The following is a 53,449-nucleotide window of genomic DNA, read 5'->3' as shown; positions in this document are numbered from 1 at the left end:
GTCGTTAATGTTTAGGAAACTTGTTTGCAAGCTGGAACTACATGTTACAAACCTATAACTACAACGGTTCAGCATAAGTCATTTTTGTCCAGGAAACTTGTTTATAAGCTGGAACTACATGTTACAAACCTATAATTACAACGGTTCAGCATAAGTCATTAATGTTTAGGAAACTTGTTTGCAAGCTGGAACTACATATAACAAACCTATAACTACAACGGTTCAACATAATTCATTTATGTCCAGGAAACGTGTTTACAAGCTGGAACTACATGTTACAAACCTATAACTACAATAGTTCAGCATAAGTCATTTTTGTCCAGGAAACTTGTTTATAAGCTGGAACTACATGTTACAAACCTATAATTACAACGGTTCAGCATAAGTCATTAATGTTTAGGAAACTTGTTTGCAAGCTGGAACTACATATAACAAGCCTATAACTACAACGGTTCAACATAATTCATTTATGTCCAGGAAACGTGTTTACAAGCTGGAACTACATGTTACAAACCTATAACTACAATAGTTCAGCATAAGTCATTAATGTCTAGGAAACTTGTTTGCAAGCTGGAACTACATATAACAAAGCTATAACTACAACGGTTCAGCATAAGTCATTAATGTTTAGGAAACTTGTTTGCAAGCTGGAACTGCATATAACAAACCTATAACTACAACGGTTCAGCATAAGTTATTTATGTCCAGGAAACTTGTTTACAAGCTGGAACTACATGTTACAAACCCATAACTACAACGTTTCAGCATAAGTCATTAATGATTAGGAAACTTGTTTGCAAGCTGGAACTACATGTTACAAATCTATAACTACAACGGTTCCGCATAAGTCATTTATGTCCAGGAAACTTGTTTACAAGCTGGAACTACATGTTACAAACCTATAACTACAACGGTTCAATATAAGTCATTTATGTCCAGGAAACTTGTTTACAAGCTGGAACTACACGTTACAAACCTATAACTACAATGGTTCAACATAAGTCATTTATGTCCAGGAAACCTGTTTACAAGCTGGAACTAAACGTTACAAACCTATAACTACAACGGTTCAACATAAGTCATTTTTGTCCAGGAAACTTGTGAGGCTATTATGTGTGTTCGATCTGCTGATTGGTAAAAATCATGAATGCGTGTTAGTTCCTGTCTGATCTAAATGTTATTCTTAAATGTTTGTGTCTTTCAACGTGATTCATTATTTATTATTAATCAAGGTCCACGCAGATTTGCGTTCTGACCCTAGGGAAAAGGTAATATTTCTGTTTTATCTTGATTAAATGCAAATACTGTAGCCATTACCGAGACCAATCACAAATTATTTAAAGTATTTTGCATGAAGTTTATGTATGAAGTTGAAACAGCTAAAGCTCTATCATCAGCAAATGGGCGAGTAAACCTCAAATAAATTTCTGTAATCTCATTCACATAAATTAAAAAGACGGGGGACCCAAGCAATGAGCCCTGAAGAACACCAGCCGAAACATATTTCATATCAGTGAAAGAATATCAAACAAACATTTTTGATTACGTTCATTATAGTTTTTTGTAGCAGAAGATTATCAACAAATGCATTTTGTTTTACTTTAGAAATTAGACCGGCATACCACACTTGAATAAGTGCCTTTGAACATGATTCTTCGAGTATTTTTTGCAAAGCAACTGATCAGCGAAATAGGCCTGTAATTGGAGGGTGAAATTTAAATAACGGCATAACTCTAGTAGATTTCCTTATGACCGGGTATTCATAAACAATTAATGACCTATTATATAGCAAGACATAATGTTTTACAAATAGTACTTTTACATGTCTTTAACATTTATGGCTAATTTCATCTGGGCCTGGCACTTTATTATAATAACTAACAATCAGTAACCTTTTCTTCAGTTATCAAGAATTCATCCAGTACTTAGTATTACCTTCTTTTCAATATAAATTGAGGAAGTTAGATTTACAGGAGTCAACTGTTGAAACAAAAAAATCAGTAAGACAGTTTGCTTCTTTCTAGATATCGATAGGAAAATATGAAATATTGATGTTTTCACACTATAGATGAGGAATAAATTCACTACCTTCGTTTTGTTTTACTAGCAGTTTCGACATTTTCCAATGAAACATTGGGTTGTTGGAACTAATTTTGAAGTTATGGGGGAATTTTTTCTTCTGCGTGCTAGTTCAGTTACTGGCTGTATATACAATGTAGTAAATTCGTATACAGGTTACAGTCAAATACATTTTTTGTTTTGTTTTCAGAGCTTTATGCTTTGTGTGAACCTTTATCACATTGAGCCTCCCGAGTAATTCCAGTAATTTTATTGACCAGATCAAAAACGTTTTCGACAGAAATATTGTAAATATCCCAAAAATTGAAAGTAGCATTGTGCGGTCTAAATACTACAGCAATCAAATATATTTCATTTAATCCACAGTGAGTCTCGTAAGTCTATTCCGATATCAAAAATTCTACAAGATATTGGGTGTTCTTAGACATATATTAAAAGGCCTCCTGAATGACTGGTAGTATCCTTGCGATAAGGATCACTGTATAGTTGTTTAATTTCGAAATGCCTTTTTTAACCAAAGAAGTGAAATATTTATTTTTATAGCTCTTTGTTTTAACTAAAATATCTAAACGCGTTTCGGTAAAGCAAAGTAAATAAAAGTCAAAACTGATGTCTCGTACAAACTCTAGTTTGATTATTATTATACTTCAATCGTTTAATAAAAGACGACAAACAGTTCTTATTATTGTTTATTAGACCCGGATTTACTTCAATACCTAATATCAATATTCAAAAACAAGAAATAGCCACCAGGAATAGAATCTAGAATCACTGAGTATAGCATGAACAGTAACAATTCCATTCTGTAAATTAACAACATTAAAACATGATTTTAAGTTAATACGCAAAAAGTACGTGTATTCATTGTTGCATTAACAATGGCAGAAAAAATGTCATCTTGCCTTGAGTGTTGTAAAAGAAGACCTATTACCGCACAGTAGGCACAAATAGGTCATTCATTACCTGACCGGATATAAAACATTTATGAACTAAATGTTATGGCAGCGAGTAGATCATAATACCATTTTGTAATCTTAAGCCCGAAGAAGCTGGACAAGCAACACAAAGAGAAATGAGAGAAAAGAGAACATATGGAAAATATGTACATAAAAGTAACTCATCAGACATACACAGATGTCGCATGTAAGAAATCGATAGAAACTTCAAATAAGTACTTTTTTTTTCTATCAGTGAATGCGTGGTTCGAATTTCCGGACTCCTCAGAGTGTGCCTGCACTAAAGAAACGTACCTAAGGTACCGAAGGCAGTCAAAACTGGAACGGTAAGCAGTCCATGAAGATTCAGCTTAAATTTGCAGAGAAAGAAAACAGTATTGAGACATTTTTTCTCACTATCATTTTCTTTTTTGCATCTCGCTTCATTTTTTAAAAATATACATCCTTTACATGCAAATCATTTCGGAAAATATGAGACAGAATTTAGTAGGTTGACAATGTTGGTCGTTTTCATAAAAAAATCTAGTGTTCTGAAACCGATATTAAACTCGTTGAAGGAATGAACAAACTGAAAGTGACAAACATGGAAGTACTTAGTATGCAAGACATTTTCTATGAATTTTCTCTCGTACTGTTATCAAAGCGGTTTTACAAAATTTTCAATTTTACTATTTCTTGTCTACATAGTATGGCAGTAGCCATCGCAAATGTCAACAATACGTTATGTATTTAAAGATATAGAAACAGTGTTGGTCCTATTATAATTGCTTTTGAGAGCGCGTACTTGGGTTGTAAGGACGGATTTTGATTTAAACAGTATCTATTGATATAGCTACAATTGTTACAGTTTTACAATATGCAAACATAGAGGACTGAGTAGGAAGCTATAAGCTTTTTTAGAAACTCTCTCCCTGAGGAAGGATTTTGTTGGCTGAGGATCCATAGCTGACATGCATATATTCAAAAAGAATTCGTTAATTGGTAAGATTCTGGCTGATAAATGTTTACTCCCATTAGTTAGCTGTGTTTATGTGAGTTATTAACAATTCATTTAAAAGTCGTACTTTCGATGGTTTCTGCGGGTGTCTCGTTTAAATCCATAACATTAGCATTATTGAAAAAGTGAACGTATCGTGAAATACTTGCTTTGCCAAATAATAGCTGATTTTTTTTCTGAGAGAGGTATGGATGAATTAATTCAGAAAATGTCAACAGTTAAGGAACTATTTGATATCCAGATTTTGCGGGGTGACAATGCCGACGTAACTGACCAAGAATTTTCAATTTTTCGTTGTATATCTCCACTTTTCAGACTTTGCTCCAAGGTACCTCAATGATTTATCGGTGCTGGTTTATGGCGGAAGGTCCTGAATCAGTTGCACATAGAACCTTAGTATGGCTACGCTCCAACTGGAACAAATAGGGTGTAGATAAATTGAATCAAAGCTCAAAACCGTACAGTCCTTTTTGATTGATCACTGGCTTGTAAATGGTAGTACATGTAATCGGGGCTGAGTTATTCATTATGCTAAGCAGTGTTGCATGTAATTAATGTTTGCATGAGGTGGACACATTTATTTATCACAAATTACGCCTAAGTGAGTATATTGATGGTTTATTTCAACAATAAATTGGAAAGTGAGACCTATACAGTAGGTAAACCTAAAACACGTCAATTTCAAAAAAAATATTCATATTGTAATTTTCCAGTCTCGTACGATTTCCAAAAATGGTTCTCTTTATCAGAACACTAAAAGATGCGAAATGGGTAAATTTAAAGGGTTGTAGTTAATTGGCGTAATTAATTTCCTTATGATATAAAAGCTAACATCCTTTTTCTTTAGTTTAAAGAGTGATAACACCTGTCAGAGAGGAGGTCCAGTGATAACAAAATCTGACTACGAAACCATGGGTCGTGAGTTCAATCTAAAATAACTAACATTGGGCGGACAAGCGTCACGTATACGAGTGCAGGCACGTGTCCAGGTGGGGGGCCAGGGGGCCTGGGCCCCCCCAGCTGGCTGGCTAGTTACGATTTTTATTACTATGGGCCCCTCAATTAACAAATTTATACACCAGCGCAATTGGCTTGATTTGACAGCAATACACAGGCTAAAGAGCCATAAAACCGTGTCCGGTAGTGGAAATTAGCCCCAGGCATGTTACAGGTAAAAATTTATCTGTACATGCTTCATAGCCTGGGAATCCAGTCTGACAATTTCTAACGCTACATGCTTCATTGATCGCTTGCTTTTTAAACGTGGTACTTGATTGGGTAGTGGGTAGTTTTTCATTGTATTTGCTTAATTAGAACACAAGAAATGCAGAAAAAGTTCAAAAAAGTATTTTTGTGTTTTTATTTATTTTATTACTAATACTTACTTGTGAACTTAGTAAATCATTTTTCTACAAATCATGTCATTTTGTTTATCAGTTTTGAGCAGTTTTTGGTAACTTTCTTTTTAGTGAAATTACACTTATTTTTATTTTTAAATTTAATTAGAAAACAGTTTTTTATATTATGATTGAAAGAAAAGGGTAGAATGAATGAAATTTTATTCATTTGATTAAAATGTAGTATAATTATTGCTGACAATCATATAGTTTGTTTTATTATGATAAATAAAGTTGATTTTCAAACCACTAGCTTCTTTATTACTGGTAGCTGGTTATACATTGGACTGGTAGATATCAGAGCCAATACACTGAGACCTGGGTATCATACAGAAAAATGAAGTCCATACACTGTGACTGTACAATCATACATACATTGAAAAGGCTTGAAGAAATGATTAAAAAATAGACTTTTCCTTAATTATATAATACATTCTTGCATCCTTAAAGGTGTTTCAGGTAGCAGGAAAATGCATCTTTACATGTACTATATTAAAAAAATTTCGACATCGGGAGGGGATACCCCTCCCAAACCCCCCCCAGGTTGGGCCCCCCCCCCCCCCAGCAAAAAATCCTGGACACGGGCCTGGAGTGCTTTACACCTGACACGTTAAGGATCGAACCAGTGATGTGGAGAACCCCATGTATCTTGCACTATACCCACCAACTACATCATCTGTCTACTGCCGAACAATCGTCTAGCGCATCAACAAAAAACATATATATATCGTGGCCATGTGTTATTCCAATGGCAACTATAAATGAACCTTAAACATCTTTTACTTTTGAGTGTATGCAGTTGTCCAGTGTTAGACTACGAAACCAGAGGTTGAGCACCACAGAGTCTCTTGAATGCATGGGCACGCTTAAGAACTAGGGGAACTTCTGATATTGGAGTTTCTTCTGCGTCTCACACTAACATCACTGACAGTAATCTGGAGGAGTTGATCACACGTGTAACTGGTTACATACTTGTAAACAATACAAAAAAAAAACATAAAAACATATACTTGTGACGAGAATATAAGTTTTTGAAAACCTGATATTCTAGAAAATGTTGAAATAACGTTTTCTACATTGAAATAAAAGGAATATCCTGGTTTAGTGGTGTAAACAATTGCAATAGCCTCAGTTAGCGATGTTCAACGGTATCCAACGTACGATTCGATAGATGTCGACCATTGTACGTTGGTCTAGAAAATTAGGTCAAAACGGTGTTGAAGTACAATAAAAAACATTGAAAATTGTGCAGATTATAAATGCAAAAATCTTATGATATTGCAGGTAAATGTACTTGACGTACAGTTTTCTCAATACTTAGTACTATCTTCCATCAAATGCTGACAATGACACAATGATTATAATTGACTATAGGGCCAAAAAACAGTGCTTTAGGGATATATATCGGATAGCTAACTAATTTTTCCAGCATTCCAGTTCAAAGAAATGAAATTTAGTAGTTTTTTCTGTATATCAGACAGAAAACAGCCTATTTTTCAAACCATTCAGCTTTTAATAGAAATTTTTTCACTCCATTCCATTGTATATATATGCGCTGTTTTAGGGTGTACAGTGCCGTAGCCAGACAGAAATTTTAACCGAGGCAATCTAGAGGGGTCCGGGAACATGGCCTACCCCGGAAAATTTTTTTCCCGGTGCATTCTGGAGCACTGTCAGAATGTGTTATAACACAGTAAAAATTGTTCTTTTAGCCCTATTTATAACAGTTACTTTCATATTTTAAGAAAAAAATTATATTGATAACAGGGATAATTAGGGATTTATCCTAGACTTATATGGTCGGATACAATCATTGCAATAAAATCAGAAATCAATCGGTAAAGAGATACAACAACATGCTATTTATCAGTTTATAAGTAGTTTGTTAGTTTCAGGCCCGTAGGAAGCATTTTCAGATTGGGGAGTGGGGGGCACACATTTTGAAAATCAGCCAAGCTATAACACACCCAGATCAAATGAATACAGTATAGTATAAAACCCCTAACCTTTTTCTCGGGCTTGGGACCGACAATGAAACACTTTTCTCAGGCAGGTCAGGGTTTTTTTTTATTCTATAGCAGAGGCCGAATATTGGCCTCGTCCCCCAGCCGAGGATTTCCCCCACAGCCAAGGATTTCCCCTACCGCAGTCGAAATTCCCCTACGTCCGAAAGTCCCCCTCTAAAATCGTAAACAAAGCAATGGAGATTACTCCCAGCGATTTTCCCGACCGAATATCGGACTCGTTCACAATTGCAGACGGTCTTTCACAATTTTCAATGGGTGTGAAAACCTTTAGAAATAGTAGAAAAATGTTAGAAGAGCGTTCAGTGGACCCGAGGTTCCGGTTTTGACCAGCGAAAATCGATAAAATCTCGTATCTGACCCGCACATAATATGCCGTGGGCGTCTGCTTGTCTCGCGGTAATACTCTTTGATGTGTTACAAGTTCGAAAGCTCTGCCCCTTGTCAATCAAAATCCCAATGAACTTCATACTGTTTGTCGACACCAGCGTAAGTATGACAGTAGGCGGAGCGTCGTATGTTAATTAGCTACTGACAGATGTCAATCACGCAACGCGCCGACTGATCAGTATGTAATATAGTTGATTGATAAACAATGCAGCGTCAGATTATCGTGTTTGTATCTCTTGTTAATTAGCAGTAACAGCTTATGCTGTATTGTGTAATATGTGTTGTTAATTTAAAGTAATTATTTTATGTGCTTGATTCGATTAAATAAGCCGGTCGGCCGTTACGCAAATTTATTATCTTTGCCGAGGTATTTTGCTATAGCAAAATAAAATATAAATGTTTTAAGTAATCAGATATTATAAGTATGGAATAGTTCTGGTGAAAAGATGAAATTTAAAACGGGTATTTTATCAAGAATTTTTAATGTTTGCTTTCTTTTTTTCATATTTGTCACACGTTTTCGCGATCGTGATTTTCGGACTTTTTTTGTCCTTTCTTACAAGATTTTCTAGTACAATTGAAATAAAAAGCCAACAAAAGTATGCATTTAATAATAATATGATGACTCTTGCAAAAGCAACTCTTATTTTAAAGCATTTTTTGTGAATAAAAGCATGTGACCTTTAAATATTCAATGATTTGAGCATTTCAACTCTCCCCACCCACCTTGTTACAATGATAAGTGAACATTAGTGCAAGTCCATCTATTGCTAAGTGACAGTGTGTATAGTTGATAAAAGTTGCAAGAATATGTAATAAAAACATAGTTTAAAGTGTTTATTATGCATAATTGTAAATTCCCCCCTGAGTGAAAAAATCCCCCAAAACTGCTCGTCGCGCGCTATTTTCTTCCCCCAATGACAGGCTGGGGCCTCTTCCCCCAGTCGTAAAAAAAAACCCTGCAGGTTTAGTTGGGGTTTTTTTGTATTTTTAATTATAAAACTGCATGTCTGGTGACAGGTCACACTGACAGCTAAAATTGACTCGCTGTCAAAAATTTGCGAAGATAATTTCCATAATTGGTCAGATTATTCCTACGACCCTGAGTTTATAGTCCGAGATGTGGTAGGCACGGGAAGGTGGGCTCTGTCCGTGTTGGGGGGGTCAGGGAGCCCCCTAGAAATTTTTGAAGATACAGGTTTGAAATGGTGGCCTCTGGTGTTGTTTTTAGCTCACCTGAGCAATGCTCAGGTGAGTTTTTCTGATCGCTCGATGTCCGGCGTCTGTCGTCCGTCGTCTGTCGTCTGTCGTCTGTCGTCTGTCAACATTTAGCTTGTGTATGCGATAGAGGCTATATTTTTCAATTAATCTTCATGAATATTGGTCAGAATGATAACCTTGATGAAATCTAGGCCGAGTTCGAAAATGGGTCATCTCGGGTCAAAAACTAGGTCACTAGGTCAAATCAAAGAAAAACCTTGTGTATGCGATAGAGGCTGTATTTTTCATTTAATCTTCATGAATGTTGGTCAGAATGATAACCTTGATGAAATCTAGGCCGAGTTCGAAAATGGGTCATCTCGGGTCAAAAACTAGGTCACTAGGTCAAATCAAAGAAAAACCTTGTGTATGCGATAGAGGCTGTATTTTTCATTTAATCTTCATGAATATTGGTCAGAATGATAACTTTGATGAAATCTAGGCCGAGTTCGAAAATGGGTCATCTCGGGTCAAAAACTAGGTCACTAGGTCAAATCAAAGAAAAACCTTGTGTATGCGATAGAGGCGGTATTTTTCAATTAATCTTCATGAATATTGGTCAGAATGATAACCTTGATGAAATCTAGGCCGAGTTCGAAAATGGGTCATCTCGGGTCAAAAACTAGGTCACTAGGTCAAATCAAAGAAAAACCTTGTGTATGCGATAGAGGCTGTATTTTTCAATTGATCTTCATTAATTTTGGTCAGAATGATTGCCTTGATGAAATCTAGGCCGAGTTCGAAAATGGGTCATCTCGGGTCAAAAACTAGGTCACTAGGTCAAATCAAAGAAAAACCTTGTGTATGCGATAGAGGTGGTATTTTTCAATTGATCTTCATGAATTTTGGTCAGAGTGATTACCTTGATGAAATCTAGGCCGAATTCGAAAATGGGTCATCTGGGTTCAAAAACTAGGTCACTAGGTCATATCACGTAAAATCCTTGTGTATGCGATAGAGGCTGTATTTTTCAATTGAACTTCATGAATTTTGGTCAGAATGGTACCCTTGATGAAATTTAGACCAAGTTCGAAAATGGGTCATCTGGGGTCAAAAACTAGGTCACTAGGTCAAATCAAAGAAAAACCTTGTGTATGCAATAGAGGCGGTATTTTTCAACTGATCTTCATGAAATTTAGCCAGAATGATTACCTTGATAAAATCTAGGCCGAGTTCGAAAATGGGTCATCTGGGGTAAAAAACTAGGTCACTAGGTCAAATCGAAGAAAAACATTGTGTATGCAATAGAGGATGTATTTTTCAATTGATCTTCATGAAATTTGGTCAGAGTGATTGCGTTGATGAAATCTAGGTCGATTTTGAATATGGGTTATCTGAGGTCAAAAACTAGGTCACTAGGTCAAATTAAAGAAAAATCTTGTGTATGCGATAGAGACTGTTTTTTTTTCAATTGATTTGTATGAAATTCGGTCAGGTTGATTGCCTTAATGAAATCTAGGTCGAATTTGAATATGGGTTATCTGAGGTCAAAAACTAGGTCACTTGGTCAAATCACAGAAAAAACTTCTGTATGTGATAGAGGCTGTATTTTTCAGTTGATCTTCATGAATTTTGGTCAGAATGATTGCCTTGATAAAATCTAGGTCGAGTTTGAACATGGGTCATCTAGGGTCAAAAACTAGGTCATATCTAAGAAAATGCTTGTTTTATCGCAAGAGACCAATTTTTTGGTCCAATCTTAATGAAAATTGGTCAGAATATTTGTTTCCATGAAATCACTAGGTCAAACATGTTTTACACTGTTACGGAGTGTTTCTTAGGTGAGCGACCTAGGGCCATCTTGGCCCTCTTGTTTTTCTAAGATTTGAGGTATTGGAGGGGTTGCCAAGGCTATCAATATGACTGCTAGGATTTCTGCCTCACCTTGCCTCAATGATGTCATGAGGCAAATGATATTCTGACATATTCCAAATGATATTAATATACTTTTTAACTTTTATAACTGAATTTTTCATCAGTGTGTTATGCCTACTTTTTACTTTTTTCTGGCTCCTCAAATTTTAACTGAGGCAATTGCCTTGGTTTGCCTCAGTGTGGCTATGGCGCTGGTGTACAGCACTACAGGATTACTTTGGTCATTTTTTACATTATTAATTTAAAATCCATATCTAAACAAACTTCCCAAGATTTTTTTTACTATAAAGCAGAATAATAATGTATTCCCTTTTCAAAAACATTCAGCTTTTTAAATTTCTACGAAATACTTCCCATTCACTGACGTTCTTTACATACACACCGATTTAGTCAGTAGCGGATAGCTTCAATTTTCATACAATGGGCTATTCCAGAAAATATCCACCCCCTCCCTGTGGAAGCAGTTTTTTTGGTACAGGGGGTGTAATTTACAGATAAGAGGGAACAGGGGGGTGCCTTGAGTGAAGAAGGGGGGGGGGTTTCGGACCAGTATCCGATAAATACCATTATCCGAATTCTCGTAATCTCTCATGTACCTCTTCAGAAAGAAAGTACTGTATATTTTTGAAACCTATTTCAAAAGCAAGCATCTAGAGAAATTTTGTAAACCAAATGTAAGTGTTTACACAGAAATTCTACCTCCATTATTTAGGAATCAACTTTCGGCTTTTTGTACATATGAGGGAATCCGCATGACACTCCTGTATATGCACGGAGGAATATTTTCAATCTAAGGGAGGCAAATCCATCTGTTTCATGCACAGGTAAAACAAGATCTCATTCAGTTCCCACGTGATGTTGGCAAGATTTGCTCTATATGCCTTTCAAGTTGCCGATCTATTTATTTTTATAGCTCTTTGTTTTAACCTATAAATACCTTCACCTTGTATTAGGCATGAAAAAAAATTGTTTCCGGTATCCCGACCTACCCTAAATTTTTGGCCAGACCCTAAATGTTTTTATCTATTGGAGAATATTTTTTTCAAGTTTTTAACAAAAAGTTGCAAAACTGCACTTTTTATGCTTTAAACATGGTCAGTGATGTAAGAAATCAAGTTACTGAACAATGCTCTCAGGGCCTCCGCTGTCGATCGCCAATGTCGCCATTTGGGATAATTCTAAGAATGTGGCGCTAAATTTTGCGAATTGGCAAAAATAAGTGGCACATAGTATTTTGGGGGGTCCATGTTTTTTTCAGTAATGATGCAGGCGATCAAGAAATGGTTCTCACGATTTACAGGTTTTTACCTAGGCGCTGGTTGTATATAAAATGGATAAACAGTCTAGGCGGTGTATTTGTCTGTTCGGCTATTGATGTTTTCGGCTATGTCGGGTGACACTTTGAGAAGATAATTGCGCAAATATACGTACATTGACAATCAATCAGTTATAAAAACGTCTGCCAACTTGTATATTTGAAGTATGCCGAGGGTTCACCAAGATAAACGACAGTTACGACATACTTGATGTGTTTGGATTTTTACAAAAAGACCGACATGTATGTTTGTGACATGCAGTTGTATGACAAATTTTTAATTAGTACGAAAGATACATAGCGCTATTAAGTTTGTTACTTTTTGCTAATGTTTTAGATAATTTTCTTATATGTCAGTTAAATCAAGATTAATTAATAAGTTAAAAATTGTCAAGATTTTAATGATGGGTGTGAAAACAAAACCACAATGTCAATGGGCTCGATTATCCTGGCATATTTCTTTAAAATGTTCAGAAACTTTGGAAAATAATGTAAATAAAAGACAGTATGGATTATAGAAATCTCATGACAGTTCAAGCTATTCAACTTTAAATTAAGAAACTGAACTTTTTATTTTATATTTACTTTTACAATTATTCAATACACATTTTTATTATACCTATTAAATGTAATTATTTACAATAATTAATTTCCCTATGCACTCTATGACAGCCAACTGAGAAAAATAAGTGACTCAGAACTTTGGCTCAAAAGTGGCTCCAACTTTTTTAATTTGGCAAAAACGGTGGCGACAGGTATGAAAAACCCAGTGGAGGCCCTGGCTCTAAAGGCATAAACCCCTTATTTGTATTCATTTTTTGACACAAAAATAATTTCCAAAAAGTCTTAATTGCTTAATAAAAAAAAAAATTTAAAAAATTCCGACATACCTACCCTAATTTTTTTGAGCATGTTACTGGAAACAAAGAATTTTTGTTTTTAGGCCTTAACACTATCAAGCTTTTATTTCATTCTCACTATTTTTACTTCAAAGTCTTCTTTCAATGCTTTTAAACTACTTTTATTCTTGCACTTAACATGCACCTGCTAGTTTACCCGAAAGGGGCTTGAGCAGTATGAAAAGATAAATAGATAAGTGAGAATTTTCAGAAATTATTTTTGTGTCAAAAAATTAATACAAATAAGGGGATTATGTCTTTAGAGCATCAGTAAGTTGATTTCTAACATCACTGACCATGTTTTTAAAGCATAAAAAGTGCAGTTTTGCAACTTTTTGTTAAAAAGTTGGAAAATTGGAAAAAAATCTAAAAGGCCATAAAAACACTTAGGGTCAAAAATTTAGGGTAGGTCGGACTACCGGAAACAAACATTTTTTTTACGCCTTACCAATATACGAACCCCGTAGTTCGAGTCGCATATTGGAACTAGACTGGAGGCTTTTGTAAGTCTTGAATTTTTACACTATTTTTTAGCTCGACTATTCGAAGAATAGTCTAGCTATTCTACTCACCCTGGCGTCAGCGTCGGCGTCACACCTTGGTTAAGTTTTTGCATGCAAACACATACAGCTATCATTTAAAGACATATAGCTTTGAAACTTATTTATTCTTTTTCTGGGTCAATTACCAACCTCACTGGGTCAAGTTCCATAACTCTAACATGTATTTTGAGCAAATTATGCCCCCTTTTGGACTTAGAAAATTTTGGTTAAAGTTTTACATGCAAGTTACTATCTCCAAAACTAATGCAGATATTGAATTGAAACTTCACATGTGTCTTCGGGGTTATAAAACTAGTTGATAGCACCAAGTCCCATAACTCTGACCTTCATTTTGGCCAAATTATACCCCCTTTTTTACTTAGAAAATTCTGGTTAAAGTTTTGCGTGCAAGTACATACAGATATTACTAAAAGGCATATAGATTTGAAACTTATTTTTTCTTTTTCTAGATCAATTACCTACCTCACTGGGTCAAGTTCCATAACTTTGACATGTATTTTGGGCAAATTATGCCCCCTTTTGGACTTAGAAAATCCTGGTTAAAGTTTTACATGCAAGTTACTATCTCCAAAACTAATGCAGATATTGAATTGAAACTTTACATGTGTCTTCGGGGTTATAAAACTAGTTTATAGCACCAAGTCCCATAACTCTGACCTTCATTTTGGCCAAATTATGCCCCCTTTTGGACTTAGAAAATTCTGGTTAAAGTTTTGCGTGCAAGTACATACAGCTATTACTAAAAGGCATATAGATTTGAAACTTATTTTTTCTTTTTCTAGATCAATTACCTACCTCACTGGGTCAAGTCCCATAACTCTGACATGTATTTTGGGCAAATTATCGCCCCTTTTGGACTTAGAAAATCCTGGTTAAAGTTTCACATGCAAGTTAATATCTCCAAAACTAATACAGATATTAAATTGAAACTTCACATGTGTCTTCGGGGTTATAAAACTAGTTGATAGAATCAAGTCCCATAACTTTGATATGTATTTTGGGCAAATTATGCCCCATTTTGGACTTAGAAAATTCTGGTTAAAGTTTTGCGTGCAAGTACATACAGCTATTACCAAAAGGCATATAGCTTTGAATCTTATTTATTCCTTTTCTAGGTCAATTACCAGCTTCACTAGGTCAAGTTCCATAACTCTTAACATGTATTTTGAACAAATTATGCCCCCTTTTGGACTTAGAAAATTCTGGTTAAAGTTTACATTCAAGTTACTATCTCCAAAACTAATGCAGATATTGAATTGAAACCTAACATGTTTCTTTGGGGTTATAAAACTAGTTGATAGCATCAAGTCCCATAACTCTGATATGTATTTTGGTCAAATTATGTCCCCTTTCGAACTTAAAACTCTTTTGATACTTAACATTTTGGGTAATAATTTCCTGCTTCTGTGACAATATTTCGAATAGTCGAGCTTGGCTGTCTTACGGACAGCTCTTGTTTAAATTTATATGAAATAAGGCAGATTGTTTTCAGGGACGTTCTGGCTACCGTAACTTAACTGATGCTATTTTTATATTTTGATATGTGCGTCAATTAAGTTATGGCATAATCCCATTTGTTTACCTAACCAGGTCGATCCACAACATTTGTGCACTGACTCCTGTGAGAAACTGGTGACGTCTGAATTTCGTAGCGCGTGGTTACTTTTGAATTTAAGGATCAAAATTTTTTATATTTAATGAATTTAATTGTCAGACTTAAAAATGAAAGAAGAATTTTTAACAAAAGTCATAAAATCATTTCTTAGAAAGTTTAAATTCACAAAAATATCAATAAATAATGATTCTTTACTGTTAATTTTGTTTTCAAAATAAAGAGTACCTTGATCCGCAACAAGTGCAATGGTGGGCAAAAAAATGCAGACAGCGGTACCCATTTGAAACTTTTGTATATAATTCAATTTCAAATAGTGTTGCGTGTTTTATTTTATGCCAGATCATGCCTCGATAGCCTAGTGGTAGAGTGTCCGCTTTGAGTGCGGGTGGTCGTGGGTTCAATCTCCGCCCGCATCATACCAAAGACATGAAAAATGGTACTAGTAGCTCCCTTGGTTGGCGCTCAGCATTGAAAAAGGGAAACTGGACTCTTCTCATACCCTCGTGGTGATGGATTTCATCAGGAATGAGGTGTCGAAAGTGATTAATATATGTTGTAGAACTTCTTCACAATCGACCTAAAATAAATTATGTAAGGAAAATAGATTGAAAATATATTAAATTAAGAGGTGAGTCTTTGGCATTTGATTTGATGAAATTATAGTGTGATAGACTTCTTGCACGATCTCTGGTTAAGTTTCAATATGCGGTTCATTTCAGCTCAGAGATCCAAAACAGCATATACATATAACATCTCTGGAGCTGAATTGCTTTAGCCAGGACATTGTAGTCCAAAAAATTAGAAGCGATCCTGGGAAATATTAAGATAATTTTTACGTATGGGAAATATCTCCACTCGTGTCAAACACTCAAAGACCAAAGTAGTGGAAGAAATTTCCGATGAAATTTTCATTGCTGCGGATGCTTTACATGCTATAGGTTTAAATGCCAATTATGTCACAAATTGGCCATGAATTCAAATAAAACTTACACATATCAAAAATGTATTCAATTCATTATTGATTCATTTAAAAATTATCAAATAATTTCCAAAATTACGAATTTTCTGGTGATTTAAACCTATGTTTGTACTGTACACGATTAACGTTGAGGCCAGAGTTTTTGATTTTTTGTTACTCAGACCCTCCGACCCTTTTTTCTGTCATTTTCAAAAAAAAAATGAAATTTCAAAAATTATTTTAGGAGGAATGCCCGTTAGGAGGAATATATGTATGCAATATTCCATTGCATACATATGCTTTCTCATAAGCAGTCATTTTCTGGTCATTGAATATAAAATGTAGAGTGCCCTGAGTGGTTCAGGTCACTGACTTCGAATCACTTGCCCCTAACCGCTGTGGGTTAGAGCCTCGCTCGGGTCGTCAGGTGAGGAAGTTATCCAGCTAGGTGGTTCTACCCAGGTGCCCACTCTTGCCTGAGATAATGCCCTGAGGGGTACCTTGGGTATTGTTAGGACAATCTGCCATTCTTGTGTAGCAAAAGGCTACAAACCATCAACAAGAAAAGCCAAAAAAATCAAGAAATAATGTGTTTGATCAATACAATAACAAACTATCCATGTCCTAAGAGTGATTTTGTTAAAGTTTTTGAAATCATCAATTTTATGTTCAAGATAATAAAAAGATAAACACAGAATGGCAATTTTCTTTGTATTACAGGATAAATACTTATTACAGTACTGTTAAAACTCTTTCAGGCAACACATTTGAAGTGATCACTTACCATCTATTGTTTTACCACCTTTTTTTTTTCCCCCTCCTCCTGTCAACATTTTTCTGCCCTGAGAATCCGAGTAACAAAAAATAAAAAAACTCTGGCCTGACTGTGTCTACACACCAATATGTGCAAACGATAAAACCAATAACTTTACATGACTGTGTACTGTGATTTATCCTCCATTATTTTGGTCCTTCGAAGTTTTGACGTTTAGATTGCCCCGTCGCAAATATAAAACAATCTAAAGGTCGAGTTACTTTGACTTAGTAAGGGACGTTGTAAATACCTAAATCTTTGACAGTGCTCAGTTATATGAATGATGAAGTTACAAGGAAAAAGAAGAAAGCCTCATGGCAAGCTCGAAGAAATTAAGTTCAGCTTTTTAAAAAAAAAAGTATCACAAAGAAATTATTCACTACTCAAAAGAAATTGAAAATTCGCAAGAACCTATTCCCTTGAAAACAAAAAAGTTTACATTTAAAGTGTCGTCATACCTGTTACTGGAATATCATACCTTGCAAATTTTTCACGAAGACGGTATCATAGTGATGTCATTTCATATTCACCGCGTTCTCATACTGGCTTTAGGACATGCATAGAGCATCTTGTTGCGCCCCCACCACTGAGTGGAGGGGGCATATAGATTTGGTCTTGTCCCTGTGTCCGTCTGTGTTTCCATCTGTGCGTCCACAGTTTGTGACGCACCTAGCTCAAAAAGTATTTGATATAAATTGATGAAACTTTGCATGAATCATTATCATGATATGAACTTGCGCACCTCCTATTTTTCATCTGGCTTCGCCCCCTATTTTCGAATAAATGGCTAATAAAATGCCACTTTGGCTACAAATTTTTCAATTTGGCTACAAATTTGATGTTAGTCCTTATTGCAATTTTTGTATGATTTTAACAGCTTTTTCTTTATTTGGCTACAGCCAGTTATTGGCCAGGGCGGGCCCAGTGACATACAGTTTTCTCAAGACCTTGTACTAACTTCTTCTTTGAATTGTAAGTTCTGACAAATGGATTATAACCGAGTATAGCACCAAAAGTAGAAATTTGAATTCATGAAATGCAGCAAAACACTAGTCTCGAGGCATACCCACTCACGAAAATCTATTTGGCAACGAGGGGCCTTGCCCAAAAGTCGCCTGTTTGTTCAAAATTTGGCACAATCTGCATGTATGCAGTGACTGCAGCAAGACTTATAGCGAATTATTGGCTGCATTCTGTAATTTAGTATCAATTTTGTAATAGAAATGAAATAAATCAGGTCACTTACTTATCTCATTTATATACACATCATTTGTCTGTCTGTACATCTTTTTGCCCATCAATATTTACATCTGTCAATCACAATAGATAGATCCTGTATCGGCTTTAAAAGTATCAAGAGATTTTCTCACAAATCTGATTTACATAATGGTGGATTTGTTTGAAAATATACTGGTCTTTTTAGTTTCAGTATAAATGATTTGGTTCCTGTTGCAGCAAATACAACAAGTTTAATGCTCCGTTTGAAAAAAAGTCCTGACGTAAACTCAATTTTAGGGGGAAGCTGCATGATTTGAAGATTACCGGTATAAAATAGTCTGTGGAGAAGAGGTTTATCTACGGCTCCTTCGATACTGTAGAAGAAAAACAGCCCTGCATATAACAGAGCATTTTAGCTACTTTAATAGAGAAGAGATTAGGAAAAATAAATTATAGTGTTTGTAGGACAGTTGGGATAAATAAAGACAGTACTGATATACTATACTGAGAGAAAAAAGAGTTTTATGGTGTAGAACTTTAATTCATATCTATAACATTAAATGCTTAAAATTCCTATTGCTTTCACATTCTTTGAATATTTAGGGTCTCTAGAATTTTTAGCTCGACTTTTCAAAGAAAAAGTAGAGCTATTGCACTCGCCCAGGTGTTGGCAAAGGTTAAATTTTTAGCTCGACTTTTCAAAGAAAAAGTAGAGCTATTGCACTCGCCCAGGTGTTGGCAAAGGTTAAAGTTTTTGATAAAGTCAAATATCTCTGTTACTATCAAAGCTATTGACTTGAAACTTAAAAAAAGTTATTTACTATCAAAGTCTACACCAGGAGAAACAATCTCCATAACTCTGATATGAATTTTGACAGAGTTATGCCCCTTTTCAGCTTACAATTTTTAGGTTAAAGGTCCAATACTAAGGAAAGTGAACATTTTAATTTCTTTTAAAAAGCACAGAAACTATTTTCATTTTATTGGAAAATGAAAGTTGGTATGTAGAAATTCGAAATAAATCGCAGTATATGTACAATTATTTTTCTATGAAGTATGAAGAAAGTTAAAAAGACCTGGGGGGTCATTCTGTCGATTCATTGAAATTTCAACATAATACACATACATTTCTTTGAGTTCCAAAGACCTTCTGTAAATTTTGACCTGCCAATCTTCATTATTTAGTGTCTTGCAGAAGTCTATGCACTGGCTATGAAAAAAATTGCCAACTCACGTTCCCTTAGAAATGGACCTTTAAAGTTTTATATAATGTCTAATATCTTTGTTACTGTCAAAGCTATTGACTTGAAACTTAAAACCGTTATTTACTATAAAGTCTTCACCAGAAGAAACAATCCCCATAACTCTGATTATATATTTGATTGAGTTAAGCCCCTTTTTCTGGCAAAGCTCTAATTCAAGTACTGAGAAAAGTCGAGCATGCTGTCTTATGGACAACTCTTGTTAGCTTGACTGTTAGAAGAATAATACTTGCCAGTATGTTGTCGTCTGCATCTGCGACAGCATCTCTATTTGGTTAAGTTTTTGTATGAAAGCATTTAAGTAACCACTATTTGGAATAAATAAAACTTCACACACTTATTCACAATTTTACATTGCACAAGTTCCATAACTCTGTTTTGCTTTTTTTAACTACATTGTTCCTAAGTCAAAAACTATTCAAGTCAGATGTGAATATCAGGTGAACAATCAAGGGCCATAATGGACCTCTAGTTTATTTTTGCAGAAACCTTGTTTGTTGTGTAAACTAAAATACTACAAAAACTGAACTATAGCCCAACAAAATGAACAGAATTTTACACATGCTTTTATAAATACAGTAACTGTTATATTTTTATGTTACAGACAGACACACATGTGTTTCCATGGCAACCAAGGACTTTGACAGAATTCTAGGAGCAAACATTGTAGGAAACCTTGACATGTGATTTATCACTGAGCAATAAAGTACAATGGCTAGGTACAGGAAAAACGAAACAGCTGAACAATCCTCTGATGAAGAGGAGCTATTCTCTTACCTGAAAAAGGTACATACAGTCAAACAAGCAACACAAGAAACTAAAGAAGCAAGTCCTGATGCATACACTGAAAAATCACGTGCTAGTAACCCTGATGACATATGTCAAGTAAGCCAGACTAGTGAGAATACAACTGATGTTGTATTAGATAATACTGATGTAACATCAGAGAAGGGAATGCAGAACTCTGATAAAAGCACTGATAAAACATTTGATGATAGTGAGACAAACCTGATAGATGTAGAACAGCACATAGCAGCACAAAGTGGTGAAAACAAACATACTAATAACACTGATGAGAACAGTATTGTAAAACTTGCAAACAGTGAACATAATTTTGAACAGCAGATTGAAATAAACAGTTGTACAGAATCAAAAGCTGACGTGAATAATTTAGGAAATTTCACAGATAGTAGTAGCATTGAGGTAGTTGAGGAACAAAAAACTGAATTTATTAAAACGAAAAACTCAAGTCTGCTGAAAGGGAAAGATACTAAAGCAGATGATGGTATTGTTAGCAAGCCAAATCCTGAAAGTTCAAGAGAAAGTGACAAATATTATCTGATAAATGAAAAGGACTGGCTTTCTCTATGTGCAAAGCTGTCAAGTACAGACAAGCAAACAAACTTCAAAGAGCAGCATGAGGCTAGTAAAACAGATGCACTACGAGCAGGGAATTGTGATAAACAAGATGTGAGCAGTGCATCTTCGACAAAGACAAAGCCTCTGTCTGTAAAGGGTAAAAGTATGTTCAGTGCTTTTAAACAGTACAATCCATTTACCAAGACTACATTGAGGAAAGCAGATCTTGAACAAAAACCACGCCTGTCTAGCCCGCATAAAGTGAATGTGACAACTGAAACTAAGAAACTAAACATTAATAGTGAAGGACAAACAAAGTCACCATTTGGAAATGAGCTGAACAAGTCAAACAATGAAAGTAAGACTTCAGAAGATCCTAAAACAACAGCTTCACCAAAAGTAGAAATAGTGTATATAAGACTTGAAGATGGACAGATTAAATACGATATCAACAAATCTCCTTTAGCAACCACTGCAAGTATAGAGGAGACAAATCTTCAAGCTGTTAAGAAACTGGATTTTTCAGAACACAAGCAGGAACTTGCTTTTGAAAATAGGACGCAAGGAGATCAGAGTAGGGCCACACATAATCTGCAAAATTCATCACAAGAAAATTATAACTGGTATAATTTCCCAAATGCAATTGAAGAAAACTATGAACAATCTAATCCTAATACATCGTTTACAAGGGCAGATAATACACATTATGACACAGGATTCAAACCTGGCATGCAAGTTCGTTTTGTTCGAATTAATAACAAATTGACAAGAGTGTATGAAAATGTTGAGCGTAATGTAGTTGATGAAGTATTATATTCAGATGATGAACATAATAAAAGTGATCATCAGGAACATTCAAGCTTTGAGCATTGTGATAATGATCAAGATGACTCTTTTAATTTTGATGACAGTCAGTTAGTTGCATTTCCATTGAATGCAGTTGATCCTGAAATGATTATTAAAGATGATAGTCTTGCTCAACTGACACCTTCTAAATTGGAATTTCTTAATACATCAGGTAAACATGATCCATTGACTCCCAACAAATCTGAATTCCTTACGCCAAGTAAACAAGACCCACTGACACCAAACGAACTTGAAATGTTTACACCAAGTAAATTAGAATTGCTGACTCCAAGCAAACTTGACATTCTTTCAACAAGTGAGGTAGACATTATTAGTGATGATACTGATATTAAGAAATTTGATGAATATCTTTCTTCACCAGATCAGAACACAGCTACAGCAGCCAACCAAGCAGATGTTCTAAATGCACATTTTGAGACAGAGTCCCCAATAGTTTTGAAAGTTACTAAATCAGGTGGGCTTGTTCAGTGCAAAAGTACCGAAAGTAGTCCAGAGAGAAATGTGCATAAGCAGCAAAACAGCATAACAACCAATGAAAATAAGGCTCAGAGTCAGAAGTCACACATTCAGAACCTTTGGAAAACATTCAAACCAGTTCAGAGGAAAAGCAAAGCAAATATAAAGCAAAGTCCATCAATTAAAAAAAGTGAAGATGCTGGTTATGAACATATAGAGAACTATAATGATAGAAGTGAGCAGTCCAGTGACGAGGATGATTTGACAAATTACTTTTCTATGACAAACCATGCTTCTAAAAATTCTGCCAATACTAAGCAGTCTGTTGATCTCTCAAAAGAGAAATCAGAAATACCAAGCTCTTCAGTTTCAATACAGGCATCATTTCCTGACTCTAGTGATGACTCAAGTGAAAAAGAAGGAAACTTGAAACAGATAAAGCAGAAAGTTAGAAAAAGAAAATTCTGTGAAGTTGAAGACAGAAAGAAGATAAATTATAAAACTGTAAAAACGAAAAATGCTATAGCTGAAGCTGAGTTAAAGGTACAGTCAGCTGGTAAAAAGAAGAAAGGTAATAGACAGATTATGCATTTTTACAAGGATTTTAATTATAAACAGGTTGAATTCAAAGATTTTGAGCTGGAACAAGCCCAGAAGTCAAAAGCTACTAATATGGATAAGCGGAAAGTTGACTTCCACATTGAAGGAAACACAGCATTGGAAAAACATCCTGACAATGAGAAATTAAAAGAACATGATGAAGTACAATCTACTGTGAAAGTGAAAGAAGTAGGAGTAAGAAAGGCGAGAGTAAATGGTAATAAAAAAGTGAAACAAATAAAAGACACTTTAAAAGAGCAAGGGAAAAGTAAGGGTAATAAGAAATCATGTTTAAAGACAGGTCTGGACCAAAAAGAAAGTAAAATGATCAAGAATTCTGTGGAAGAAAATGAAACTTTCCACATTGAAGGAAACACAGCATTGGAAAAACATCCTGATAATGAGAAATTAAAAGAACTAGACAAAGTACAATCTACGGTCAAAGTAAAAGAAATAAAAGTAAGAAAGACGAGAGTAAATGGTAATAAAGAAGTGAAACAAATAAAAGACACTTTAAAAGAGCAAGGGAAAAGTAAGGGTAATAAGAAGTCATGTTTAAAAACAGGTCTGGACCAAAAAGAAAGTAAAATGATCAAGAATTCTGTGGAAGAAAATGAAACTTTCCACATTGAAGGAAACACAGCATTGGAAAAACGTCCTGATAATGAGAAATTTAAAGAACTAGACAAAGTACAATCTACGGTCAAAGTAAAAGTAAGAAAGACGAGAGTAAATGGTAATAAAGAAGTGAAACAAATAAAAGACACTTTAAAAGAGCAAGGGAAAAGTAAGGGTAATAAGAAGTCATGTTTAAAGACAGGTCTGGACCAAAAAGAAAGTAAAATGATCAAGAACTCTGTGGAAGAAAATGAAACTGGCATGAAGCCAGAGTGCAAAGCTGATGACAACACTGACACATACTCGAATGATGAAAGCCAAAAGAAAATTGAATTTCTAGAAAAATTATTCCAGATAAAGTTGAAAGAGGCAGCAACTGACACTACAAACAAGAAAAGAAGTAAGCCAGAACCATCCTCCATGAAAACTTTACATGAGGAAAATAATGGAAGTGTTACAGGCAGAAAATTAAAGAACAGGCGGAAATCTTCAGGTGCTAATACTGTACGCGGTAAAGGAAATAAAGTTTTAGAGTTACCAGTAGCAGAAGAAAGTGTTGAAAATGGCAAACAAGTAAATGTTACAAATGAAAATATTCCAGGAGTTAAAAAGGGTAAGAGAAGAAAAGATGAGATCTTTGATAGTGTGGTTTCAATTGTAAATAAAGAACAAGATTTAAATACATGTCAGTCAGACAAAACAGCTGCAGGAAGTAGAATAAAGTACAAATGTTCTGAAAAAATAGGAAAAGGTAGGCACAGAGATGGTCAGAATACTCCCAAGGTAAATGTAAATCTAGAAATGGATACATTGGATGTCAGAAAAAGTGGTAGCAATGAAAGAATTCAAAAAGTTGATAGGGCAAGTCCTGCAGAAGTAAAGAAGCCAAAAGGTAGGAAAAGAAAACAAAATATCACTTTAGGTGATCAGATTAAAGGCAGTAAGAATAAAGCACAGGTATTGCAAACAATATGTAAATGTGATTGTTACAAGATAAAGCAAGCTGGTGCTGGAAGTAAATCAAAAAATCGAGGAAAGATAGCAAAAAGAAAATCAAAGGTGTCTGCGAATGCAGATGAACTTAAAACTGAAAAATTGAATAGACAAATGGATGAACCTAGTCTGCCAGAGAATGTTGTTGAAATGGAATTCACGAAATTAAAGAAACCCAGAGGTAGGTCAAAGATTACAAAGATCGCTAAAGAAGAAAAAATAGAAGCAAAATCATTGACAAATAGTGTAAGTGGTCAGCAGGGATTTGTAGATAACATTGAAATAAGACCAGGTGATGCAGGTGAAAAGAGCAAAAAGAAACCAAGTGCACAGACAGCAAAAAATATTCGTAAAAAAAGACTATCTGAGAAAACAAAAATAAGAAACACTAAAAGGAAAAAAAGCAGTTTGAACACAGTAAGTAGTACCGGCAAATCAGATTCAGTTCAAAATGGTGAATTCCCATGTGCAATAGTGAAAGGAAATACACAATTAGTGGATGGAGCAATAGAAGGCCAACTTGATAATACTATAAAGCATATTGAGCCATCTGAAAGGTCAGTTTTTGTAAATTGTGATGAAAAGCTTAGTTCAAGTATTGAAGATCTCAGTAGTCATGATGGTATTGTTTCTATTTTAGCAACATTTCAGCCATTGCAAGAAGCTTCAAGTCAAAAACTTGAACAGAAAACAAAGATATCAAAAAGAAAGAAAAAAGAAAGTGATAAACAGAATGTGGGTAAAAGTAAGAAAATGAAACAACAAGCAGAGGCTGATGATACATTTTTGAAAGAAACTGAAGAAGAACCAGTATTGACACATGAGGGTAATATGAGTTACTTAAAATTGAAACAGTTTAAACAAGAAAGCATTAGTTATCTAGATGAAGATGAAAGTGAGATGTCATTAGACTTGTCTCTTCAACAGACAGAAGCTCAAGAGGTGAAAGGAAGTTCCTCTTCTGAAGACATTGATAAAAACGCAAAAAGGACATCTTTGAAAAGGTCGAGAGACGGAAAAGTACTTGAAAAAAGCATGTCGAAAAAGGTAGCTAGTCCTAAAAAATTGAAATCGACAAGAAAACCTTGCTCAAGCAGGAAAATAAAAACTGTCACAAAGAGACAAGAAAAAGAATCTTGGAAAGATATGCTCGATGATGGAGCATTTAAATTAGATTGTAATGAAAAGATGAATGAGAAACACAAACCAGTAAATGTAAGACATATGATTAAAGACATCTTAAAATCAGTAAAAGGGGCAGAGAAAATAAGCGACAGACATGTGAAACACAAGGAAAGAAAAGATGGAAGTCATAAACATTGTAAATCGAATGTAGGGAATACAAAACAAAGAGTGACATCAGAAAGTGATGACGCGTGGCTTAGTGATTCAGGTCCAGGTGTATCATTTCCAGCATTTAAGTTCACAGGAATGAGTGATTCAGAAGAAAACAGAGAATCTATAAAATCTCAAACGGTTGATAATGGATTTGAAATTAGTACAAGTGCAAACAGTAGCGAATCTGAATTAGATAGAAGTGAAAATGATAGAGTAACTGAAATATCAGATTCCAAATTATTTAAGCAAACAAGTGGTAGAACTGAAAATAATTACATGGAGCTACATCACTCCCCATTGAAGGTTTCTAGCTCACTGGGAACAAACAGTGCATCTTCAGAAAATTCACATTTGACATCACTTGAAACAAAGGAATTGGTGGAGAATTCAAAGGGGAGTCCCGAAATGAAAAAGAATGTGGATAAGCTAAGGGCATTATTAGATAAAGTCAGTGATAAAAGAGTAGTAAAAAATTTACAGTTTGCAGATACTGTAAGTTTGTCTGATACTGAACATTAGATGATGAATCTCATTTTTTTACCAGAACCTGTTAAATTCTAGGCTATACATTTTTATAGTGATGGGATACATGTGGTTCAGTCAGAATATTCTACCATGCTATATGCTTAAATTGATTAGCCTTGTGTAGATCTTTATAAGTAAATCTTTATAAAAGAACGTTTTTTAACAATGTTGCTTTTGTATGAGGAGTTATGCAGTTGCCCTTGTCCAGTAAAACTCTAAATTGTATTTAATACAATCCTTTCTACGTGTAATGGTTGATGTAATATGGATCAGATGACAAGGCTTTGCTGTTGTTGTATAACAGGTTATCAGCCTACTTCCTGACATTGACAGAAATATGAATTTAAATCTTAGCAAACACATGTTATTTACTCATACTGTGTCTAGATAGTGATTTAAATTGCATCACTTGAACTAAATACACCTGATTACATTCAAAATATTCATAATATAGTTCCACATTTTGTTTTTGTTCTCTGCGATATGCAAGTAGTTATGCCGTTTTCAGACAAAGCTGTTAATATAATTATATTGTTAATGTGCAATTTTAGACAGTTTGTACATATCTCTGTATATACTTGCATGGTAAAGTGTTATTCAGTTTTATGTAAATGTAATTTGTTATGTTTCATGGGTTATTCTGTGAAATGACTTGAAAGCTGTGTAATTGGAAGAACATTTAGCGTCTGCATTAATTCTTGATTTAATGAAGCAATTACTACTGTTAAAGATTGCTTTCTGTTATACACTGAACAGAAGTTAATTTCTTATAAAGTTGTTATAAATATGCACATATTATGGTGTGACACAATGTAGGTCATATTATTGATGCTAATCTTCATGCACTTGCAATGGGTGTGACACAGTGAAGGTCATAGTATCATTGTTGTTCTCCCCTGCACATGCTATTGGTGTGACACAGTGAAGGTCGTATCAGTGTTATTCTCACTAGCATGTGCATTATGACAGTGAAGGTCATATTATTAGTTATTCTCTCCTGCATATGCAGTGAAGGGGCCAGTGACGGTCATATTATCAATTTGTAATTGTTCCCCGCCTTTTTGGAATAAAATGGACTGCATCCTTCCATCCATCCTGCCATCTGTCTGTCCGTTCATCTGTCATACTTCTTGTCTGGTCTGTAACTCAGCAATCCATGAAGGGATTTTTAAATACAAATGTTCCACTTAATGAGACAACTTGTCATGCACAAGACCTAAACCTTTAGCTGCAAGGTCAAGGTCACGCTTTGAGATCAGAGGTTAACAGGGTCCTTTTCGTGCCTGGTCTATAACTGATCTATAACTCTGCCATTCATGAAGGGATTTTCAAATTACTTTGCACAGATGTTCCCCATAACAAGGTGACGTGTCATGCGCAAGACCCAGACTTTAACATCAAGGTCACAATAAGATGTCTAAAGTTAGCATGGTCTGTTGTCCTGTCTATAACTCTGCCATTCATCAAGGGATTTTGAAATTACTTGGCACAAATGAGACAATGTGTCATGCTCAAGACCCAAACCCCTAGCTCCAAGGTCACGGTCACACTTGGAGGTTATACATTTAAAGCATCAGTTTCATGACCATTCCATAACACTTCCATTCATCAAGAGATTTCAAAATCACTTGGCAGAAATGTTCCAAATAACGAGACGATATGTCATGTGCAAGACCAAGGCCCTTGTCTCAAAGGTCATGGCCACACAGGTAAAAAATAATAGATACCTTTTTTTGGCCTGGTCGCATGGATTTGTATTAAGTAACTTGACACAAGCAGTCACCATAAGGAATTGTAAGACTCAGACCTAAAGGTCAAGGTCACCTTTGGAGATGAAACTTGCTGTTGTTTTTTTGTCTGGTCTGTAACTTTTTTATACCCTTGTCTCTGAAAGAGCGGGGCATATTATGTGAACACCTGTGGCGGGAGGCGGTCTGTGTCCAAAGCATGTCTGCTTTCTAAGTCGAACATCCGATCTTCACCAAACTTGCTGACAATATTTGTGGGGATAATATCTCAGCCAAGTTCGATAACCGCCCAAATCATCCAAGACGCTCTTGGATTGTGGCCCTTGAATTACTTGAATTTAGCCTTGTCTGCTCTCTAAGTCTCAAGGACATTTTTTATCTGATCTTCACCAAACTTGCTGATTATGTTTGTAGGCATAACATCTTGGCCAAATTCAATAACCAGCCAAATCACCCCAGGCACTCTTGAGTTATGGCTCTTGAATTACTCCAAAATCTGCGAATTTAGCCTTGTCCTCTAAGTCTAACAGTTTTCATCGGAACATCACTAAACTTGCTGACAATGTTTATGGGCATAATATCTCGGCCAGATTCGATAACCACTCAAATTGCCCTAGGCACTGTTGATTTATGGCCTTGAACTACTCGAAAAAACTGCGAATTTAGCCTTGTCCACCCTCTTAAGTCAAACAAACAGTTTTTATCCGACGGGCATATTTTTTTTACAGTCTGGCACTCTTGTTATGCATGGGTGTATATTGTAAAAGTAAAAAAATAAAATGAATATATTTAATTTAGATTAAATAACTTTGCATTAAACATTCACTATTATAAGACAGTGTGCCATGTTCAAAAATCAAGGTCACAGGCACCCAAATTAATTTATTTTGTTGTTGGTGGTACATGAAATTACTTCACTTTTATATGGTAAAGTACAATAGTTGTGTTTTATATCAGTTTTCCCACTGATTTAAAAATGAAATCATGTTTAAAGTACAAAGCTATTGACAATTGAAGACTTCCAGAATGTAAATCAGACCTCTTCCAGGGCTGAGCCCGGGGGAGTTGGGGGGAGTCCCCCCAGTTGACTGAGGAGTAACTATATATTCATCAAAGTTGCACCAAGGTATTTTGGCAAAGGAATAACTCTAAATTCAGACCCACCATTTCATACTTATTTTTCAAACTTTTCTAAGGGGAGACCCTCTGACCCCCTAAAACAATGGGACCAGTCACATGCCTGAAAATTTAGACAAAAAAATGCTCCAGACCTCTAAGTTCATACCTATATTCAAACATTTTCCAGGTGGAGACAACCATGACATCCTTAAAACGGTGGATGAACCCTTCCTGTATCTCAAAATTAGACAACAAAAAATTGCACCAAGAGCCATCATTTCAAACATATATTTCAAAATTTCCCAGGGCCCCATGACCCTCTAAAATGATTGATGAACCCTTTCGCATACCAAAAAAAAAAAATGCACCAGAGGCCACCATTTCATACCTATATTTCAGAATGTTCAGGTGGTGAAACAAACCTTACCCCTGCTAAAACAATGGATGTGCCCCCCTCCTGTACCTCATAACTAGACAAGAAAATGCACCATAAGCCTCATTTTTAGCTCACCTGAGCAATGCTCAGGTGAGTTTTTCTGATCGCTCGATGTCCGGCGTCTGTCGTCCGTCGTCTGTCGTCCGTCGTCTGTCAACATTTAGCTTGTGTATGCGATAGAGGCTGTATTTTTCAATTAATCTTCATGAATATTGGTCAGAATGATAACCTTGATGAAATCTAGGCCGAGTTCGAAAATGGGTCATCTCGGGTCAAAAACTAGGTCACTAGGTCAAATCAAAGAAAAACCTTGTGTATGCGATAGAGGCTGTATTTTTCATTTAATCTTCATGAATATTGGTCAGAATGATAACTTTGATGAAATCTAGGCCGAGTTCGAAAATGGGTCATCTCGGGTCAAAAACTAGGTCACTAGGTCAAATCAAAGAAAAACCTTGTGTATGTGATAGAGGCGGTATTTTTCAATTAATCTTCATGAATATTGGTCAGAATGATAACCTTGATGAAATCTAAGCCGAGTTTGAAAATGGGTCATCTCGGGTCAAAAACTAGGTCACTAGGTCAAATCAAAGAAAAACCATGTGTATGCGATAGAGGCTGTATTTTGCAATTCTTCTTCATGAATATTGATCAGAATGATAACCTTGATGAAATCTAGGCTGAGTTCGAAAATGGGTCATCTAGGGTCAAAAACTAGGTCACTAGGTCAAATCAAAGAAAAACCTTGTGTATGCGATAGAGGCTGTATTTTTCAATTGATCTTCATGAATTTTGGTCAGAATGATTGCCTTGATGAAATCTAGGCCGAGTTCGAAAATGGGTCATCTCGGGTCAAAAACTAGGTCACTAGGTCAAATCAAAGAAAAACCTTGTGTATGCGATAGAGGCTGTATTTTTCAATTGATCTTCATGAATTTTGGTCAGAATGATTTCCTTGATGAAATCTAGGCCGAGTTTGAAAATGGGTCATCTCGGGTCAAAAACTAGGTCACTAGGTCAAATCAAAGAAAAACCTTGTGTATGCGATAGAGGCGGTATTTTTCAATTGATCTTCATGAATTTTGGTCAGAATGATTACCTTGATGAAACCTAGGCCGAGTTCGAAAATGGGTCATCTGGGGTCAAAAACTAGGTCACTAGGTCATATCATGTAAAAACATTGTGTATGCGATAGAGGCTGTATTTTTCAATTGATCTTCATGAATTTTGGTCAGAATGATTACCTTGATGAAATTAAGACAAAGTTCGAAAATGGGTCATCTGGGGTCAAAAACTAGGTCACTAGGTCAAATCAAAGAAAAACCTTGTGTATGCAATAGAGGCTGTATTTTTCAACTGATCTTCATGAAATTTAGCCAGAATGATTACCTTGATAAAATCTAGGACGAGTTCAAAAATGGGTCATCTGGGGTCAAAAACTAGGTCACTAAGTCAAATCGAAGAAAAACATTGTGTATGCAATAGAGGATGTATTTTTCAATTGATCTTCATGAAATTTGGTCAGAGTGATTGCCTTGATGAAATCTAGGTCGATTTTGAATATGGGTTATCTGAGGTCAAAAACTAGGTCACTAGGTCAAATTAAAGAAAAATCTTGTGTATGCGATAGAGACTGTTTTTTTCAATTGATTTTTATGAAATTTGGTCAGGTTGATTGCCTTAATGAAATCTAGGTCGAATTTGAATATGGGTCATCTGAGGTCAAAAACTAGGTCACTTGGTCAAATCAAAGAAAAAACTTCTGTATGTGATAGAGGCTGTATTTTTCAGTTGATCTTCATGAATTTTGGCCAGAATGATTGCCTTGATAAAATCTAGGTCGAGTTTGAACATGGGTCATCTAGGGTCAAAAACTAGGTCATATCTAAGAAAATGCTTGTTTTATCGCAAGAGACCAATTTTTTGGTCCAATCTTAATGAAAATTGGTCAGAATATTTGTTTCCATGAAATCACTAGGTCAAACATGTTTTACACTGTTATGGAGTGTTTCTTAGGTGAGCGACCTAGGGCCATCTTGGCCCTCTTCTTATACCTATATTTCAGAATTTCCAAGGGGGAAACCAACCGTACCTCATCCCAAACAATGTATGTATCCCCTCCTGTACCTCGAAATTTGACAAGAAAAATGCGTCAGGGGCCATCATTTCATACCTATATTTCAAAAGTTTCAAGGGGGAGAGCCCCTGATCCCCCTCACATGAGCGAAGTGCCCACTCCCACACTATGTGCCTGGCCGATTATGCTTTTGTTCTAAACTGGTGCCCCATCCCCTCAATCAAATATTACTGGATCCAGACATGTTAAACACAGACAAAAGTGGTAATTTTATGTTAAATATAGGTAAATACAGCAGTATTATGATTGCAGTACATTAGGTTGATAAGAAGCGCAGCTCTACATTGACCAACATTAATAATTGGCTCTCTGTGGTGTGTAATTTAAAAGTACCACATTATTTAATTACTACCATATAAATATACTTATAAATGTGATGCATCTCATTTGATTATTAATTACCTCTTATTAATATGATAAATTATTTCATTATATTTTATCTATTTTTTTCTTACCAATTTAAAAATAAAATCACATTTAATTTTTAAAATACAGATATTAGCATTCAATGATAGATTTTCAGACATTTTCAAACTATATAACTTCTTCATGAATTATATGATATACAGTATAGTTTAATACTACATTGTTAGTATGTTGCCCTATTACTTAGAAGATGTATCGACATGCAGTATGGTTTGTGATAAATGTCCCTAGGTGGGGGACGTTGGTTCTTATTAATATTTCAATTTATAATTAATATTTCAATTTATTGCCACCATGTTGTCGAGGTGAATTAGTAGCAGATATGCAGTCTGTAGAATATCTAGATTATTGATGTTTAGAGGCGTTACTTTTCCACAAGAATGTTGAAAAAATTTATATCCTGCTTACTGTAAATATCATCGTGCACCTATTAATTTGCTTGCCATTTCAACTTGCTCATACATATTTATAACAGGATCATGAACCATTTAAGTATATTCTTATGTGCATTATTTCTTTAAAGTGTGCTATACTTTCTTATAACTATACGGTTAATGGCAACAGTTGTTGCCAGTGTTTCCCCCTCTACCAGTACATCAGTATACATTATGCTGAATATGTAAATTTTGAAGAAAAAACAATACTTCATGTATATGTCATTTTGTTGTAGAGATGTTATTTATGAAGGAATGATAGAGCATTAATATTCTTTGTCTTCATTGCATCCAGTCTTCTTTTAAGCTCACCTGAGCTCAAAGGTGAGCTTTTGTAATTGCCCTGTGTCTGTTGTGTCCATCCGTCGTCAACAATTGACTGTTAACACTCTGGAGGTTTGGCCCAATCATAATGAAACTTGGTAAGAATGTTACTCTTAATAAAATCTTGTACGAGTTCGATATTGGGTCATCTGGGTTCAAAAACTAGGTCACAAGGTCAAATCAAAGGGAAAGCTTGTTAACATTCTAGAGGCCACATTTATGACTTATCTTCATGAAACTTTGTCAGAATATTAATCTTGATGATCTTTAGGTCATGTTCAAATCTGGGTCAAGTGGAGTCAGAAACAAGGTCGCCTGGTCAAATCAAAGGTAATGTTTGTTAACACTCTGAGGCCACATTTATGACTATGTCTTCATGAAACTTAGTCAGAATGTTAACCTTGATGATCTTAAGGTCACGGTCAAAGCTTGGCCAGGTGAGGTCAAAAAGTAGGTCACAAGGTCATATCAATGGAAAAGCTAGTTAACACTAGAGACCACATTTATGAACATACCATAATGAAACTGGTCAAAATGTTAATCTTGATGATCTTTATGTCAATTTTTTATCTGGGTCAGGTGCGGTCAAAACTAGGTAACCAGGTCAAATCAAAGGAAAAGCTAGTTAATACTCTAGGCCATATTCAAGACCATATCTTAATGAAACTTGGTCAAAATGTTAACCTTGATGATCTTTTAGGTCAAGTTTATATCTGGGTCAGGTAGGGTCAAAAACTAGGTCACCAGGTCAAATCAAATGTAAAGCTTGTTAACACTTTAGAGGCCACATTTATGACCATACCATAATGAAATTTGGCCAGAATGTTTATCTTGATGATCTTTAGGTAAAGTTCAGATCTAGGTTAAGTGAAGTGAGAAACTAGGTCACCAGGTCAAATCAAAGGTAAAGCTTGTTAACACTCTAGAGGCCACATTTATGACTATATCTTTGGGTTCGAAACCTCATTTGGGGCGTAGAATTCTTCACGTGAGGAAGCCATCCAGCTGGCTTACGGAAGGTCGGTGGTTCTACCCAGGTGCCCGCTCGTGATGAAATAGTGCACGGAGGGGCGCCTGGGGTCTTCCTCCACCATTAAAGCTGGAAAGTCGCCATATGACCTAAAATTGTGTCGGTGCGACGTTAAACCCAACAAAATAAAATAAATAAATATGACTATATCTTAATGAAACTTGGTCAGAATGTTAACTTTGATGATCTTTAGGTCAACTTTAAATCTGAGTCAAATAGTGCCAAAAACTAGGTCACCAGGTCAAATCTAAAGTAAAGCTCATTAACACTCTAGAGGCCACATCTATGACTATATCTTAATGAATCTTGGTCAGAATGATAACCTTGGTGATATTTAGGTCAAGTTTAAATCTGGGTCAGGTGGGGCCAAAAACTAAGTCACCAGGTCAAATCAAGGGAAAAGCTAGTTATGCCACCCTTTGAAAAAGGAGGGGTATATTGTTTTGCAGATGTCGGTCGGTCAGTCAGTCGGTCGGTCGGAATGTAGACCAATCCGTTTCCGGATGATAACTCAAGAACGCTTGGGCCTAGGATCATGAAAGTTGATAGGGAGGTTGGTCATCACCAGCAGATGACCCCTATTGATTTTGAGGTCTGAATGTCAAAGGTCAAGGTCACAGTGACCCTGAATAGTAAAATGGTTTCCGGATGATAACTCAAGAACACTTGGGCCTAGGATCATGAAAGTTGATAGGGAGGTTGATAATGACCAGCAGATGACCCCTATTGATTTTAAGGTCAGTATGTTAAAGGTCAAGGTCACAGTGACCCTGAACAGTAAAACGGTTTCCGGATGATAACTCAAGAACACTTGGGCCTAGGATCATGAAAGTTGATAGGGAGGTTGGTAATGACCAGGAGATGACCCCTATTGATTTTAAGGTCAGTATGTTAAAGGTCAAGGTCACAGTGACCCTGAACAGTAAAACGGTTTCCGGATGATTACTCAAGAATGCTTAGGCCTAGGGTCACGAAAGTTGATAGGGAGGTTGGTAATGACCAGCAGATGACCCCTATTGATTTTGAGGTCAGTATGTCCAAGGTCACAGTGACCAGGAACAGTAAAATGGTTTCCAGGCAATAACTCAAGAACGCTTGGGCCAAGTGTCAGGAAAATTGATAGTTAGGTTGGCCATGACCAGCAGATGACCCCTATTGATTTTGAGGTCATTAGGTCAAAGGTCAAGGTTACATTGGCCAGGAACAGTTAAATGGTTTCTGATCTTCTTGTCCAAAACCATAGGGCCTAGGGCTTTGATATTTGGTATGTAGCAAAATCTAGTGGTCCTCTACCGAGATTGTTCAGATTATTTCCTTGGGGTCAAATATGGCCCCACCCCAGGGGTCGGACCACATGCATAGTTTTTTGTTCCAAAATAAAATTTGAGCTTGATTTTGACCTAGTGACCTACTTTCACATTTCTCAAGCTACAGCCTTCAAATTTGAACCACAAGCATAGTTTTGTGTACTGAAATGAACTTTGATCTTGAGATTGACCTAGTGACCTACTTTCACATTTCTGAAGGTACAGGCTTCAAATTTGGACCACTTGCATAGTTTTGTGTTCCGAAAAGGAATTTGTGTTTACAGTGAGCATATAATTTCTGTTCCTTGTGCAATTACTGAATGCATCAAGGGGGGCATTTCGTGTTCGACGAGCTCTTGTTAACACTCTAGAGGCCACATTCATGATCGTATCTTAATGAAACTTTATCAGGATGTTAATCTTCATGATCTTTAGGTCAAGTTAAAATCTGAGTCAGGTGGGATCAAAAACTAGGTCACAAGGTCAAATCAAATGTAAAGCTTGTTAACACTCTAGAGGCTACATTTATGAAATATCTCTATGAAACTTGGTCAGAATGTTAATCTTGATGATCTTTAGGTCACGTTTAAATCTGGGTCAGGTGGGGTCAAAAACTAGGTCACCAGGTCAAATAAAGGAAAAGCTTATTAACACTCTATAAGCTACATTTATGACTGTATCTTCATGAAACTTTGTCAGAAAGTTAACCTTGATGATCTTTAGGTCAAGTTCGAACCTGGGTCATGTGGAATGTGACCAACTGACCTTTTTATGCCCCCCTTCGAAGAAGGTAGGGGTATATTGTTTTGCAGATGTCGGTCGGTCTGTATGTAGACCAATCCGTTTCCGGATGATAACTCAAGAACACCTGGGCCTAGGATCATGAAAGTTGATAGGAAGGTTGGTCATCACCTGCAGATGACCCCTATAGATTTTGAGATCTGGATGTCAAAGGTCAAGGTCACAGTGACCCTGAACAGTTAAACAGTTTCAGGATGAGAACTCAAGAAGGCTTGGGCCTTGGATCATGAAAGTTGATAGGGAGGTTGGTCATGACCAGCAGATGACCCCTATTGATTTTGAGGTCAGTTTGTCAAAGTTCAAGGTCACAGTGACCTGGAACAGTTAAATGATTTCCGGATGATAACTCAAGATTGCTTGGGCCTAGGATGGTGAAAGTTGATAGGGAGGTTGGTCATGACCAGCAGATGACCCCTATTGATTTTGAGGTCAGTAGGTCAAAGGTCAAGGTCACAGTGACCAGGAACAGTAAAACTGTTGCCGGGTGATAACTCAAAAACACTTGGGCCTAGGATCAGGAAAATTGATAGGGAGATTGATCATGACCAGCAGATGACCCCTATTGATTTTGAGGTCATTTGGTCAAAGTTCAAGGTCAGATTGGCCAGGAACAGTTAAACAGTTTCTGGACGATAACTTGAGAACGCTTGGGCCAAGGGTCATGAAAGATGATAGAGTGGTTCATCATGACCAGCAGATGACCCCTATTGATTTTAAGGTCTGTAGGTCAAAGGTCAAGGTTACAGTGACCCGGAACATTTAAACCGTTTCCAGACAATAACTTGAGAACTCTTGGGCCTAGGATCATGGAACTGCACTGCTCCAAAGCTTTGGAACTCTCTTCCTGTCAAGATCAGGGAAGCTGACACGCTAGCTGCTTTCAAAAGCCTGCTCAAAACCCACTTCTTTGTACAATATTTTGTTAACTGACCGATACATTTTTTTTTTTTAGCTTGTTTTTTTCCTAAATTATACTTGTTTTCATTCATGATTTTTGTTAATGTGGAATGCATTATCTTTGTATACGTATTTGTTTTTTACATTTTTGCAATTTATTCTGTAAAGCACTTTTGAACGTGTACAAGTGCATGAAAAGAGTGCTATATAAATGTGGTATAATAATAATAATAATAACTTGATAGGGAGGTTGGTCATGACCTGTATTTGACCCCTATAGATTTTGAGGTCTGTAGGCTAAAGGTCAAGGTAACATTGACCCAGAGCAGTTAAACCCTTTCCGGACAATACCTTGAGAACGCTTGGGCCTAGGATCACTAAACTTAATAGGGAGGTTGATCATGACCAGCAGATGACCCCTGTTTATTTTAAGGTCAAAGGTCAATGTCACATTGAACCAGAACAGTAGAACTTTTGTTTACAGTGAGCAAATAATTTCTGTTCCTTGTACTATTACTGAATACATCAAGGGGGGCATTTCGTGTTCGACGAGATCTTGTTTTTCGATACAGCCTTGAAATCTGGATGACATGTACAGTTTTGCACACCGGTCTTAAAATTTCAGACTTCAGTGACCATGATTGTGACCTACTGGCCTAATTTCTTCAGGTGAGCCATACAGGGCCTTCACTGCCCTCTTGTTTAAAGGAGGACCTGTCTAAAGTTCAAACCCCAATAACCGAGTTTACATATCTTTCACCCAAGATCGCGAGCGTATTTCTATTATATGAAGCACAGACAATCGAATTTAAATACTCCTCATCCCAAGATTCTGGGCGTAATTCTTTACAACTCGTGTTAGGAAGTGCACAGTTGAAAGTCCAATCAAGTGCCTATTCTGGCTTGAAACCATTCCCTTAATAGACGCCTGTGGTATTCATCCACTATTAATGACCTGTACAGTGCGAGTACTTGTGAGCCAGCAGACTCTTTGTTATCTCGTTATAACAAGAGCTTGTAGAACACGAAATGCCCCCTTGATGCATTCAGTAACTGCACAAGGAACAGAAATCGTTTTGTTACTGTGCACTGGACATTTGACGTACTGACCTCAAGTCAATAATTATGGGTCATTTACCAGTCATAGTGACCGCTGTATCAAATGTGATCTTAAACCAAAGCATTCTCTTAGTTATTTAGCTAAAAATTGTTCTATTGTTCTGCGTCAATGTGACCTTGACCTTTGACCTACTGACCTCAAATCAATAGGGGTCATCTGCTGATCATGATCAACCTCCCTATTAAGTTTCGTGATCCAAGGCCCAAGCGTTCTCAAGTTCTCGTCCTGAAACGGTTTAACTGTTCCGGGTCACTTTGACCTACTGACCGCAAAATCAATAGGGGTCATCTGCTGGTCATTTCCAACTTCCATATCCACTTTCATCATCCTAGGCCCAAGCGTTATTGAGTTATCATCCGGAAACCATTTAACTGTTCCGGGTCACTGTGTTCCGGACCTACTGACCTCAAGAACTTTAGGGGTCATCTGCTGGCCATGACCAACCTCCCTATCAACTTTCATGATGCTAGATCCAAACATTCTTGAGTTATAATCCGGAAACCGTTTAACTGTTACGAATCGATGTGACTTTGACCTACTGACCTCAAAATCAATAGTGGTCATCTGCTGGTCATGATCTGCGTTCTCGAGTTATCGTCCTGAAACGGTTTAACTGTTCTGGGTCACTGACCTACTGACCTAAAAATCAGAAGGGGTCAACTGCTGGTCATGACCAACATCCTTGTCCGCTTTCATGATCCTAGGCCCAAGCGTTCTTAAGTTATCACCCGGTAACCATTCTGGGTCACTGACCTACTGACCTAACATCAATAGGGGTCATCTGCTGGTCATGACCAACCTCCCTATCAACTTTCATGATCATAGGCCCAAGCGTTCTTGAGTCTGACTCTGAAACCAATTGGTCTATATACGGAGGGGGCATAAAAAAGGTGTTTCCGAATAGCTGATAAGTCTTAATGGCCATTTAGTCGCAAGAGACGCACCGAGTAGAAGAACAACTGAACAAGACCTAAACGTACTAACATGTACTAGTACAAGAAGAGCATTTGATCAACTGGTGACGCTAATATTTGGGCTAGGAAATAAGGTCGCACAGGCTGTAAGACTAGCAGGCAACAGTTTTCCGAGACAGGACTGTAAAATTCCGGTACCTACAAGTGTCGAAATCCATACTAAAAAAAACACTGTTGTTATAAGGTACTTTAAATCTCTGAAATCATTCACTTCTTCAATTGCGTGCTCGTTTTAAAAGTGTGCCCAGTTTATAGATCGGCACTACAGACGGAAAAGTCTCGGAGTACCGGAACGCTGTGTGTATTACTTGGACACGCCCAAAATGTTGGAAAACGAATTTTTTTCAAATATAATTATATGTACATATTATGTATACGATTTAACATGAAATCAAAAACACAAGCACATGGTTTAATATTAGGTCCGTTGCCTTGGAATTTCCAAAGAAATGCATTTTCTTCAAACTTAAAGTTACTTTATGTACAGTAATTTCGATGAATGTTTTAGAACCATCGCCTGGCACTGATGTAGGACAACCACTATTTAAAGTGAGACCTTTAGGGAATAAAATCGTGATAATGCCAGATTTATATTGACTGACTTAAAGCTTGTATGCAATATTTTTCTAACCAATCTGTGGGTGGTTTTCCGTTAAATTATCCCATGAAATAAACATGCAAGTCCATCTGTGGTATATCCAAACATTACAAAAGCAGTTATTCTTCAGTTTATAGATAGACATTTTACTACTAAAGCAAGCTGAGGTCAACTTGAGCTGGGAGAAATATTGACTAGGAGAAGTCAAGCTTATTTGATTTTAAGACACCCTGCTCTCCTGTTAAAGCCCTGCTCCGCGGCTATTCAAATTCTATTGTGTGTATGCAACCCATGATTAGAATAGGTAACAGTTAACGGCCACGCGCCACACTTTATTTCATAGTTCATGATCTGGATTTTCATGCTTTTTTCAGTGACAATTTAAGGTTAAAAGGTAGGACTGGAGCAGGTCTTTAAGTCTGTGTGCAAAAGGAAGCAGGAGCATAAAAAGACTGTTAGCGGGGGGGGGGGGGGGGGGGAATAACATGCATTCTACAACGACAGCGTTACAGCACGTGCATTCGCAAGATTTAAGAAATTCTTAACATCACCACCGCCAAACATACTGTAATTTTCGTTTAAAAATGGTGAACAGTGCGAAAAATAGAATAAGAGCGGACGCAGTGGTCAAATGGTAACTGTTTGACTACGAAACCAGTGGTCGTGAGTTCGAGCCCCCGGCTCCTCCAACTAAAATTACTAACATTGGGACAAGAGTCCCGTGTATGGGTGCTTTACACCTGGCAGGCTAAAAACCAGGGAAGCTTCTGGAATTGGAGCGTGTTCTGTATCTTGCTCTATCCTCCCACTAACTATGTTCTGAAGGAGTCGCCCATATGGGTTACCGGTGGCGACTATAACTAAACTTACATACAAACAAAAACATGAAACGTTTTAACACCCGTGTTTTATTTGTGACACGTGGCGTAATTTGGCTATGGTGGTATTCACCGTTTAGTCGGTGGAACAACATTATTGACAACACCATTTTGTTATGGTCACCACACAACATACAGAATCTGAAGACCATCGAATCTCTGTGCGACGCTAAACCCTTCAAAACCATCGATTATATATTGTAGCCCACTTCACTGTAGGTGCTTATATACAAAATAATGAATAACGTTTATTTTAAAGAGAAAATGATGCATCGTGCGTTGTATATTGGAAGTTTAATAGATTGATTGATAATTGAATATAAACACGGATGTTCATACAATACAATTTCGAGGTCACTGTTACAGCGTTCTTCTAATGTATTATAAACTGCTACAATTAGTCTGGCGCCGTGAATCCATGACAAGCGCTCTTTGTCCGCAAGATGCCTAGGCGACACATCCGCTAATTTTCCCTTATGTTTATCAACACACAATCTAAACCCTATTATGTAGTGTTCTTTCATATACATTTGTTTTGATAGCAATACTGTTTTAGATACTTCTGATTCAATATCCACAATTATACCTAAAAGAAATTTAAATTCCAACAGCATTACATATTATAGGATAAAATGAACAGCATGTGGTGATGTCTTTTATTTATTAATAAATTTTACAAAAATAATTATACGTGGTAGTTAGTAATATGCAAAATATGTGATAAAATATACATATGAACATACGTGGACACACGAATATATGTTCGGTCAAGACAGATACAGTATTCCGTATAAGTAAAAATCCAACAAGCCTTTTTTACAGGTCATTGCTAAGTACCTTTTCATAAATAGAAACAAAAAACGGTCATTACGGCCGCCGTTGACGGATATGTAATGGTAAAGTGTGCCTCACGCGCCATAATCATAATGGGCCCGGGTAACGGGAACGACCGCGCCTTCTCACCTCGACGTCATGTAGCAACGTCAAGGCGGGTGTTGAACAGCTTTCAGATTTTAAATAAGCATTGTCAATGAAAAGGGTAGTACAAATGATACTTACGTGTTGAAAATATGAAGAAAAAAAAGAAAATACTAAGATAAAGATTATGAGAAGGGCCAGAGTATATAATAAAAAGGTCAATAAACTGGTGTGTGATTTCTAGCCATAATGGCAAACCTAGTTGCCAGTACGTGTCTGAAATAATGTTCCATCTTCCTCCACAATGAAAAACAAAACTTGGTCTACACGTTACGTGTGTCGATGTGGCACGGAGACCAACAAAACAACTAATGTATAATCATCTCTATTAGTAGTTTAATATACAAAAAAGTGTGCTCTCGGATATGATTGATTACTGCCACATTTTACACAATATTTGACAAAGGAATCCAACTTCTATTTCCGCTGCACATTATGTTGAGAGCTCCGTTACTGATAGTTCTAACATGGAGTGAAAACTGTAACGACATAGAATAAAACTAGTCGATATACGATAGAAGTGGATATTTAAGTCTATCTTTTCCTTTTAAACCTTTCAATTCAATAACAACAACACAAGCAAGAATGTCCGCCTTTGCAGCATCCACCAGATCACACGCTGCCCGCATAGTACCTGCATAAAATACAACGGAAAGTTGTGGTATTAAATTTTTAGCATAATAAGATGGATAAAAGATTCAATGCCTTAAATTCAACCAACACTAGGGCTCTGCTTGTCGAGACAGACTACCACTAGCTGGTAAATGACTTGATAGTAATAGAAATATATTTATGTCTCAATGGGTTGACAAATGACTCTGCTGTGATTTCTTCTCATTATTCGTGTTTTAAAAGGATAAAGAAAAATACAACTGGTAATATTAAGGCAAGTCTTACACCATCTATCCGGTTCGAGGAAAGTATGTTTTACCAACGTATCAGCCATTCTTGTAACAAAAAGTGGGCACATAGTCGTGGAGTGTGGAAGAATGTTTTATCAACATCAATCACTGTGTACTCCTTTTAGATTGGGGGATAAGTACTATGAATAACATTTTGGGTGCCAGTTAATGATATAGGAAAACACTGTCATAGTTTACCTCCTGTTGCCAATAAATCATCAACTATTACAACTTTTTGTCCCGGCTGTATCGAGTTCTTCTGTATTTCACATGCATCCTAAATTTCATAGAGACAATACAACATTTATTAATTCTTCCATATCTGTTTCCTATGACAACATCGTCTGCTATTGGCGAAAACGTCAGTACTCAGATATATTAAATTAAGACACTGTTGACCTTGCACGACTACCAAAAAAAAAAAAACACTGCAAAAACATTTTGAACTATTTTATCATTAAAGAATGAAGAAATAAGTTAACAGACTGGATCGAAGGAAAATCTAAAATTTACGTTTTATAAAGTTTCACACCGTGCGTGAAGCAAGATATAATCTTTAATCAGAAAACCTTTCCATATTCCAAAGTGTATTCAACACAAAGCGTCTCTCCGGGAAGTTTTCCTTTCTTCCTTACAGGTACAAAGGCAATATTTAACTCCTGGGCAATCATTGGACCAAACAGAAAACCCCTCGAGTCAAGACCAACAATGACTTCAACGGCAGGATATTTGGACTTAATGTCTTCAGCGAGAACATCTATTAGCCCCTTGAAAACAGTAGGATTTCTAAGCACTGGAAATAAGTTCCTGAAAGTATACAATAGCAGCGATTTGTTTCTTTATTAAAGTTTTGTTGTATAATGTATAGTCTGGTCAAAAATGTTATTGAATTCAAGTTCAGCTCTGTTTTCAGATTCTTTTATTTTCTAAGTTTAGGGATAATATATAATATCCCTTTAAACAAGTAAGATAATGTCATAACTGGGAACGTGCACCTGCAGAACAATTAATAAAATCAATTCTTGCGTTAAAAGGAGATGTTCAGTCGAAAATTTATATACAAAAATGTACATGTTATGGTATATTTGTATATACATGTATAGTCTTTTTAGTGACTAATCTACTTCTGTCTACCCTTCTCTATTTCCTGCATCGTCTGTTTGTATTTATCACATTCCATATGTGACATTGAAACTTGATAAAAATGTACTATCAGCTCGCATTCTATTTATTTATGAAAATCCTAATTATGACCCCTTTACACTGACTGACACATACAACGTTAAATTGAAGGGAAGTGCATCTTTGATTTAAGGTTCTTGGCATGTGTTTTGAAACCTCTCATTGAGTGTTGTTGTTTTTGTTTTTTGTTTGTGTTTTTAGATTTTTACGCTTCATATGTATACCAAATATTTCAGAACAAACACTAGAGGCTTTCAATACCGTTGTTCATTTTGTTTTATATCACAGGTACTTCGGCTGTCCATATTCTATTTTGTAGCAAATATCGAACGTCTTTTTTACAGTTATATTGTCACAAGGTCTATAAATTTTCTACAGGTACTTCTGGTGTTAAAAATGTTACAAAACGTGCAGTACATTTAAAAACTTTCAAAAATTATTATCGTTTAGATTATATCGTTTATCATATAAAGTGTTTCGAGACCACCCGTAAAGTGAATCATTTAATTATTATTTAACGTGACGGATCGAAATTATATCGAGTAACGCAGAATTCACTTACTGAAATGTTATTCCAGGCTTTGGGAAGTCAGGACACAGTTCTACCAGGTCTTTTACAGATGTTATTCTTGGATCTGTCATGTTGAACACTGGTAATTGATGTGCACGCCTTCCACAGTGACTAGGACTATTTCATTTGGGTGATTGATACCGTAGACACCGGTTAAATTCGCATCACTACAAGTTCGTACTCACTCTTCCTGCGAAATCTTAATACCTGGTATTTAGAAAATATGCATATAGTAAATACATTGATTGAGCGTGGTTTCTTGAGAGATCATTCAACAGTTTGCACGAGAAATCACGTTCATTTGACACAGTCGGTCCGTCACCAACGACGTTTCAATGTTAGTGCCACGTTTCTATATAAAATGGTACGTAGTCTAACTTTACTCTAAAACCATATTGCTAGGACCGGACAATGTTAAAAAGTTATCTGCCAGCGAAGTTGGAGAGATAGATTTATAGTAGCCGTAGTTGCGTGACATAGTCCAAACGTAGGCCTAAGACTAGCTAGAAATTGACGTCATAAAATTTTCAAACTTTTCAAAGAAAGAAAAATCGAAGTTGATTTCCAAGTCCTTCAAATATTTTTTACCAACGTATTTTGTATGATAGTTTTTATCTATTTCAGTAAACGTAGTCTTGAAATGTCTCCTGTAGGTCGGGTTCTTATACAATATGGGTTTAACGTCGCACCGACACAATTATAGGTCAAATTGCAACTTTCCAGCTGGTGGAGGACGGGTGGTAAACGCGCAATCCAATTCCCACTGGGAATACGCTAAAAATGGGTTGCGCGACTTCCGGTGCTGGTGTTGCGCATCAATATATACAAAATCGAGGTAGGTGGGTTTTTGTTTTTGTAAATAATTACACATTTACGAGTGCTTTCGAAAAAAAGCAAAATGCTATTCGACACAAAAATGAATAAGGATCATATGTGTGAAATACCAACTTATTAATTTAAGAATCGGCTCTGTTATCACGAAAACTCTGATGGCTCGAGCTGTCAAAAAAGCATGGAATCATGAAAAATGCAATTTTTCTAACTCTTGTGCCTTCTTTCTGGAAATGTGACGCTTCGAATGATCAAACACATGTAAAACAGTCATGAATATTACATACACTTGAATGAAATGTTGCTTTTGGGGGAAAGATTTGCAAAAAAAATAATCGGGAATGGGGTTGCTCCCCGGGAATGGAGTTGCGCGTATACATTATACACATTATGATGTATATGAGCAACTCCATTCCGGGTGCGCAACCCCATTCCCGATGATTATTTTGTCAATTATGTCCTCGTAAGCAGGATTTGAAACAAATAATTTTGATATTCGTTACTTTATAACAGTTGAGTTATCATAAAAAGCATCAGATGTCCTCAGATTAGGCATATTAGGCCAGAAACTGCCATTTTTGTTGATTTCATACTTTTTTCACGTTTCGTGTCGCCAGAGTTTTTGTGATAATAGAGCCGAATCATAAATTACAAACCAGATATTTTACACATATGATGTATTATCATATCTGTGTTGAATAGCATTTTGCTTTTTTCGAGAAAATTTATTCTTGTCTCATACTAAGCAAAATCATAACTTCACATACCTCAATTTCGTCTTTTTTTTTACGCGCAACACCAGCACCGGACGTTGCGCAACCCATTTTAAGCGTATACCCGGCGGGAATTGGACTGCGCGTTTACCACCCGTGAAGACCGCAAGTGCCCCTCCGTGCATTATTTCATCACGAGCGGGCACCTGGATAGAACAACCGACCTTCCATAAGCCATATCTTTGTTCCATTGCACTGACGCAAAAGTGAAACAGCATTAGGCATAATTAGACATAATTTCTTTTCAATTTTGATATCGATTCTATTCTTTCGTGTAAGACTTATATTTGCTTCGCCGCATTAGAATTTTGTCAACTTATTTGTTGAAATTCACTAATAAAGTGATGTATCAGAGAGTAACATGATATAATGAAGATCTACATTTCTGCTTGTAGAAAATGTAACATTTTACATCACATAAGGTTAGTACAGGTGTAAGTTTATGCATAGACTAGCCGCTTGACTGTTAATAGAGTGATTTTTTTCTCTTTTTTTTTTCTTTTTTATTTCATGTCAAAGCGACAAAGCAAGTTTATTTTTGAGATTTTCTTTGAGATTTTTTTTGTAGCACGACTCTATTCGCACCTAAAATAGAATACTAATGTAAGTGCATGCACGCGCATGTATGTGTGCTTCCGTCACAACTGTTTTCATGACTTTGGATATAATCTTCACTGAGTCGCAATCTCAGATGATCCCAAACAGGGTAACAAATTACTGAACAACCAAGTAAATAAAGCCTCTTCCCATTCTGTAGATCTGTAAGAAACTGTCACCTGTACACGAAAAAAGATACAGGTAATATGGATACAATTACATTACATAGAATTAATATTGATGGTCTGAGCAGAATTCGAACCCATGCTCACGTGCGTAAAAGCTGGAGAGCTTACCACTACGCCAGCGTGCCATTGGTAGACAAATTTATATAGACATTTTCGGACAATAATTTCATATATTTGTAATGGCAGTTATGCATACGCATCAAAAGTGAACAGGGAAAAGAAATAAAATGCATTGCAGCTAACGAGAGTTCCAGAATGAAAACGAAGCTGAAACGAAAACGTGCTTGATTCTCTGTATGGAGATTACTTTTCCCTAAAACGAGTCGAATTTTTCTTTGCCCTTACAAATACAATGTAGTAAAACAATTGTCCAGAATCCTTGTGATTCGCACGTACCCAATTCATTATCCGGCGGCGACGTAGTGCCTTTGTATCAGTAACATATCATCGTCATCCATAGACACAGGAATTTCTTTTATATATTTGTGAGGGCACTAGCCCATTCCAAAACGTTTTTTTAAAGAAAATATATAAGTCGCTAGGAAACCTTGTATCATAATGATCCGTGGCAGTCCTCTATTAAACAGTTTACTTCCTGACTGCAGTTTTTACCCTCGTTTTCTTTGCAAAGGTATGGCACGACATTGCTAGCCCAACATGTGTTTAAGCGCACGTGTTTTGTCTGTTTTTCTGCCGAATTGTTTGGTTAGATTGATAAAATCAAGCCGGGGATCAATAAGGATATAAATCAGTGCAATGCTAATTCTGAAGATCGCGAACATACTTTTTATTTGAATATTTACACAAAGAAAACATATTTCCATGATCATTGAAAAAACATAAATTGAATTGCAGGGTGAACTCTTCTGTTAGTTTGTCGTCAGATTAAAGAAAATGATAGGTTGCCCTGCAACTTTTTTAACTTTAAATCACGACTGACAAATTCAGCTGTTTAACGATGTTGTAAAAAATAGATGAGACTTGCGAAATAATTGCATATTTGTCTTATTAACTGTTATTCTTTAAGTACAAATATAGTATGTGACCAAAATGATCAGTGTGTTATTTTCGCATTTTAGCATTTTTAAAAGTGTATAAAAACATGTTTACTAAAACATGTAGATTCTACTGCGTGATATCATTATTCTAAATACTCGTGACTTATTTTCGGTAAATCGCCGGTGTTCAAAGAAATGACAAGCCTTGTTGGCGTCGGGACATGCCGATGATACATATACGTTTTAAAATAAAAATGTCCTTGACTAAACAGGATTTTTCCCAAACCGTATTGCTAGATCCATATATATATCGTCTAAGTATACATTTTTGTAGGTAGACTTTCCGAATATTTGGTTGAACGTGGGCGCAAGTTGTAAAGAGCCAGTCTTAACGAATGAAAACACGTAAATATCGGCCCATTTTATACGTCATAATGGATTTCCAAATGGAACGGGAAGCAGACGTTTCTTCAAATATATTGGCGGGAAATCCGCACGTGCCTTCCATGATGTTCTTTGGTATAGTGGACGCAACTTGACCCCGATGGTTGACCTTTGCATTATAATACATAATAAGGCACAACCTATTATTGGAAAGGCGTGTACGTAAAACACGAGCTGCACGAGAAAAAGGAAATATAATTTTGTGTAAATATAAAAAAGTGTATTGGAAAGTTTTAATTGATCAAATGAAAGTATATATACTTTGATACTGCACTGTATACAAACTAATTCCATATAAATATACACGGCTACCCTAAACACCCTTGATTTCTATAATGAAATAACCGATATGAATAATCAGCCTGAGGTCAACCATCGCGGTCAAGTTGCGTCTACTATATTGTCCACGAGTTTACAGAAAATTTAGTATTTGCGTTATAAATGTATTAAATATCGGACCATCTTATACCACTCCGTGAGAACTACGTTCCAACGCAAGTCATGTCTCAACGATATCATGTGACATATCTCAACGACTTCTGGCTACGGTATCGCTCAATATGACACGGCTTATATTATTTTCATATGTATCAATTACTTTTATTATATTTACTTATGTCTTGACTTGAACATTTATTCAGATTCTAAAAGTAATCGCATAAATTTATTAAAACATTTAAATTTTAAAAGCAGTTGTCTGTTATTTAGAAAATAGAAGCATTTTGCTATTTTACAGAATAAAACAAATATACAACACTTTTTCAACAGCAATACTTACTGACAGTCAATGATCGATTAAAGGCAATGCAAGTTTTAATCTTAGAAATATATCTCTGCAACGGCTTTATCATAAACGAACAATATTTATTAAATATCATGTCCCTCACTCTAACCGATGATGTTACTAACTCTATACGCGACAAAGGCAAGCGTTACTGACACTCATCGAAGTATTGCTGCTTAACACATTAATTATATTCGAGTAAAATATACAATGTCTGTGACTGAAAATCAGATTTTGTTCAAAGTATGTACTAGTATTTTTATCCGTTTCTTTTATTATCATTTGACGGTTTCTCCAAGATATCTTACTAGCAATATATATGAGGTGGCGCGGAGTTGACTTATACTATTGCATGCACACACCTTAATTATTATTAAGTGTGTAAAAAGATTCTTTTGAAGCACAGGGCGCAACTACGAAACCTGAAGTAAGCATGTAATCGTAGGTTATTAGATTTGTATCTAGGTATATGCACGCGTTCTGCAGCGGAAATATAGAAATATTGCGCGACTTCAATCAAACCGAGTCTGCAATTTTCACTGTTTGCCTTGTTCTCGGTGCTTCCGAGGGATCTACTTTCCAGATTTTATTTATGAAGAATGAATGCTTATTTATCGATGCAAATCTAAAAATCTTTTTATAATTACTACATGTGTATAATTCATTATATCAATGAAAAAATTGTTCTTTAGCCCAAGTGGAACTGAAAAATGTCCTAGTTAAAGAACTTAAAAACGTGACGACATCCATGAAACTGACGTCACAATTGACGACACGCACTCGAAATGAAACTGAAACGTCAATATTTATAAGTTATTGACATTGTTTTTAGATATAATGCACTTGTGCTGCAGCAGTAATATTGCGCGACTTTAGGAGCGCAATATTATCCGCGAAAGAACGAGTGCATATATCCACATACCAGGTTGATAACGTTTTTATTACATACCTACTATCAAGTAATTGCTTTATGTCTAAATTTTCTTTCTGCTACGAAAAACAGGAAAAAGTACGAGAAGAATTTCTCCAAAAATCTAATAAACAAATCAAGCTGACGCGCATTCATATTTTCTGCAAGTTGAACCGTCAAATAGATGCCGCAACGTGCGCGTGGACGTCATGGACATCACGCGATTATTTCCACTTAAACGTTTAGAAAACATTTCTCTCTGATATGAAAGCGTTGTCCGCAATTTGTACAGTTTCATAAATTGGAGAGCGGTGCATTTAAGTAATAATGGCCCTGCCAAGGTGATAATAGCCCGAGGGCTATTATTTTCTTTTAGGGCCATTTTCATTGAAAGACACCTTTATCCCATTTATTTACCTGTTTATTACACGTGTACCTATAATCTTGTAAGAAAAAATTAAAGTGTATTATTCATTTGTTCAAGCATTTAATGGAGTTTTTCAGTTTCTATACTATTTGGATAAGAGGCTATATGTTGTATAAAATCAAATGCCTTGATAGTTGTACTTTCTTACATAAAGCATAATTTAGGGTTGAAAAAAAATCATTTCATGAATAATTACTTCGAAGTTAATATACGACTGGGTTGTGCTTTCTTGCCATTCTTATAATCGCCCGAGGGCTTTATTCCGAGGACCATTATGAAACTTGGCGTGCCATTGCGGCTAGAAGGCTTATTGACTTTTGACTTATTGGCCAGCCGTTTATTGACTTTTTTATCATATACATTCACTTCATATTTATCTTGGTATTTTCATTTTATATATTTTCCAAACACGTAAAAGAATTATTTGTATGTATTAGTTATTGGTCAAATATCAAATTTTATGGAATTTATTGCAAGCGTGACCGATAACTGATTTACAGTTTGCCTGTGCAAAAAGTCACGTATGCCATGTCGGCGTACGCTTTGAAGTGATAAACGTCCGCCCATAAGAATTCTGATTGACAGGTCTAGAGAGGAAAAAGTTGTCTTGAAACGCCAATCAAATACCAATAGCCAGGGTTCATTTTTACAGTGATAGTCAGGCAGGATTCATTTTTACAGCGTTAAAATTCGTGAATGGTATTGCATGTATATGCACATCTCGAAAGTATTAAACTAAAATATGGCAGAAATGACAGTTTCAACAGAAGACAAAACTGAGCTGGATTATCAGTTAGATTTTCTGAACGATGACTACTTTTATAAGAATTTTTTCTTCGAAGAAATTCCGTTTGGTCAACATGATGTTACTGTTTCGCAGCTCCTTACTGTCGACACGCAACAACTCTACGACGCCAAGAATGATACTACTAATCAAGCAGAAAACAAAGAGAACACCCCAGCAGAAGTGAGCAACAGTATGTATTTTTTAATTTAATTTTTAACTTAGTGCTATTTGGTAACGGGTCCTAGAGCTAGAAATTCTAGCAATATTTTTGCTATAATTTGTAATGTTTCATTATCTCCCGCCGATGAAAGGGAGGAAGTAGTTGAAGTGGCGTACGTTGTCCGTCCGTGCGCCCCGCCGTGCGTCCGTCCACAACTGGCTGGTATATTTTATGAAACTTAAAATTAATATGGACCATAGTGCTGCAATGATGCCCGTCATTTTTTTATTGGATTGGTTAATTTTCCTCAGAGTTATTGCCCTTGATTTAATAAAAGCACGTGTCCTTCCGTCTGTCTGCTGCCATTTCTCAGTAACTTGCATGTAGAATTTCATGAAACTTAAAATAAATATTGAGTAATATACTGCGATGATGCCCGTCATTATTTTTGGATTAGTCAATTTTACTTGAGAGTTATTGTCGTTGATTTAATGAAAAATCCACGTCCGCAGCCATTTCTCAGTAGCCAGTTTGCAGATTTTCATGAAACTTAAAATAGATAACAATCGGAATGACAATAATTTTACCACCAACCGTTTTACGTGTCATTTTTTGTGGCAGTTTAAATTAAATAAATATTCTTTCCTCTTTGCAGGTAGATTTCAGAAGCCGCTGTCTACAGTAGATATCAAGAACAAGCAGAGGAACGCTGTTCCTGCCAACACGACTCGAAGTAATATATGGGCGATAAATGTGTGGAAAGAATGGGCCGAGAATCGCAACCTGCAACCAGAAACTGCATCGGAACCGGGCTTTCCAATTCCTCTGGATATCGGAAACTTTCAGTCTTACAAGGAAATGGACTTTTGGCTTCAACGCTTTATTTGTGAAATTAAGCGGAAGAACGGTGAACCCTACCCACCAGCAACTTTGCAAAATATTGCAGCAGGAATTCAACGTTATTTACGTACAGAGAAATCGATGCATGTAAATTTGTTTAAAACGGACGATCCCACATTCGCGGAATTTCGAAAAACATTAGATTCTCATATGAGAGAGCTCACCAACCAAGGAATTGGACTAGAAATAAAGAGTGCCGATGCCGTGACAGCGGACGACGAAAAGAAATTCTGGGAAACAGGAGTGTTTTCAATGTCCAGTGCAAAAGGATTGAGCAATGCAGTGTTTTTTTACAACGGCAAAGTATTTGGACTACGTGGAGGGGAAGAACAGACGGGACTTCTCGCTGAACAGTTTCTTCTTGGTTATGATAGTGTAAACAACCGCCGCTATGTTAAGTTCCAGCCAAGAATTAGAAAAAATGCTCAAGGTGGACTTAAACAGTCAAAAAAGGCTCGCGGCCTATTGGAAGCAATAGTACACTACGACCAAGAAAACAGTGTTGATTATAGTATTTATAGGTTGTATGAGACTTACTTAAACTTGATACCTAGAACTGGTTTGTTTTACAGAAAACCATTAAATGATTTAAAGTTTAGCGCAGGTCACATTGCGCAGAAAGACATGAAAATGATGATGAAAAGTTTTTTCTGAAGCAGGAATTGCTATCGGAAATAGGAATATCAGCAACCATTCCGGGAGAGTTACACTTTGTACAACTCTGTACAATCAACGATACGCAGAAAAAACGGTAATGAGTCGCTCCAAACATGTATCCTCTGCGGTCCAGCGGTACCAACGTGAACAGTTTCCTCTTAACTCTGATGTTTCTCGCGATCTGGAACCCATTTTGCCGCCAGATCTACAAAGGAGTGAATCTAAACCAGACTTGAAAAACTTGCAAAGTAAAGAGATAAAACATGACTTGCAAAAACCTGTTACTTCTAGTGTGTTGAAACCGGACAGCACCATAACAGAATTACCAAATGAAAGCGAATCTGTATTAACTGTGAACGTACCAGCAGGTGTTCAGAAAGTCATGATAGTTACACACACTGGTAAAAAATTTGTGATGGAAATTTAAGTAGAAATTTCATTTGTTACGTGACTGTATTTTGTGAACTTTTGGCGGAACTGCTTATGGTATGTTGACATTAAATAGGGGCTACGTGTACACTTTTTTTACTTGATTATTTCAAACGAATTCGATAGAGTGACAGACATTTATTCAAACTAGCCTTCATTTGATATAGATCTATACTAGTTAGCCTTTCTTTTCAGTTTTCACTGGATATTTAGACATGCTGATTAAAGTTCATTTCTGTGTTTGTGTGTTTGCTTTGAACTATCTGTACTTGATCAACTCATTTCCATAACCTGCTTATTTGCATAAATCCCTCCCCTGTGTTG

At 36.2% G+C, this 53,449-nt stretch overlaps 3 protein-coding genes across 4 annotated transcripts; 2 read left to right on the top strand and 1 right to left on the bottom strand.

Annotated features, from left to right (window-relative positions):
* The first annotated feature begins 6,644 nt into the window (after positions 1-6,644).
* Positions 6,645-32,948, top strand: LOC123549162 (uncharacterized). Of its 2 annotated transcripts, XM_053545680.1 has the most exons (3): positions 6,664-6,713; positions 15,710-15,998; positions 20,227-32,948. In XM_053545680.1, the coding sequence occupies exon 3, from the start codon at positions 20,334-20,336 to the stop codon at positions 26,370-26,372; it is 6,039 nt and encodes a 2,012-aa protein (XP_053401655.1). In that variant the 5' UTR covers positions 6,664-6,713; positions 15,710-15,998; positions 20,227-20,333; the 3' UTR covers positions 26,373-32,948. The 2 variants fall into 2 exon arrangements, with proteins under 2 accessions (XP_045192958.2, XP_053401655.1); XM_045337023.2 differs by lacking the exon at positions 15,710-15,998 and having other exon boundaries at positions 6,645-6,713.
* An 8,959-nt stretch (positions 32,949-41,907) lies between these two features.
* LOC123549161 (adenine phosphoribosyltransferase-like) lies at positions 41,908-44,388 on the bottom strand. Its single transcript, XM_045337022.2, has 4 exons — positions 44,232-44,388; positions 43,057-43,294; positions 42,686-42,764; positions 41,908-42,219 (listed from the first exon to the last, which is right to left on the bottom strand). Exons 1-4 carry the CDS (start codon positions 44,309-44,311, stop codon positions 42,086-42,088), a joined length of 531 nt encoding a protein of 176 aa, XP_045192957.1. The 5' UTR covers positions 44,312-44,388; the 3' UTR covers positions 41,908-42,085.
* A 6,546-nt stretch (positions 44,389-50,934) lies between these two features.
* Positions 50,935-53,123, top strand: LOC123550185 (uncharacterized). Its single transcript, XM_053546777.1, has 3 exons — positions 50,935-51,169; positions 51,795-52,598; positions 52,699-53,123. Exons 1-3 carry the CDS (start codon positions 50,935-50,937, stop codon positions 53,121-53,123), a joined length of 1,464 nt encoding a protein of 487 aa, XP_053402752.1.
* Positions 53,124-53,449: the final 326 nt, after the last annotated feature.

Source organism: Mercenaria mercenaria, chromosome 6 (assembly GCF_021730395.1).
Source record: "Mercenaria mercenaria strain notata chromosome 6, MADL_Memer_1, whole genome shotgun sequence".
Classification (NCBI taxonomy): domain Eukaryota; kingdom Metazoa; phylum Mollusca; class Bivalvia; order Venerida; family Veneridae; genus Mercenaria; species Mercenaria mercenaria.
This window is presented reverse-complemented; position numbering and strand designations above follow the sequence as displayed.

What these genes read in the sequence shown, in the direction of transcription:
- LOC123549162 (XM_045337023.2), top strand. Translation starts at nt 20,334, where the DNA reads ATGGCTAGGTACAGGAAAAACGAAACAGCTGAACAATCCTCTGATGAA.
- LOC123549161 (XM_045337022.2), bottom strand. Translation starts at nt 44,311, where the DNA reads ATGACAGATCCAAGAATAACATCTGTAAAAGACCTGGTAGAACTGTGT. An exon ending in ACACTTTGGAATATGGAAAG is followed by an intron (nt 42,765 to 43,056) that starts GTTTTCTGATTA and finishes TATGAAATTTAG; the next exon opens with GATGCATGTGAAATACAGAA. An exon ending in TGATTTATTGGCAACAGGAG is followed by an intron (nt 42,220 to 42,685) that starts GTAAACTATGAC and finishes TATTTTATGCAG; the next exon opens with GTACTATGCGGGCAGCGTGT.
- LOC123550185 (XM_053546777.1), top strand. Translation starts at nt 50,935, where the DNA reads ATGGCAGAAATGACAGTTTCAACAGAAGACAAAACTGAGCTGGATTAT. An exon ending in CCCAGCAGAAGTGAGCAACA is followed by an intron (nt 51,170 to 51,794) that starts GTATGTATTTTT and finishes TCCTCTTTGCAG; the next exon opens with GTAGATTTCAGAAGCCGCTG. An exon ending in AAACTTGATACCTAGAACTG is followed by an intron (nt 52,599 to 52,698) that starts GTTTGTTTTACA and finishes TTTCTGAAGCAG; the next exon opens with GAATTGCTATCGGAAATAGG.